The 71069-nt window shown below is 32.9% G+C and overlaps 9 protein-coding genes across 11 annotated transcripts in view; 2 read left to right on the top strand and 7 right to left on the bottom strand.

Moving 5' to 3' along the window:
* The window catches only part of LOC108907581 (transitional endoplasmic reticulum ATPase TER94), an 11339-nt gene extending 6636 nt beyond the window's left edge, over nt 1-4703 (top strand). The window contains exon 7 of the mRNA XM_018711321.2: nt 4304-4703. Coding sequence (XP_018566837.1) covers nt 4304-4555 — 252 coding nt within the window. The 3' untranslated portion in view covers nt 4556-4703. The remainder of the gene's footprint in view (nt 1-4303) is intronic.
* Nucleotides 4704-11742: 7039 nt separating this feature from the next.
* Nucleotides 11743-18506, bottom strand: LOC108907586 (trafficking protein particle complex subunit 12). Its single transcript, XM_018711326.2, has 5 exons — nt 17777-18506; nt 16678-17016; nt 13728-14062; nt 13446-13677; nt 11743-13319 (listed from the first exon to the last, which is right to left on the bottom strand). The coding sequence occupies exons 1-5, from the start codon at nt 18248-18250 to the stop codon at nt 13074-13076; spliced, it is 1626 nt and encodes a 541-aa protein (XP_018566842.1). The 5' UTR covers nt 18251-18506; the 3' UTR covers nt 11743-13073.
* Nucleotides 18507-19962: 1456 nt separating this feature from the next.
* Nucleotides 19963-20885, bottom strand: LOC108907567. Its single transcript, XM_018711307.2, has 2 exons — nt 20662-20885; nt 19963-20594 (listed from the first exon to the last, which is right to left on the bottom strand). The coding sequence occupies exons 1-2, from the start codon at nt 20744-20746 to the stop codon at nt 20347-20349; spliced, it is 333 nt and encodes a 110-aa protein (XP_018566823.1). The 5' UTR covers nt 20747-20885; the 3' UTR covers nt 19963-20346.
* Nucleotides 20886-26647: 5762 nt separating this feature from the next.
* LOC108907589 (protein FAM110C) lies at nt 26648-35460 on the bottom strand. Of its 3 annotated transcripts, none has more exons than XM_018711332.1 (4): nt 35278-35460; nt 34891-35215; nt 32524-32846; nt 26648-29448 (listed from the first exon to the last, which is right to left on the bottom strand). In XM_018711332.1, the coding sequence occupies exons 2-4, from the start codon at nt 35135-35137 to the stop codon at nt 28984-28986; spliced, it is 1035 nt and encodes a 344-aa protein (XP_018566848.1). In that variant the 5' UTR covers nt 35138-35215; nt 35278-35460; the 3' UTR covers nt 26648-28983. The 3 variants fall into 3 exon arrangements, with proteins under 3 accessions (XP_018566848.1, XP_018566849.1, XP_018566850.1); XM_018711333.1 differs by having other exon boundaries at nt 26648-29358; XM_018711334.1 differs by having other exon boundaries at nt 26648-29325.
* Nucleotides 35461-36329: 869 nt separating this feature from the next.
* LOC108907566 lies at nt 36330-38215 on the bottom strand. Its single transcript, XM_018711305.2, has 3 exons — nt 38071-38215; nt 37765-38008; nt 36330-37700 (listed from the first exon to the last, which is right to left on the bottom strand). Exons 2-3 carry the CDS (start codon nt 38006-38008, stop codon nt 37252-37254), a joined length of 693 nt encoding a protein of 230 aa, XP_018566821.1. The 5' UTR covers nt 38071-38215; the 3' UTR covers nt 36330-37251.
* A 304-nt stretch (nt 38216-38519) lies between these two features.
* LOC108907561 (derlin-1) lies at nt 38520-39741 on the bottom strand. Its single transcript, XM_018711300.1, has 4 exons — nt 39579-39741; nt 39261-39528; nt 39098-39189; nt 38520-39024 (listed from the first exon to the last, which is right to left on the bottom strand). The coding sequence occupies exons 2-4, from the start codon at nt 39520-39522 to the stop codon at nt 38614-38616; spliced, it is 765 nt and encodes a 254-aa protein (XP_018566816.1). The 5' UTR covers nt 39523-39528; nt 39579-39741; the 3' UTR covers nt 38520-38613.
* Nucleotides 39742-40825: 1084 nt separating this feature from the next.
* Nucleotides 40826-41579, top strand: LOC108907570 (ADP-ribosylation factor-like protein 6). Its single transcript, XM_018711310.1, has 2 exons — nt 40826-41068; nt 41127-41579. Exons 1-2 carry the CDS (start codon nt 40891-40893, stop codon nt 41516-41518), a joined length of 570 nt encoding a protein of 189 aa, XP_018566826.1. The 5' UTR covers nt 40826-40890; the 3' UTR covers nt 41519-41579.
* Nucleotides 41580-44352: 2773 nt separating this feature from the next.
* On the bottom strand, nt 44353-53435 carry LOC108907590 (protein CASC3). Its single transcript, XM_018711335.1, has 7 exons — nt 53154-53435; nt 52673-52983; nt 49805-50008; nt 49512-49721; nt 48942-49450; nt 45540-45856; nt 44353-45199 (listed from the first exon to the last, which is right to left on the bottom strand). The coding sequence occupies exons 1-7, from the start codon at nt 53217-53219 to the stop codon at nt 44978-44980; spliced, it is 1839 nt and encodes a 612-aa protein (XP_018566851.1). The 5' UTR covers nt 53220-53435; the 3' UTR covers nt 44353-44977.
* Nucleotides 53436-57762: 4327 nt separating this feature from the next.
* Nucleotides 57763-71069, bottom strand: part of LOC108907559 (sodium/potassium/calcium exchanger Nckx30C) — a 140566-nt gene continuing 127259 nt past the window's right edge. Inside the window, exon 7 of the mRNA XM_018711297.1 lies at nt 57763-59362. Coding sequence (XP_018566813.1) covers nt 59122-59362 — 241 coding nt within the window. The 3' untranslated portion in view covers nt 57763-59121. The remainder of the gene's footprint in view (nt 59363-71069) is intronic.

Below are 71069 nucleotides of genomic sequence, written 5' to 3'. Positions count from 1 at the left end.
GCGCTTGAAGCACTCTCCTACGATCGAGAGTATTCTAGTTGCTTATTGGGGGTAATATATAAACCGCTCATAGCGCGTGTCATCTCATTACTTAACAATTGATAAAGTTTGCATCGCATATTCGCGTACGGTCAAGTGTACGACGCGGGAAATATTCCAGCAAATTCTATCAACATGTCTGGTTTAAAAAAATGGAAAGTGGACACAGAATGTCGTCAATGTGTAGTGTAGTTACACCTATATTTAAAAAGAACGACCCATTATGTATTCGAAATTATAGAGGCATTACTGTTCCAACAGTCTTATCCAAAATTGTTGAAAGAATAATATACAATAAAATGATTCTTTATCTTAATAAGTACAATATATTGACCAAATGCCAGAACGGGTTTTGTCCTAAGAAATCTACCGAGACAGCTGCTTATACATTTGTTGAATATATCTATAAAAATATTGATAAAGGGAAATATGTGGGGGCACTCTATTTCGATTTAACAATGGCATTTGACTGCTTAGATCATACTTTCATGAAAGAAAAGTTGTATGCAGTTGGTTTTCGAGGCAATTTTCTTTCGTGGCTTTTGTCATATTTACAGTTTAGAAAAATATGTGTAAAGCTTAATAATACCTATTCCAATACACAAAATGTTGATCTCGGGGTTCCTCAGGGCTCAATCCTTGGTCCACTCATTTTTTTAATATTTATAAATGATCTTCCAACTCATGTTAGTACTGATTGCACTGTATTGTACGCCGATGACGTTACACTTGCAGCTGCCGCGGATAGTCATGAAGGACTCCGAAATTATTTAAATACTTTATCGACCCAATTTACAATTTGGTGTAATAAGAACGCATTAGTATTAAATGCTGAGAAGACTATATGCATGCAATTTGGCTCCCGTCATAAACGTATATCCTCTTTTGATGTTACAGTAAATGACAAAATAATCAAACTATCTGATACTACTAAATTTTTAGGTACTTTTATTGACTGTGATATGAGCTGGAACAGTAATGTTGAATATGTATGCAAAAAGTTAAATAGTGGCTACTATGCTTTACTACAGTTAAAGTCCATATTTGATACCAAAAAGCTGATTGACATTTATTACTCAATAATTTATTGCCACTTGTCATTTAATGTTATTGTTTGGGGTAGTGCCAGTAGCGTCAAAGTTAATAGAATTCTTATTTCACAAAAAAGAATTATCCGATTAATATTTGGAATTCCTTCACTAACTTCTTGTAAGCCCTACTTTATAGAAAATAATATATTAACTTTTCCCTGTATTTATATTTATAAGTGCATATTAGAGGTTCTAAAAAAGGGAAGTTATTTTGCTAGAAACGCTGACAGTCACAGTTACCAGACTAGATATGGCAATATATTAAGAATACCTTCTCATAGAACATCGTTTTATGAAAAATCTCCGTCATACATGGGTATTAAATTCATGAATCAGTTACCTCTAGACATTAAGACTGAATTAAATTATAATCTTTTTAAAACTAAACTTAAGAGTTATCTAATTAGGAAATGTTTTTATAATATACACGAGTTTGTTACTTAAAAAATATATTTTACTCACATTTTTTACTTTTTTCTGTTTTATGTGTCGTAGTTTTGTAAACTGACTTTTATTGACCTGTCTGATGTCATGTTTTATGATTTTATGGATTAAATAAATTATTATTATTATTATTATTAATTCCAAGACAAATGGACTGATGAATACTTTTTTATCTTGCACAGTGGTAAACCTATGTGTTTGTTGTGCAATGAAACAGTTTCTGTTTTAAAAGAATACATTATGAAGCGGCATTACTCCAGCAAGCATTTCGCTCAATATAATTGACTTACGGACCAGTTAAGAAAGGATAAAAAATTTTTGTGGCCTTTTTATTCACTACTACCTACTTATTTCTTGCCTACGCCCGCCACCTGATTAAGTCCCGAAATTACACTCGGCTAAGCAAAGGTTGCCCATATCTGGTTTAAAATTTAAGCAAATGAAATTAACTCTTACTAATTTTCGACATATTTTGAAAATAATCGTTCAAACAATTTTAGAATATTTAAATAAATTTATTTTTGATCTTTGATAAACAGTATACATATAAGTTTATGCACTTACCTTTGATACAATAAAAAAATAAAGTTGATAATTAAATGAAGTTTAAAGATAAACAATTATCGGACTGTTGAAAGACCAATAATTGTTAAGGATAGGCGTTTGAAAATACGCTAATTGTTTGTTTTAAATCGTGAGATATCGATTTAAAGAAAAAATCAAAATCGGACCTTTAGAAGCCGAGATATTAAAATTTTTTAAGCGCGTCACGGTTTTGAATTCGCCGATTCAATTTCGAGCAGGCCGAAGCGGCCGCGCTTTCTGCTTCCCCCACCACCACCACCTGTACGATTTTCTTGAATTTCTTGCTTGCATAAATAACTTTAAACGCGTTTTAAAGTAGGTTGCCAATGAAGAAAAGTATTGCAAACATAGACCTGTTAAGCACTCGAAATACCAAAGGTATTTTTCGAAAAATTATCCCGGATGCCCCAGTACATTTAGTGTAAATGATGGTTAACTTTGATCGGCTATAACTACGTAATTAATTGACCAAACGCTCTGTTTTTTTTTTAAAAGAAGAACTTTTAAAACTTGTTTTAAAAAAATTTTATTTGGTTGAATATTCACAGTTATTCTAATTGTTTATAAGCACAAAAATTCGACCAATGTTTAAACAAGTGCCAGAACTCTCCTAATTGACGGATTCGAATTTTTCAAAAAGCGTTTGGAAGCTTGAGAGCCCTTCTATATGTGTTTAAATTTTCAAGTATTTAAGGGCCTTGATTTTTTCTGTGCAAAATTTTGAAAAATTGCAATTTTTTTGTTCAAAATCTGGATTGCAAAATTATTATGCAAAATTTATCTAACCGATTTTGATGAAATTTGGTGTGATATTTCTACATAACATGAAGTTTTGTTTTGTTGTTGTTTTTGTTGTTTGAATATGAAGGTCCTATACCCAATCTAAAGACCCCAAAAAAATTCCCTAAAATGTTTTTTAACCCCATTTTTGGCGATTTTTTCAATTTTTACAATAATAATCATGATTCATTCGATTTGTAACTAGTCATATTTTGTAAAAAATTTAATTACACACATTTTTTTCCTCTACCATTTTCACCTAAAATCAACTCTTGAAAAGATACATAATTAAATAGGAAGAAAAATATGACATTTTTCGAATTTTTTTAACATATTGTGTCGCCAAAAGTTAAGCCTGTTTTTTTTATGCGCGGAAAAATGTTCATTTCTAGTGACATTTGAAAGGCAAAAAGTCGAAAATCTCCGTGGATATACGATTCACCCAAATAAGGACTTTTTGAAACAGATACCGTCTGACCTAATTATATTTAGACAGTTTTTAACTTTTATTTTGATAATTATTAATTACTAGTTATTTATTAGATANCTAATTGACGGATTTGATTTTTTCAAAAAGCGTTTGGAAGCTTGAGAGCCCTTCTATATGTGTTTAAATTTTCAAGTATCTAAGGGCCTTGGTTTTTTTCTGTGCAAAATTTTGAAAATTTGCAATTTTTTTTTTCAAAATCTGGATTGCAAAATTATTATGCAAAATTTATCTAACCGATTTTGATGAAATTTGGTGTGATAATTCTACATAACATGAAGTTTTGTTGAGCCAAGTATGAAGGTCCTATACCCAATCTACAGACCCCAAAAAAATTCCCTAAAAAGAAATGTTTTTTAACCCCATTTTTGGGATTTTTTCAATTTTTACAATAATAATCATGATTCATTCGATTTGTAACTAGTCATATTTTGTAAAAAATTTAATTACAAACATTTTTTTCCTCTTCCATTTTTGCCTAATATCAACTCTTGAAAAGATACATAATTAAATAGGAAGAAAAATTTGACATTTTTCGAATTTTTTTAACATATTGTGCCGCCAAAAGTTAAGCCTGTTTTTTTTTTTATGCGCATGGAAAAATGTTCATTTCTAGTGATATTTGAAAGGCAAAAAGTCGAAAATCTCCGTGGATACGATTCACTCAAATAAGGACTTTTTGAAACAGATACCGTCTGGCCTAATTATATTTAGACACTTTTTAACTTTTATTTTGATAATTATTAATTACTAGTTATTTATTAGACATTTTCGGTGTAATAAGCCTAGACATGCCTAGACCTCCAGTATCAAAGAACATCGTTCTAAAAAATATAAACCTTCAGAATAAAGTATATCTTTTTTTTTTTAATTTCAGTTGGATGAGGACGATCCGGTCCCAGAAATAACAAGGGCTCACTTCGAAGAGGCGATGCGTTACGCCAGGAGATCCGTCTCAGATAATGACATCCGCAAGTACGAGATGTTCGCGCAAACACTTCAGCAGAGCCGTGGGTTCGGAACGAACTTCCGTTTCCCAACGGCCGCCGGTGGCCCGGCCGCCACGGGAGGTACAGCGGGAGATCAGGCGAACTTCCAGGACGATCCAGAAGATGACTTGTACAGCTAGATCGTCGGGTCCCAGTAAGCACCAATTTTATTTTTTGTATTTATTTACAATTTATTACAAGAATTCAGTTAGATAACAGTTTATTGAAAATTTAAATTCGTATGTTGATGATAGTTTTGGAATATAATAAAAGTTTGTCGAAACGGCAGTGTTTTTTTTTTATTTTCACTTGGTAGACGTTGAAAAAATGTCTTTCTGTTATATAACATTTTACTGTTGTCCGCTTTATACTTTTTTATTTTTCATTTATAATTATAACTCTTCTTTTGAATAAAATCAGTGTGTTGTTAAACCCTCCGGGTTTGATTTTAGTTACGTCCTCAATTTCTAATCCTATTTTCCGAGTTCGTTTAGTAAATGTGGAGACGTTTCGGTTCTTTGAAATTACTAAAACTGAACTTTGAAGTTTAACACATTCGATACGGCACACTATCGGTCAAACGGCATTTTTTTGTCAAAATCAAATATCTCGAAGAATAATTAACGAATCGTTTTACATTTTTTTTTAAATTAAAGCTTATTTGATGCAGATTTAGGGAAAATTATTGCGAATGTCATCATCCCCTATTTTGGGAGTGGATATGAAGGGTGAATAGGTGAAAAAATCGATTTTCTTCGTTCAAAAATCTTATATCTTCGATAAATACAGTGAAATTAAGACACATGGTGTGGAGGGTGTGGAAAAATTAAAATGAAAGAAAATATGCATAAAAGGTTTTTGTTGTTGCTGAACACGAATAAAAGCATCACTAAAACAAAAAACTCCTTTTCAGGAGCTGTTTTTATCATCCCCTGATTTAGGGGAAGTTCAGCAAATTGAAAGACTGGTAATATTTGAAATGAATTTTAATTTTTCCATACCCTCACCCCTCACTTCTACCCCTAAAATAGGGATGAAAATATTTTCATTAAGTTTTAATTAACTTGTTTCAATTGAGCATTGATTCCACCATAATGCGTCTTAATTTCACTGTATTTATCGAAGATACAAGATTTTTTAACGAAGAAAATCGATTTTCACTTTTTTCACCTATTCACCCTTCATTTCCACCTCCAAAATAGGGGATGATGACATTCGCAATAATTTTCCCTAAATCTGCATCAAATAAGCTTTAATTTAAAAACAAATGTAAAACGATTCGTTAATTCTTCGAGATATTTGATTTTGACAAAAAAATGCCGTTTGACCAATAGTGCGGCACCGGGGTGTTATCAGTACACCGTGGTCCTGCAGGTGCTTTTCAAGTGGTGCTATTTAAAAAGCAAAAATTTAATTTGCAGCCAATTTTAAACAATTACAGAACACTAGTTTCAAGATTTCACATAAATGTGATTTCAAGATCTATAGTAGGATCATATTCGATGCAAAGTAATAAATCATTGCCTGTCAAGGGAACCAATGAAGTACGCTTTTAAGGGTTTTACAAATGGAATAATTTTTTTATACATTATGAAGGGACGAGGGGATCAGTTCAGGTCTGGCACCCTTGTTGCTACAAAAATTCCTTTATTCTCATAAACTATTTATTTTAAATGTAATTTATTATAAATCNTAGACAGTTTTTAACTTTTATTTTGATAATTATTAATTACTAGTTATTTATTAGATATTTTCGGTGTAATAAGCCTAGACATGCCTAGACCTCCAGTATCAAAGAACATCGTTCTAAAAAAAATTAATTTTTCTTATCTGAATTAGCTTAATACCTTCAGAATAAAGTATATCTTTTTTTTTAATTTCAGTTGGATGAGGACGATCCGGTCCCAGAAATAACAAGGGCTCACTTCGAAGAGGCGATGCGTTACGCCAGGAGGTCCGTCTCAGATAACGACATCCGCAAGTACGAGATGTTCGCGCAAACACTTCAGCAGAGCCGTGGGTTCGGAACGAACTTCCGTTTCCCAACGGCCGCCGGTGGCCCGGCCGCCACGGGAGGTACAGCGGGAGATCAGGCGAACTTCCAGGACGATCCAGAAGATGACTTGTACAGCTAGATCGTCGGGTCCCAGTAAGCACCAATTTTATTTTTTGTATTTATTTACAATTTATTACAAGAATTCAGTTAGATAACAGTTTATTGAAAATTTAAATTCGTATGTTGATGATAGTTTTGGAATATAATAAAAGTTTGTCGAAACGGCAGTGTTTTTTTTTTATTTTCACTTGGTAGACGTTGAAAAAATGTCTTTCTGTTATATAACATTTTACTGTTGTCCGCTTTATACTTTTTTATTTTTCATTTATAATTATAACTCTTCTTTTGAATAAAATCAGTGTGTTGTTAAACCCTCCGGGTTTGATTTTAGTTACGTCCTCAATTTCTAATCCTATTTTCCGAGTTCGTTTAGTAGATGTGGAGACGTTTCGGTTCTTTGAATTTACTAAAACTGAACTTTGAAGTTTAACACATTCGATATGGCACACTGTCGGTCAAACGGCATTTTTTTATGTCAAAATCAAATATCTCGAAGAAGAATTAACAAATCGTTTTACATTTTTTTTTAAATTAAAGCTTATTTGATGCAGACTTAGGGAAAATTATTGCAAATGTCATCATCACCCTATTTTGGGGGTGGAAATGAAGGGTGAATAGGTGAAAAAAGTGAAAATCGATTTTCTTCTTTCAAAAATCTTATATCTTCGATAAATACAGTGAAATTATGGTGGAATCAATGCTCAATGGAAACAAGGTAAGGAAAAATTAATGAAAATATTTTCATCCCTATTTTAGGGGTGAGGGTGTGGAAAAATGAAAATTAAATATGCATAAAAGGTTTTTATCATCCCCTGATTTAGGGGAAAATAGGCGATGATGAGATTCACAATAATTTTCCCTAAATCTGCATCAAATAAGTTTAATTTAAAAAAAATATAAAACGATTCATTAATTCTTCTTCGATATTTGATTTAGAAAAAAAATGACGTTTGGTCCCCGTCGATAGTGCTGCACTGGGGTGTTATCAGTACCGTGGTCCTGCAGGTGCTTTTCAAGTGGTGCTATTTAAAAAGCAAAAATTAAATTTGCAGCCAATTTTAAACATTACAGAACACTAGTTTCAAGATTTCACATAAATATGATTTCATGATCTAGGCGGTATGATGGTGGAAAGTATCGGCATTGAACGTGTTAAACTGAAATCAAACCATTTGCTGACTGTACATTTTACACATAGTGTAGTGCTTTTTTCACCAAAAATTACTAGTCGGTGAGCATCAGTGAGTGTCCATCAAATGATTAAAACGGTAAATTTTTCCCAGTATTTCAATATTTCATTTAAAATCGTTAACAGTTGTCGATTATTATTTTTCTATGGTCAGTATGCAAAATTCTTCCAAATATTTTTGGAGGATGTTGTTGAGAACGAACAATAAGGAGAGAATTATTGAGAATTTAACAAAACAGATCACAGAGATTTATAATATACAAAACTACAGAAAGAAAAAATTAACTTCTTTCTTATTTTGTCCCATTTTTCAAAATAGCGAACTTGTACGGAAAGAGTGACCGCAAAAAACCTGTGATTTTCGCCTGTTTTTTCACAATTCGCGGAGAATTAAAAAAAAATACATAAAAATGTTTTTGGTCGTAAACTACTTGTCGTAAAAAACTGAAATGAGCATAGCTTTTAATATTTTGAAAATTTTAAAAATCATCCCTACTTAGGGGTTGAAAAAATGCAAAAAATGAAAAATTTAATATTACCAATTGATATAAAAACTATTAGCATGTGAATTATCTTAATATATATTTTTTGGAATTTTTACTATTATTTCTGATATTCTCTATTTTTGGGGATGATTCCATCTAATTCAACATGCTTATTTCAGTCATGAGAATAAATTTCTTTGTATCAAGAATTATTCGATAAAAAAAATCACATGCAAATAGTTTTTATATTTATTGGTAATATTCAATTCTTCATTTTGGGCGTCTTTTCAACCCCTAAGTAGGGGTGATTTTTGAAAATTTTCAAAAAACTTTTAGTTCATCTTAATTTTTTACAAGTAATTTGGGACCAAAAACATATTTTTATCTATTTTCTTTAGTTATCTGAACTGTGAAAAAACGGGTGATTTTTGCGGTAGCTCTTTAATTTTTCAGTAACCTATAACGGTGGTAAAGAAAATAATTTCTTTAATATTACTTGCAAATTACTTGTGGCGGTTCAAAATTTAAATTTTGTCTCGATAAAAAATTGTGACATCATTTAGTATGACCGACATTACAACCCTCTCAACCATTTATCTAATTTACAGAACCTAATCTAAAAAAACGCGCATGTTTGAAGCCTCCTAACTTATAGAACCATTGGCATGTGCTTTGGCACTGGTACCAACCCCAGCCTAACAAAATCATTTCACAGACACGAAAAATAATAATATCCAGTATGACAGCTGTAAGAGTCGCTTTGTTTTATTCATTTGACTCAATAGGCACGGTCAGCAGACAACAGTTGGGCAATAGTTTGCGATTTTTCTGTGTGCACTACAACGGAACGTGTTGTGAAGCGGTCACAATTTTTTGTAATGTATAAAAGAGACGCTCACTAGACGTAACGGTTGTGCAAAAATGGCGGCAAGTAACATTTTTGTAATAAAATATTAATACAAAAATAATTTTTATTATGTTTATGCAATAGATGTCCACTCAGTATTAAAAAATTGTAAGAAAGATATGCGTTGGTGATAGGAATGCATAACAGTCGATTTATCAATTGGGAGGCACAAACGTGTGTCCCTTTTCACATTTTCTTTATTCAGGGTGGTCCCGAGGCAACGGGCCAAAATTCATAGGTAGATTCCCCAAGCAAAAATATTGTGAATTTGCCGAACTTACCTTAGTCCAAAGGTTGATAGTTAAAGAGATACAGGGTGTTAAATGTAAAATATTATTTCAGTTTTTCTTCATTTATTCCTTAACAAATGCAAATATCCTAAAATTTGGGGATTGGAGTTTTTTTGGTAGAGGAATTCAAATCTGTTCACATTTTGGTTAAAGTTCATAGAGGGCGCTAGCTGCAGTAGATTGAATGTGTTAAAAACAACAACTTTTTTATACTTTAAGGTATCTCACCTTTGATATCAAATTATTATTTTCCAAATTTTTTTACACAAAAATGTATAATTTATGAAATTAGCTGTCTCGCACCGTTTTCAAGATATTTGGCTTTGAAACTTCCAATGCTGATGCATTAAATTACAATTAACTACCTACAGGTATTATTAATTTAGCGGTAAAGTTTCTTACAATTTAAATTGTATACTCGTATACCTACATAAATGTGAGATAGAATGCCGAGACTTTCATTTTTGGGATTACATGAAATCAGTTTATGGAAAAACTATAAACACCTGAGAAAAACTTTGGCAACAGGTTTTAAATGCTGCAGTCATTTCACGTTAAGGATTTATACTTTAAAATAAGACAATCTTTTAATAAACGTGTTGATAAATGTACTGAAGTTAGAGGTGGACATTTTGAGCAATTATTGTCAAAAATGCATATTTTTTATTAGTGTTTACTATTTTAGTATATTTTTTGTGTAAAAAAAGTTGTTATGTCATTTTCAACACATTCAATCTACGGTAGCCAGCGCCCCCTATGAACTACAACCAAAATGTGAACAAATTTCAATTCCTCTACCCAAAGAACCCCAAACCCCAAAATTTTGTGTGAATATTTGCATTTATTAAGAAATAAAAAATGGAAATAAACTAAAATAATATTTTACATTTAACACCCTGTATCTCTTTAACTATCAACTTTTGGACTAAGGTAAGTTCGGCTATATCGCAATATTTTTGCTTCGGGAACCTACCCATGTATTTTGGCCCATTACCTCGGAACCACCCTGAATTTGCAGATACACTTTTGTTCAAGCAGTCTTAAATAATGAAAATGCTTGAAATTTTGTTTTTTTTTTGAAAGAAAAATTCTACTTAGAAAAATCATCGTAGAGTTCTGCGAGTGATAATTTTTTTGTTTTGACACACTTTTTGGTGAAATAAAAAAATCTGTAATCATAGTTTAAGAACATGTTAAAAAAATGCAAAAAAAATTAAAAATGACGCAACAATGACTTTTTCAGTAATTGTTGATAATTTGTTTAAATTTAAAAATGTTCAAAAGCTGATTACACCATTCAATTGTACAGAAAAAATACAAAAACAATTGTCTTTTTGTTTGACTCAAAACTTTATTTTTATACAGTATTGATATAAACATCTAAGTCGAATAATGAATAAATAAAATAAATATTTTTTTTTCTATAGGATCGATTAGTGTACTTATTTTTTTAAATTTTGATGAATTCATAGATATACAGTGTGTCCAAGATAAGGATGGGATAGCATTAGGATCTAGGAAACGGTAAGAGATACGGAGTGGCTCAAATTAGAAAAAAGTTGTTTTTTTATACCTAACAATATGCCGTTTAGAAAGTTTTAAAATTCCGGGTAGTTCCGGAGATATCCGGAAAAACCCGAAATTTTGCAAATCTTTTTTAATTTTTTTCTGGCTTTATTTGAAAACGAATTTTAAAATAAATTGCATATTTACATTGCCAAAAATTTTGTCAAAATTAAATTATTTTTGCAGAAATGAGAAATAAAAAACGAAAAATATGAAAAAAACCCGTTTTTCGCATTTTTTTCACAACTTTTCAACCCCCCAAATTAACTCTCCGCCACCCCTGCTCACACATTTATTTTTTTACGTTTATTATAAGTACAATTTTTTTTTTCTCCAAGTATAATTTGGTTGGATTATAAGGACTTTAAAATATATTATTTTTCATCAGCATCGAGTATTTTTGCAGAAAACTAATTTTGACATGAGGTGTTTTTGTGGAATTACCAAACGTTTAAACAAACTGACACTAAAATTATTTCACGTAAGAGTTATAAACAACATTGTTTATAAATACCCCACCTAAACACTATTCGATGTAAATCTGACAAAGGGTCTTTGCAAAGAATGGGTATATTATATTTTTGTATCCGTTTCATTCTACTTATGTTTAAAAGTAAATGATAGACACTACGAGTTTTCACTTTTATATGAATTTCTTTGAAAAACCTATTACCATAAACAAACTCTAAGACAAACTTTAAAAAATATTTGCATCTCTACAGCCTAGTGCCTGAAATCCTTAAAAAGTTAAGAAAACACAAAAATAAAAAAACCTTCAAACTTGCAGTACATTTTATTAAAATTCGGTGATACAGATAACAAAGACATCACAGTTGCATGAACGTGAGACACAACACTCTCACATTACAAATATAATATAAAACATCCAGATAATGCTATTAAAATGAGCGTAACATATAAATATACAAAAAAACCTTGACAAAATTGTGTGTTGGTTGCTACCTTTCAATAACTTTCGGCATCATATAATACTATCCGGTATAAGTAACTAGCACGGCACAAGTTGTCGAATTTTCCAGGTAAAGTAACGTACAAGAATATATGATAGCTTACAGAGGAGGGTAGTGTAATAATTGACCGTTCTGGCAACTCGCGCAAAACTAGCACTTCTTTATTACATTTCATAACGTTGCATCAATTCCGAAACTCTTCCAAAGCTGAGGGAATATCAAATTAGGCAATCGTTAAAAGACACTACGTTTCGACTAGTCCTATTACTCAACTAGAAATTATTTGTCAATGTTTTTGGTGTTGGTTCCACAATTTGTGAAATATTTCAAAAATTGTACAAAAGATTCTAAGTGGGATTTTAAAATGACTATAATGAAAAAACAGTTTGTGGAACAAGGTTTAATTGAACAAAAAACTTAAGACAACTTCTGAAATATCTGGTGCAATCTACCTCTTAGAAATGCATCTGAATCTATATTCCTGTGGACCTAATGTTTAAAACTTTCAATTTTATAAAAATGTAACAAGGGTAGGGTTGTCCTCTACTACAAATATTATTTAAAATGTGGCACCTCAAAGTATAGAAACATACCTTCTTATTTGGAGTCACAAATATCTCCAAGACTGTTTATGGTATACAAGAACTCCGAATAATATATAGTGGATTAGCACTAGTGCCCAAATCCAAGTATTTGACATAAATTTGTATTATTATGAAAGGAATTATCTTTTTAAAACTGCATGGTAAGCGAGGTGTTACTATGAAACGCAATTTTTCAAAATATACTAATTTATAATCCAAAACTGCATTGCACTTTAAGTAGTTCAAATGACTAGTAGGCGTTTATTGTCAATTATTGGAAACATCAACTTTTTTGATACCCATATGTCTAACCTTCAACAACAGCCAATGAATAATAAATAATAGACATTAAATCAAACCTTTTAAATGTCGAGGTACCACCTCTTAAGAATATTGGGGCATCGCAGACTGAACAAATGAGCAAATTTTACCAATAACAAAGTTGAGCTTGACACACCATAACATCTCAAACAATACCGAAAATAATTCCGAATAAATAATAAACGAAACTGATAGTAATTCAGTGCACGACACGAAACAAATTGCAGTGTTACCCATACAGCTTTTCAAGGATCGTGGTGGGTGCGTCTGCCTGATACTTGGAGATCTGCCTCAGCAGGGCAAATTTCTTCATACGTCCCTTTGAGGACTCCATGTCGTATAGTGTACAAAGATTTAATAGTAAAGATTCGTGCAAAGCGTGGATGGGATTAGACGAGATGGCCGACTCCAGTACAGCTATGGCTTCCTTTAGATGGCCGCCATACAGCAGGCAAACTCCCATATTGTTTAAAATCTGAAGGACGGAGAAATAGTAAGTGGGTATTTTACCACAGTACAATTTAAAATATTAGAAACAAAATACACAAAAAAAAATAATAAAAAATTGATACTTTCAGATAATATTTAAGTTAAATCTTACCATTATATTTGACGGCTCCAACGTACTGGCCTGCTGAAACAATCCATAGGCCTCATCGAACTGACTTTGAGCAACCGAGAGGAGTCCCCTGTCCACAAGTTCTCGCACACCCGGAACGCCGCCCTTCGCTTCCGCCGCTTCATTAAAACAAACCTCCGCACCCGCAATATCCCCTAGCTGTAGATGTAGCCTGCCTAGAGCCGAAAGAAGAGCATGTCTCGGCGCGCCATCCCTATAAATCAAGAAATGTTGTGGCGTCAGTAAACAATTTTTCATACCCACCTCTCGCAAAGCTGTCCCAACAGCTCCATGGCCAACTCGTAGTCCTTCAACGCCAGCGCGCAGTTGATGATGGAATGCATGACCCTCGCTTCGCGACCGTTCCACAGTCGCAGGGAATCTGCCCTGTCCGACTCGGTTATCTCCATGGGATTGCCGTCTTCACAGAGTCCCTGTTTTAAATTCTCTAACATCTTCCGAATGGTCGCCAGTATGCTGAACAGTTTCATTAGGGACTCTTTCGGCTTGCTGCAGTGCATTGGTAGTTCAGCAAGTAGGAGGCGAAACGAGAACGAGGCTATGGAGCCGGGACGGCCCCCGTACATCTCGGGATAGAACTAGATGAAATAATATTAGCAAGTCATTTTCCTGATAACTTGATGAATATATTTAAAGTATCTTCAACGTCACGATAAGTATCTAATATTTGATGTAATAGTGACATAACCAAGAAAGATATCTTTGACCTTCAGACATGTATTATGAGTTTATTTGCTCAAATTCTATTGTGAAGACTAAATTTGTTGTCAAATCATAATATCACACAGATATTCAACAATGGAGCCACACAAACATATCGGTCCTTCACCAAATTTTTTAAGGTAATACACAATACTGCACTATACAAATTCTGTTTCAATTCCAGCAAAAACTAATAGTCTCAAAATTCCCTACAGTATTACAAAAACCTCATCGTAAACCAATATACTGACAACTAAAATACATAAACGAGGGTCAGTCAAATATAACCCGGATTTTTGTAAAAATAATTTATTTAGTCAAAATATAATTACACATTTTTCCCAACGCGTGGGGAGCTTGCAGATACCTTCTTCGTAAAGAAATTGAGGTCTTGTCAAGGCCTAGTTGCACACAAACTCCTCTACTTCCTCATCGCTCTGAAAATGGTGTCCACCTAGTGCTTCATTCAGTTGTCCAAACAAATGAAAGTCGCAAGAGGACATATCTGGACTGTACGGAGGATGCCATCACATTTGGTTCAGTTTATCACGAGTCAGTGCGGCAGTGTGAGACCTAGCGTTATCGTGCAACAAAATCACATCTCTGATTGACCGGTTGCGTCTTTTGTTTGTAGAGGCGGTTTTTGCACTGTCCAGAAACTGACAGTAATAGGCAGCATTTACAGTCCGACGATCATGTAAGAAATCGATTAGCAAAACTCTTTTCCAATTGAAGAAGATGGTTGCAAGAACTTTTCCAGCGGACAAACATGTTTTTGCTTGCATAGGCTGAGGTTTTCCTCTTCTTCGCCACGTCATGCTTGATTATTTGCCATTTTCGCTTTGGGAGTATAGTGATGAACCCATGTCTCAGCATATGTTACTATACTATGCAAAAAGTTGTTCCCTCGTTTGTCAAAAACTTGATAATAACAAGTTGCGCAATCGCCAGTATAACCTCTTGCTCAGACATGCCTGTACTGACAAGCCAAAATGGCGAAAAGTGCGCGCAACTGCGTCAATCCCCTCCCCACTTTCCCGGCTACAATAACCCTGCTCAGTTACCAACTCCGCTCAGTTCACTTGCTGCGAAAACAAAAGTCCGGTTTATATTTGACTGACACTCGTAATAAAATAAACCAGCGACATATTTGGCCATTCTCAGTTTGGCGAATTAACATTGGCCGCCTAGTGTCCTGTTGTCATATCTCATCAGTGTGGACTGATAATATGTAGTTGACCTAAATTAGGTTAATATCAGAGGCCACTAATACTGAGATTCATAAACTAAACACAGTGCTTTAAAAAAGGAAACAAATTATGTTATTTTTTGCAACGGAATGCAAATAAAACTATGGTAAAGTATATTTTGTGGTGTTCCTGTAAAACGAAAAATCTAATACCATCTAATGTAAATGTAGTAGATTATTTCAAGAATATAGGTGGTATAACAAAACAGGTGCAAATTCCGATAACTTACGGATATAAAAATTTTTTCCAGCTTAGAACTCGGAAAAACTAAGCCATTGGATCAAAGATTATTGTTAAATTGTTTATAAATTAACGGTAAATGCCGATAAACTTAGACCGCTTATACCTCGAGAACCAATAAACGGAATTTTACATTTTTTTTTAAAAGCGTCTTTCCAAGTACTTTAAAATTATAATTTCTTAAAAAATTAAATTGGTAATTGATAAATGTAATCTAATTGTTTAAAAATAAAAAAAGGGAATTTTTAAAATTTACTGTGCCCGTTCTAATCAACCGATTTCTATTTTTCAAAAACCATTTCAAAGGTTGAGTGGTCTTTTCTATGTGAAAAAATTTTCAAGTATCTAGATGCTTTGAGGCTATGCAACATTTTGAAAATTAAAAATGTTTTAAACATTTTTTTCAAAAAATTTTTTTGCGAAAACTATAACCGATTTTAATAAAATTTAGTGTATTGTTTTATTATACTCAAAAGTTTTTTTTACCTAAATTTGAATCCCCTCGGAGCAACTAAATATTTTTAAAAAATTACCCAAAAAACTCGATTATTTTGCCTTTTTTCATCCATTATTGCTATTTTGCAACATCGGTAATAAATTTAAACATTTTTAACTTACAGTACATTGTGCAAAATTCAATTCTAAAACTTTTTTCCTCTTCAATATTCTTCCAAAATGCATAGGTTGCAAGATATAAGTAAAAAACTCAGATAAAATAGGTATTGTTTAAAATTTTTTAAACATTTTTGCAATTTTAAAAATGTTCCGGACTTCGCCCAGATCTAGGGATCTACACATTTATTATGTGAGTTGTACTGAAGGTATTCCAGTAAAAATTAGCCCCTCTTACATACAAGAAGTGGGATATTTTGACAGATCCGTCCTGGTTTATATGCTTTGACCCTTTAAAGCGAAAATTTGAATTTCATAATAAATTTAGATACCCCAAGTATTAATATATATTTACTACTGAAAATTTATCAATTCAAAATGAACCATACCTGATAAAACAGATCTGGTTTGTCGAGCTGTCCGAAAGGTTCCGCCTCAGCACTGGCGATATTAAAAGCCTTCGTCTTGACCAGCAACGCTATTCTGGTAAACCAGAGCTGTAGCGAATGCGGTGAATGCTTGCTGGGATGGCCGGCTCTTCCCCTTCCTTGACCGTATATGGTCAACAACCTAGCGGTTAAATTGATAGCTGCGTGATAGGCACCTGCCTGTACAAGTTCCCTTAACCCACGCTCATCTTGAGTAACGTCACTAGCGGTTAACACCCGACGTTGCGCGGCTTCAGCCTCTCCAAGGCACATAGACACCGCTTCACCCACTGCGTCACCCTTAAAGCAAAGGTCATTGTTGTTTAATATGAAATTGAATAAAAAATGTGTCGTTTATTGATTAGTTTTTTTGGTAGTTGAGTGTCACAGATATTTAATTCCTCCTTGACTAAAATATGTACGTACTTGTTGCTGTAATTACATTTCTAATAATATGGTATTTGCAGAAGGTATTACAAAACTAGAATTATAACTGACTGCTATTTGAAAGATAATTCTTCAGTAAAAAAACGTGTTTATTTGTGACAATAATAGAAACGACTTGTTGTACACATAGATTAAAATATATTTAGGTATATATTTTAAGTACCTATAAAATAAGTGGTTCTTTAGATAAAAAGAAGAAATAAATGTATTGAAGAATGTAATCTAAAAAATCACAATGGTGTAGAAATTTTGAATTTTCTGGGGCAGATCAAGGGGGCTTTTAATAATTACACAGTATTTAAAAATGCCTTTGTGATGAAACATTTCTAAACATTTTTTTCATTGTGTGAAGATTAGTAAGAATTATTTTCAATTTATTCAAGTGAATGATTTTTAGGCAAAAATAATAACTCAAAAACACTTATTTTATGAATAAAGTGTGTCAAAATTCTGGAGTTTTTAATGACGCTTCTGTCTAGCAGCTTTGCCACTGGTTATCACCAGTTCAACCTTCTTTAATCTTTCATTAAACTGTGTAGGTCTTCTTTATATAGGGACATATTCAAGGACCTCCTTGTAGTTCCTTTTTAAATGTGATAAATAATCTACTTACCAACTCTTCTTCAAGTAGAACACCTGGCATGGTGAGCAAATCTCGATCAGGAAAATAAGTGCCAGGGGTGGCAGTCATGTTAGCTATCAAACACTGTCTTGTCTTTTCATTAGGTATCCAAGCGTCCCTCCTCCTATCTGCCTCTGTCCCCACAGCCACTCTAGCACTGTACCCATCATCGTTACTGGCCGATATCCCCAAATCCGAGATGATCCCGTTAGCTCCAGTTGTGTGATTGTTACCTATCAGGTCGAAAAAGGCCGCAGTGGGGTCCTTAGGCTGTGGAGGCGTTTCGGCGAAAATTCTACATACCTCAGGCTCGTTCTTGTTAGCACTTTTTTGATTGTCTTCGAGTTTCAAGTCGCTTATCTTATTAGAGGCCGCTGTGAGTTCCTGGGTAAAATCTAATTGGTCTTGTTTATCGTCGGACGAACCAAAGTATTGGCTGAGGGAGGGTGTTATATCTTCAGACATATTTTATGTTGTACTACAAATAGCTCGGTTCGATTTCCCTTTCATAAATAATTTATGCATTATAGGACAAGTGGGTTGCACAAAAATTCTAGTTAGTGATTAATGATATTGAATATTGACATTATTGACCTTTCGAAGGTGTCAAAATTGACGTTTAAATAAAGCTGCCCAATGACCATACGTCAGTTAGGCGCAGCCACAAACAGAAAGCAACAAGCAAATTAAAGGGGGGTTTCGTTTTGGCAACTAATATCAGTTCAGAGTAACTCTAAGTTGCTATTAGCTACTAATAGCTATTTTTTGCCAAATAGAAAGGCCCTAAAGACTGCCTCACAAGTCACAACACACAACAACGTACTCCTCAGTGAACGAACCATTGAAGTCTGAACACAAAACAAGATACATTACTTAGTTACAAACAAATACCTCAAGAGGGCCATTGCCAATAAAAACTAAATCAAATTTCTATTCCAAAACTGCTTTCGGTTCCTCTCTAGCTCCACCAGTTTTCGACATTTTCGATTTTTTTTCTCGAAAGAAGCACTTGCACAAAAACTCACCGTCATAGTGTGGTTAGCTACCCCAGATGTATAAGAAACCGCCTTTAGAAAGGCACTTTAATCTTCTGAAAATTTTCGAGCTGAGAGAAATACATCATTGTAATCAGTTTTTCGTTCTGTGAAATGGAACGCTCACTTTAGTCGATCGAATGTCGATTGACCAATCAAGCTGCATTAAATAATTCCAAACTCTCATGGTGCCATCTATCGCTCAGAAATTGCACTAAATTGCGGAATTCATTAGGGAGTAACCAACTGTAAGAGCCCGGTGAATTAATTGAACTTTTAATGTGTAGATGGCGTCGCCTACTTTCCCAATAAATGTCACAATAAAATTAATAGAATTAAAATGTTTCTTCTTTAAAAGGTCACTTGCAGTGAAACTGACGTACCTAGCGTGTTCAGCGCTTCAGCGATCCCAGTTGCATACTGTACCGCCTAGAGATGTGTACTTTAATTTTTTAACAATTTTCATGGACATCATCCATTTTCTCAAAAAGTTTTTGAGCCGAGAAAAATTTGAAAAAATTGTGAACTGTGAACTGTAACGGCTCCACCTCAACCAATATGTTTTTTCATTACCAACAAAAAAAATATGACAATAAACAAAAGACTCTAAGTTATTCTTAGGGACCTCTGTTTCAGGTAAAAAATAAGCTCATTCATATTCAACTATCTCAAAAACTTCCCCATGACAAATTTGATTAAAATGGGTAAATTATTATAAAAACATTTTTTTTTCGAAAGCCTGTATAACTTTTGTGGATGCAAATCGTATTAAGGTAACTTTTAATCTAAATCGATTTATTTTATTTACCGAGCGCTACTTTTGAACTATGTCACATTTCTTCTTGGACACCCTGAATGTAAAAATATACACAATTTGTAAAAATTTGTAGGTCCGTATTTCTGTAACACGATGCGCAATTGTCTTCCCAAATCAAGTTTTAGAAAATGCAAAAGTTTTTTACAACTTACATTCTTACGTGTTTTATGTAGAAAAAAAATGGAGAAAGGGATTCGCGACCACCCTGATGTACATCTCAATAGCACAAAAATGTTTTTGATTTGTTCATTTCTGTTGGTAGTACCTAGTACTTGAATAAAAATGCAAATCTACCTTATTTCAATAAAAACTACAACCGCAATATAAAATATTTATTTGCTATTGGTGTATAAAATATATAATACTAAACATACATTTAATTTAATAGTTTTCAATAAAGTTTACAATACTTTAATGTAAAATGTATCTATATACAATATTATGAATGGTACCTACATATTTAAATTCGTTGAGTATGTATTCACAGACAAAATATAATCAGATCAGAAATACCTAATCCTTTATAAAGTGACATTTTTTCAATGTATATTAATTATTCATGTTCAAAGTTTGAATTACATTAACGTGTTGAGAGAGCCTTATAATATGTACAGCTGCAGGCAGGTCGTTTTACGTAAAGCAGCATCGTTTGAACGGCAAACAAACACCACTTGAGATAAAAAACGACACTGCACAAAGAGAATTTACAATTACGTACTTTTAAATGAATCTACGCTGCAAATGCTGTAAAAGTCTCCATCTCCGCGTGCACTGGTTGCACTGGATTTCACACTATAAAAAGATTCTGCACTTTTGACGCTCGATGATGAACTCGTACGGACGCGTCCCACTTTTGCGGATACGGGGATGAATCCGTTACGATTTGAATTCAGGGAATCGTTGGAAATGGTGCTTATACTACTTATCCTGACATCCATGTCGTACGATTCCTGGGATCCTAAATACAAGGAAAAAGAATCACATTAACTACCTACGTAAAAAAAGAGATAAAGTCAAAGCATTACCGTTTTTGTTTTGTTTTTTCGAATCATCTTGCCCATTCCTAGTGGAATAATCCGCGTTGGACCTCCTGCAGCACTGCCAAAACATTTTTGATGGATCGCGATAACTGAAAATTACATATTCCACCTCTGATCGACCAATAAATTGTGGCGTTAAGTACCTTTAAGCATTCGATGAATAATAGAGAGGTCAAGATAAGGCTAGATAACTGCTCGATTGTTAACCGGCTGCCGCACATATCAGTTGAGCGATAAATATATGGATAAAAGTAACAGGTACCAAACTTCAAAGGTTTGTTTGTCTTTTGCGTTCCATTGTTTTGCAATTAAATAGTCTACCTGGCGCCCTTTAGATACTTATTCACATTTGTTATTTTTATATCATTTTGTAATTAAAGTTAACTGGTTAATATATGTGGTAACTTAGGTAATACCAGTAGTAAACAAAATTATATTAAATTTAATGAAGGGGGATTAAACTTCAAGTGTATTTACCAATTTATGAGGCTACTTATCGGCAGTCAGACCAAAATGAGTTACTGTTTATTAATTGGATGAGATTACAGGCAGGAAATTAATACAAAAATAAAGCCGCTTAAAAATATTTTCCAGATAGGTACTTACCTATATTATTACATAACTAGTGATAAATTAGAAAATTAGCAAATATTTATACTTCATATATATTTATTCATCCGATCACGAGATATGTTAATGAAAATAACAACAGCAAAGCATTTATGCCAAAAATTCCAATTGTTCCAATATTTTTGAAACAATGTGAATAGAAAATATATGTTTAAGGAAAAACTAAATACCTAAACAGGCCTTAGAAATACAAAAGTAATAGGTAGTTTTAAGAAATCTCTAATGCACAACTTATATTTAATTAATTACCTTCAGGCTAACAAATTAAAGTATAACATCTGCATACAAGGTGTATCTGTAAGACATTCCTGAAGTAAGGAAAAAAATAAGCAGTGTAGGTTCTGGAAAAGCACATAGGGCCTTCAAATATATATTTTTTATATTGCTTATCCTAGGATAGGTAAAACAGCACTTGTAAAAGACAAAAAAAAAACAAGTGTTGAAAAATGATCTAGTCTAGCAGAAACAAAATCCGTCATGATTTTTTAGACTTTTTTAGAATTTACTTGAAATAGCTGTAAAATAGAGTAAATACGACAGCTAACAGAATGTTTAAAAAATAGACCTAACATTTAAATTTTGCACTTATTCAGATTTTCATTTAGAAAAACTTTTCTCAATGACATTTTACATACAAGAATGACTCTTTACTGGTGACAAAAAAAGATTTTTCAAAATTTCCAAGGCCTACTGGATTTTACGACAGATTTTATTTCACAAACAAGCAGAGTTCAATCTCAGAAGGCCGTTTTTCAACACCAATATTTTTTGGCTTGTAAGAATTGTTTCACCTATTCAGGGATACCCTATACAGGGTGTCCGTAAATTTCACAGACAACGTTTGACTGCAAATTCACGACGATAAATAAATACCTACGATATACGAAAGAAAGTTAAATAAACAATTTTTGGTTTTCAAGCCTTCAAAGTTGTCAAAAATTAAACTAATTTAATTAATAACTTCATAACCCTTTTACCGATCGCACGTTTATTTGGAGTATTATGGCATATTATTTCTAAAAGCTTTAGTCAAATAAATCTACAGCAACATTGAAAGTGCCGTTTCATTAAAAAAAAAAAATGTCTTGAGAAAATCGCCTATAGAAAGCCATTCTTGAGAAAAATGACATTATTTGCAGGTCTGTATGTTTCGGTTTGCATAGCAGTGTCACAGATTTAAAACTGTGAGTTCAATAGGCGATGAAAACAAGATGTTGATTGCTGTGGCTATCAGGTAATGTCATTATTGTCGTGCAAATTATGAAAATTTACAACTCCGCTTCTTGTAAAACAAGATTCGTCGGTACAAAACAATTTTGAAGCAAATTATTATCTTCTGCGAAGCCATTCACCAACCAGTGACAATATTGTAAACGTGCGTTGGGATCTAAATTTTCAAGTTCTTGAGTTCTTTTTAAAGTTTTGTGAACAATTAGTTTTACATACATTTAGTTGTCTTGATACACTGCGGACACTTCATAATTTGCATGTATGGAGTGATGAGAATCCTAAAGAAACACAAGAAAATATTCTCTTACACGGCCAAAAAAAAACAAAATAAAATGGAAACAGTTAAAAATTGCTTCCGTAAAGCAGGATTTAACCATGAAAATAATGTGAAAATCAGTTAACTGAGGATGTTACATCTGATGCAAAAATAAGAATTTGTTGGAATGGACTGATAATGAAAACCTTAATGATTTTTTGAATATAGATGGAAAGTACGTTGAAGATCCAGATTCAGGACTAGAAATTGAAAATCTGATGTCGATGAGGTTCCAGTACCAACAGAGGCTATACCAAATTATGGTGAAGCTATTATCCTAACCCATCAGCTTAAACATTTAGCCTAAGATCACGGAGATATAGTCTTTGGACCTTATTTCCAAATTAGAAATACAATTTCTGGACGCAATTTTAAAGAAAAAGAGGAGACAAACAACAATATATGGATTTTTGCGTCATTAAAGTAATATTTCATTTCATTTTATGTATTACTATATTCTATCATATTTTGTATGTATTTTATAAGGTAACAAATCCTTATTTTTTGCTTAAATTTTAAGTTTTTTATTTATTTTAAAAACATTTACATACATACACGTTTTAAACGTCCCAATTACATTTTTCATTAAAAAAAAAACGATTTTTTTGTATTTTTTTTAGTCGGACACCCCTCTGGAAGGGACACTTTCAGTCGGTCCCGTTGATGTCCGCCCAAGGGAGATTTCAATGTACATTGAAAAGGGTTATGAAGTTATTAATTAAATTAGTTTTACTTTTGACAACTTTGAAGGCCTGTAATTCAAAAACCAAAAAGTTTTTATGTAACTTTTTTTTCGTAGATCGTATTTATTTATCGTCGTGAATATCCAGTCAAACGTTGTCGGTGAAATTTGCGGACACCCTGTATATGCGAATGTAAGGACTTTCTCAGGGCCTAATCGATACAAAAGTGAAAAATATTCTCTTTTGGGTTCCTCTCTTAAGATGAAAATAAAAATATCAAATTCGTTTTCTAAAACACGAAACTGATTTTGTAAATAAAATTAAACATTAAATTTTTAAATAAGAGAGTGTAGTTTCTTTGAGAAACAGAGTAGTTATATTTGTTAATCTGATGATCAAGGCTTTCAAAATTAATTTTGAATGCTATAATAATGTTGAATATATTTGCATATTTTTTTATATTTATTTATTTTTGCATATCAATTAACATTTTATGGAAAATTAAGTACGACAATAAAATAAGGAGTTTCATTTTGAATCTTTATTGGGTCGTTTAAGTAACATAGCTATGCTCTATATATAGAAACAATATCGGACAGAACTAAATAGACTAGACAGCGTCGATGCAGTGCATCGCATCTAACAAACAGCGGCCATTACATGGGTTTCCACTACAAGCTAAAATGATATTCCTATTTACAGTATAATAGTACTATCACACCTATTTATTGTTTCCAAGAGATAATCATTAAATTAATATAAGCATTCGAGGTCCAAAAGTCACGAAATACTGGCGGTGAATGCTCAAATAAAATATATCGCACGTGTATTTGATGTGAATTAATAGAATACGATTATATTAATAAAAATGTTTTATTCACAGACAAGAGCAGCCTTTCTAATAAAATGTGTACAAAAAACAGCAATTTTAATAGTAATTACCCTCAAAAATTTCCGGTTTAAAATATCAATCTGGCGTAACAGTCATAAATGTAACTTTTAAAATACATTTATATTCTCGAGTAGTAAGCTTTCCCAATTATTGTTCCAATGGTATACGGACTATTAAAATTGTCAATCATACAAACAGCAGAACGTGATGCTTTCAATGTGATTGCATACACGGTGACTAGGAAATGATAAGCAATCTCTCGGATCTGGGTAGGCCTTGCAAAAATAACACAAGTTTATAAAACTGTCTTTTATTCGAACTCACCCTGTAAAGTTATTGACTTGAAGTCGAGCACAGAAAATTGATTCTTCATTGTTAACTTTTTTGTTTCTCATTAAATTTTGATTATTTTATGGTTGGCAATCTTGATAATGACAAGAATTAAAAAAGCAGGTATGTAATTTTTTTTAGTGGTCTAGTCTGCTGAAGGTGCTATGCCTTGAAGCTGCCAAAATAGGTCTCAGTAAATTAAACACACAAGATATAGTTTCTCATAACATAGCTTTCATAGCTTTCACCTAATTATACAGGGTGGGTCATTAATGTGAGAAAGTAAAATAACTCCCTTGTTATTCATAATACAGAAAAAAAGTTTATATAAAAGTTGTACAGAATCAAAAAACCTAAAAGACGAAATTAATTTGAAACAAACAGGGCGATTAGTAAAAACGGGACACCAAAGATTACAATTTTTTAAATGGAACACCCTGTATATTTTTAAACATATGAATTTCGAAGAAAATTCTATATATGGTAATATAAACAGTATATTTAGTGCGGGGTTACCAAGTTATGGAGAAAATTCTTTGAATTTTGGAAAAAACATGACCTCGAAGAAGTTGTATTAACTTTCAACTACTCACACTTGGAGCAAAAATATTTGACAGAATTATAGACAAATGTTAGGCAAAGACTTCTATATTAGCTAAAATTGATATTTTATACCGAGCATTTTTTATAATACGATCATTTTTAGAAAGTTCAAACTTGATTTCCTAAAATTTTTCAAATGGAACACCCTGTATTTTATTGTCCTACTTTATTCACATATCAGTCCACTTCAACTTTTATTAAGTTCTACATCTAAAGTTGTTAGTTTCTAAGATATAGCAACATTTCTGGAAAAACCTAATTTTTATTATTTTTGGATACACAAAATGGCTTTGGAAAAATTGTCACATTGTGTCAACTTGTCAGTTCATAATTTATCCTTCCATTTTGAGTTAATTGTATTATTTAATATTTATTTGTGGTATTCTATAAAATAATAAAAATTAAGTCTTTTCAGAAATGTTAAAAAACTAACAAGTTTAGATATAGAACATGCTTAATAAAAGTTGGAAGTGGACTTATATCTGAATAAAATAGAACAATAAAATACAGGGTGATCCATTTGAAAAATTTTAGAAAATCAAGTTTAAACTTTCAAAAAATGATCATATTATAAAAAATGCCCTGTATAAAATACCGATATTAGATAATATAGGAGCCTTTGTCTAACATTTGCCTATAAATCTGTCTAATTATTTTGTTCCAAGTGTTAGTAGCTGAAAGTTAATACAACTTCTTCAAGGTCATGTTTTTCCAAAATTCGAAGAATTTTTTACATAACGTGGCAACCTCACACTAAAATGATAAACTGTTTATATTGCCATATATTGAATTTTCTCGGAAATCCACGTTAAAAAATATACAGGGTGTTCCATTTAAAAAATGTTATTTTTGGCATGTCCCGTTTTTACTCATCGCCCTGTATGTTTCAAATTAATTTTGTAATTTAGGTTTCTTGATTCTGTACAACTTTTATATAAACTTTTTTCTGTATTATGAGTAACAAGGGAATTATTTTACTTTCTCACACTAATGGCCCACCCTGTATAAATTTAATGAAAACCAAAAGTTAGAACAAAAAATCGATTTTCAACTCTTAATTTCAAGAACTAATAACGAAAAAATTATACACCCTTGCAATGTTATTTTTGCAAGTTCCAAATCCCAGAGATTGCCCAACATTTCCTAGATACCCTGTATAAATGATAATACATATAAACATAAAACTTTTATTAAAATTAATTATATAGAACTTTTTCTCATTAAATGAATGCTATCTAATAATAATATGAAACTGCACAACTTTATTAAAAAAAAAAAAAACAAAAATAACAATACAAAATATTTTAATAGCTATAAAAAATGTTCATATAAAATCAATACTATATATTTATTATAAAAAGGAGGAACATATAACAATCGTTTTGTTTATAAACTTGTACCTAACTTAACCTGAAAACGGCATAACTTAAATTTTTTAAACTTAAATAACTTCTCAACTACGATCTTACTATGAGATCATTAACAAATTATTAGAATTATCACATTGATTCAAAAGGTAATGATGACTGAAAACCTGCAAAATACTCTCCTAAGAGCCTAGGGGCGTAAAAAATATACAAAATTTACAAAAAGTTAGGTAGGAATTTATTGGATCAGTGGGCTCCTTTTGCTACTGTAGTAATTTTTGAGAGAAAGACGTTGAAGTTCTTTTACGTAACACATATTTCAATACTGGACATCTGGATTAAAAAATAACCTGCCTATTTACGACACACAATCAGTCGACCTGATATACTGTATTAAATAATATTGTATATTTAATTGATCCTTAATACTAAATTACACCATTAAAATTTTGTATAAAAGGAAATGTAGAAGTTTGGGCAACACGAAAGGTTTTTGCCTCACTCGTTTTACTTATTCGATAATTAGAATCTTACTTTTTAATGCAAACTGTTGAGATCCGCCATGCACAGTACCCGTTGTACATTACACGACTCTAGTAATTTCTCTCGGAAGGTTCAGAATAATTAGGAAGATACTGGCTTAATAAAGTTGGGATAATTGCCTTTTATATTATTTTAAAAAATTTCAGATCGTAATTCACTTGCAATAAATAGTGGTCTAAATTTTACTCAAAAAGTACAAATTTCAAGGTTCTTTCCAAAGTTTAAATGTTAATAAAAAGTTTATACGAGGGTCGTTCGAAAAGTTGTTGGCAAAGAGATGGTGCAAATTTGACCAAATGTTTATATATTTGTCAAGTGTGAACCTTTCGACGGGTATATTTAGTTGCTTGTTGGTTGCAAATAAACTTTTGACATACCTATTCTGAAAAATGGATAAAACTGAATTTCGAGATGCTAAAAAGCAGTTTGTTGTAAAAGAACATACAAAAAGAGTTAGAATCGACTTTAAAAATTCTTTCTGGGAGATTCTTTGGTGTGGTGACCATAGAACACCTACCACCAGGGAGTCTTCACTACTGGACCAATTGAAGGGTGTTGTTCAGTTTAAACATCTACACCTGGCCAACAATAAAGTTCATTATGGAAATAAGTCTGCACACAGATTTTTGGTTGTTGCTGCAAACTTCTAAGACCATGTGTCCACATGCGTTGTAATTACCAGATTTGAATCCTAGCTAATTCTCTTCCGAAACTCAAAGAAACAGCTTGCTGGATGAAATTAAAAAGAAAATGGTGTTTGCTTTGTCAGACAATGAACTTTTTGAACAACCCTCATAAAAATAATTTGATAAAAAAAATATTCAGAAGTATATTGTTCAAAATTGCAATATAAATGTTTGAATGAAATTTGATATACGAGTTGTCGAAATGAATGCTAAAAATTTAGAAGTTGGCGAGATTTAGAGAAGACGATTTTTTTTCTGTGGATTACGAGCATATTTTCTTATATTTTTGAGATACAGGGTGTCAAAAATTAATTGTTAGAATCAAATTTTATAAAGTTTTAGAGGATGCAAACACGTTTTACAACAATTTGTATTTCTTAATGTGCAGGGTGTCAGGAAACCAATAGGTTATACTTCAGGGGTACCTCTTAGATAAAAAATAAACTAATTTAGATCAAGGTACAATCTCACTTCTTTAAAAAGTTACAGGTCTTTAAAAGAATTTTTTACTTCATTTCTGTGTCTCAAAAACAAAAGACGACAGCCCATGGTCCAAATTTTTCGCACTCATTTCTGCAACATATGCAGGTACCATTTTTTAACTTACGGTTTTCCATTTATTTTCAAATCGGATCAAAATAAAAATGGCAATGTCCCAACGAAGCTACTTCTAAATCTAATGTTAGATCTATTTTCCTCACAACCAATTTTACCATAGGAGACAGAAAAATTTCATCAGTCTAAAAAAATTTCAACAAGCGAAAAATACGTTCTTTTTAGCGATAAAAAAGGTTTTCGAATTTTTATCATTTTTCAACATATACTTCGACTGATATGCATTAAAAAGTATCCCATATACATGCACGACGGGCGATCGACACCTAACACTGTTCGGTATTTAAGTACATAATACAGCAATAATACTCCTCGGAGATACTTTTCTCCTAAAATATCTGATACGTATACATCCTAAGTATTCGCCGGTGAAAAGAAACGTAGGTACCTACCGACACCCGCGTGAGGGGATTCAAGTAAGCTGCAATTTACGGCAGTTGCACAGCCATTTGATGATGCGGGCGTTGCGTTCGACAATCGAGGGGGGCTCACTAGATCTATAAGTCGACGGGTAGTAGTCCGCGTTGTCGATCGGTCTGCTGGAATCTACCGTGGATACGTCCGAAAAGAATATCGGGCTTTTGGAGGAGCCGCTGTTGCTCAACATCTCCTCGTAACTGTCGCTGGTCAAGCCTAGGTGTTCGAAGAACTGCTGGAGGTGACTGGTGGGGGGCTCCGGGGGCCTCCAGTAGCGGTCGCTGATGTCGGATTTGGATCGGAGAATCGGGCGATCCCTTTTATAGCGAAGGCATTTCTGTCGTTTGAATGTGGTGGGCGGCGGGTAGACCTGCCGGGCTCTACAGTCCGGCTCCTGGCAGCAGTAGTACGAGCTGCCGCCGCTGTGCTGCGTGCTTGAGCCCGAGTCCCGGCGGGTCTCCTGAAATTTTGCCGGCGCTTGTTTAGGATGTGATTTATCCTCATAATCTCAGAAAAATTTTTACACTTGATTTGAAATTCTACTTTAAATAGCACTCAAGTGTATTTAAGGTAAATGTACCAGTAATCAAAGGAAAGTACCAAGTTCTCCTTACTAATTCTGCCATCAGATTGTCATATTATTGACCATGGTTTCTTAAGGCCGGCATATTATAAACAAGATATTGCACTTTTAGTAATACAGCAAAAGAACAAGGAAATGACCTTCTTTTTGACAATATCTAAAATGTTGATATAAGGCGGTATAAGGATTCCTTTAATTTTTGCAATGAAAGATCACGGAGAACATGTAAACATCAGAAAACGTACCTTTCCTGTTTTGTCTAATAAATTTGTAAAAATCCTCAATAATTGTTATTAATGCATGTGTCAATAGTTTCCTAAAAGCATTCTGCTGGGTGTGTGACTAACATAGGTAAAAATATACTTTTTTTTCTTTATTTTGAATGTATTGTCAGTTGTCTTACACCCTGAAGAAAACTTGTATAAATGGTACAGTGAAAAGATATTGATTATAACTTGCTTAGATTTTCTTAAATTCTGGACAAAAACTTCATTGAAAATTGTGCATAAAAATGCCTCCCAGTGTATTATAAAAAATTTTGTTTTGTGTGAATAATTGTGACTACTGTACGAATCTTCATCACATTGAATTAAACTATAATAAAATATTAAAATGACAATTTAAAATTCAGTTAATCAATGCAAGACGAACAATAAGATTTGTACTTTCAAAATAAAATGACAATGACTGATACTATCATATTTTCTTCATGATCTTCACGAAAATAATTTTGTTCTCCATTGGATACTGCCACAGCAGATACCTTTTCTGCATATCTTTTTTATTTTTGAGAGTAATTTCAGGCCAATAATACACATTTTTAAGAGGTGACTGAGAAACATCCCATTAAAATAAATAGGAGTTTTTTTAACGATTACAATTACCTTCATGGTTTAATGTCCTTCAAATACTCCGTCAATAGCCAGAACTTTGTAAAATTAGTAACACTGTTATTTCGTGCAAATTGGTGTGACAAAAGTTAGATATTGATTTTTGATACTTTAACAAAACAAGTTTTATATTCTATTGAAGTCTATAACATATAGACTGAACAATTTAGAAATATTCATCAGCTGTGACGGATACTGGGACACAAATATACAGGGTGTAACTTTAAGTGGGAGTCATTTTTTAGTGATAATAAATATGGAAAAATATAAAAAAGTATGAGAATTACAGAAAAAAATTAAAAAAGGTCAGTTTTCAGGACAGAATTTGACCTTTATATTGAGTGAACCAGGAATCCTTCATAATGAAATGAAAAATATAAACAAATAAAATGATAAAAAAAATGAGAACAAATTATTTTATCACAAAATTATTTTCTTCTAAGATTGTTTAATCTTGCATGGAATGCATGTAAAATATATTAAAACTACAAACATTGATACGATTACTGGTACCTATACCTTATTTTTTATTGTGGTATCCCAACAAATTAAAATGCTGTTCTTTTGGTTTTTACAGATCATTATTTAGATTTTAAAGAAAAAATTACAGTTTCCTATATTCTACAACTTTTTTCGATATTTATTTACTCTTTTATAATTAAAAATAACATAAAAAATAACTGAAAGCTTAGATTCATGAAATTTCAGTTAAATACAAGTGTCCAATTTTTAAATCCTATATTTAAATTTTTTGCGAATTTACCCACTATTATCATCATTTACAGTTCAACTTATTTCATCCAGTCAGTGAGGTGCACGCAGCAAATAGAAAAGGTTAAAGGATCAAGACGATTGGGAAAAATATCAAAAATTGATAAAAATCTTGGTATATTTAGGATTGCCATATTTGGCCAAGGTTTTGTTGGAACGGTGTAGGGGGGGAGAGAAATAATGAGCGAAATTTTGTTAGTAATATTATATTATACTTTCAGACGCATAACATGTATAAATAACAATAAAGTTTTAACTTATGGTTGCGGAAGAGAAAAAGTGTTTGTTCGATAAATATTTCTCAGACGATTTCACCATTTTTAACAATTCATTTTGTCCTTTTGCATACCGATTAAATTCTGCACATGTCATATTACGGTTCTGGAAGTAACCGATTCCTTTCGTCTGTCCACTAAGCAGACATTAACAAAAAAACTGTCTCTATTGTGGCATTATGGGGAACTGCAAACAAATATTCACAGAATTTTTATTTTTGGAATTTTTCGGTATTTTTCAAAAAAATAAAGCCATCTCTCTTCAACAGAACCTTTAAACTTCCAATCCTCCAAAGAAAGACTGATCTCTAAAAAGTTCTTTAGACACAAAAAGTGCAGGCCACGGGGTATTATTTAGGACTAGGCAATTGATTGGGACTTTTAATGGTCTTGTTGGGACAAAGTACCAATAACGGTAAAAGTCCCGATATATATANCAGCAGCAGAGCAGGTAAACACCAGTTCACAACGTATTACACGAAGTAGAACAAAGAAGACTTGAAAATGGCAAGTGTGATCTTGCCGAAACGTCGTCCAGAACACGATTCTATCCAGAATCAAGAAAACCATACGCGGAGAGGAACCCGGAAACATCTTGACAACACATATAATATCCGCGGAAATCTGAAGTTCAACATATATATATATATATAGGTATATTACCTACTACCTTTAAATATATATATTTTTTTATAGATTTATTTATCATTTGTCATTTCTCTGCTTTGACCATTTAAAATCTTGTTTGAATATTTTCATGTGAGCTTCATTACTTTCTTCGAGAATGTTTATAAGTTCTTATAATGAAATGAGTTTCATGGGCTACTCCGATACTTTGCCACTGCGCATCCGACCTTCACCGGCCAGACGAAATAAGCTGACCTACACATTTTCACGATAAACTAATTTTTAATTTGATATATTGAAGTTACTTATATAGATATGTTTTAATAAGCAAAAAAAAAAATCTAATTTTAATGCAACACAATCGATCCAATAATGAATTAACTGCCTACCTGTCTAGGTGGTGGCGCCGGTTCGCTGCGTTGAGTGTAGTGTCCGCTAGATCCCCCGCTGTCCCTATTGGAGAGGCTCTTATTGCTACTTTTATTCGAGCTAGGTTCCCCTCTGCAGTGTAGGTCGGGGAGGCTTTTATGGCAACGCTGCGCATATTCGGCGGGCGGACTGAGCGGGGCCATCTGTTCGACACAGAGTTCCTCCGCGCTGTCGCACACCAGTAGCTGACGCAGCTTGTTCTGCAACATGTCGCTGTTGCCGGAATGTACTGAACGGCGGTGTGTGAGAGGGGGCAAGGACCTTGAGGGGGATACAGCCATGTCTGCAACCGACAATGGTTATTCAAATAAATTTTTTTGTTACCATAGTCCATATGAATATGATTATGTAAATGAACAACCCAAATAAGGACTAAGAAAAGGCAGGATAAAGTTATCGTGGTTTAATTAGAAAGATTGTTAGTTTTATCATTTATTTCGTGTTTTACATATAAAATATAATTAATACTATTATAAATTATTTTATTGATTTATTGCATAACATACAAAACGATTTATTACAGGCACCTTCTGTTAAATTGATATTATTATTACGAAAGGGAGAAATATTATTATAACATGGCATTTTGGAGACCTTTTGAAATGGAACAAATCGAAATTTACCATCAATATAATAAAATCGTTTGAGGACATAAATAATTAAAATATGTTGTTGGCCAAATGAACATATAATAGAAATTTTCTACACATTGTATACAAATTATTATAATTTTTTACCTTTAGTAGAAAACTTTTTTAGGGACACCTATGAGTCATTAAATTTTATTGCTAGGCGTTTTTTTACATGTTCAACTGACTTCGGAAAGACTATGAAATGACCACTATTCATTGTTATTTTACTACGCAAAAGTTTTATCTTTTTCACAAATTTATTTGTTATGGCGAAGAACATTTGACATTTGGACTAAATTAATGATTCACAGCAAAATCACACAACCCTCGTGCCGGAATATTAGGATTTAACTTATCGTTCCTTGATTCAAATGTTAAAAACAACCAAGATACAGAGTGTCAAGTACTTATTTAATACTTTTTTTACACTTGAATTGTAAGGTAACACTATAATATGTAACTTTCAGTGGTTTTTAACTAACAATTTGAATATATTGGAAAAAAAAATAATGAGGATTTTTTATTTTGCTGTGAACCCTTGGACACTGTATAGTAAAAAAAAAACTCATGCCTCTTCATAAGGGTAAATTCGAAGATCTCAAAGGTCACTCAAGTAGTTTCCAGCAAATTTAGATGAGGTATACCGATTATAACTTGCCTTAACATTGTTACACTTTTGTAACGGAAAATCTCGAAATATTTCACAAGATTTTGTTTACACTAATACTACATCATTTTGTTGAGCAACAAATGTGTCATTGTGAATTTAATAGTTGTCACATTAAGATACATATATAACAGTAAACCATAAGATAAATATACCACTAATCGTCAGGTTAAAGAAAGTACCAAGTTCATCTACTGATTGTTCCAAATACAAATTTTTATATTTAATCAATCCTAATTTCTTAAATGTATCTACTCTGTATATTTTGCACAATTATATAATTTTCTAATTAAACATGTTAATGTAAAAATATTTTATGAAAATACTATATTTTACACCAGTAGTTATATTAAAATAATAATTTAAAATCCATTTAATCAATGCAAGAAGAACAATAAAATATATTTCTACTTTTTTCAAGTTAAACTTTGCAAATTGATGTGACAAGTAATGGATATTAAATTTTTTGATAGATTAAAACACATTTTATATTTTTATTAAAGTTTACAACAAGGCAGGCTAAAAAATTTACCATTGGAACTTATAAACATGTCCTAATATTTGTCAGCTATAACACACACACACAACTTTATATAAATTAGTATTCATCATAAGATTAATAATAATTGTAAAAAAATATAAACTAATAAAATATTAAAAAATGTGAAGTTATTTATCACATAATCATTTCATTTGACACCCTAATTATTCATGATTACTCCTGCACATAGTTTAGTTCAACAACTTAACCAAAACGCTAAATTTTCTGTGCATTATACATAATAAGACAAACGTGTCTGACAATATTTGAATGAGTTAAACGGCTGTTGTTACACCTTTGCTGTAAACAATAAAATGTAATATCAATTTGTTTTACCACCAGATGCCAGAAAAATGTTTATTATCATAGACAATTATGTTAAAACAGGGTCTCCGACTGCTACTATAAATATGTTAATGAATGTATTGAGCAAAAAAAGGAGTTTCATTCAGTATAAAAACTAATTATTAAATTAATAATAACTTACATTGAGGGAGAGTTGTGGGTCTATAGTTTATTCCTTGCCCGGTCACATTAACGGACTTGCTACGGTTGTAAGTTCCATAGGAGCCAAAGTTCGAGTTAGGTCTTGATGGCAGGGCCTGAGTCGTGTCCCTTACTATCTCCGATTTGACGTAAAAGGGTTTGCTCTCGGCAAGCAACTCCACAGCTGACTTTCTCTTAGAACGCATACTCTGAGATTTAGTCAGCGTTGGATACATCATTGTAGCCATTGTAGTTTAGGGCAGTGAGATGAGTATTATTATTATTCGATAATGTGTTAATCTAATGCTACATTTTACTCATGCTTCCTACAAACAAATAATATTGAGTAACGATCAAAACAGTGGCAAATTTTTTAAAAAATCCTTACGGTTTTGCCATGACAGCGGTTTTGGAATGCACTTATGCTACGTAGTTTTTACTTTTTGAGTTTTTATCACATATTTGGTCGTTCGAACCGTTACTCTTCAAAATGCAATACGGGGGGAGTATTATCAGCCATTTTACATTGCACTGCATTTGATTTGCACAGGAAGATGACACTACACTTGCACCGTTCACAGCTGATTTATCGGGCCTCCTCGTTCAATTCGTATAAAACTAGAAACATCCTTACCCTTACTTAACTGCACAGATCACAGAAACAATCTTCTTAACTGAAATACTCCAAGTTTGTGATCGACTAAAACCATAGACCTAGAATGATCATCATCAACCTTAAACTGAACTAGTTCGAATCAGAATCGATATCGCGCTGCGTAAAGTTATACGTCGAACTAACTGTTGCGGTAGTACTTGTATCTTAATTCCAGTGTAGAAATATTTAAGCCTGCATCTATTATTTTCTACTTATATTATTTCAAATGTTCCGCTGTAGATTAGGGTCAAGGAATAATATATAGGATTGTATAGATAAGCAGACATTTTCGCCACGGTAGTAGGGGTCGTGACGTCATCGCGGACCACTTCCGATAAATCTGCATACGCGCAAACTGCTTATAATGCTTCTTATAAGTACATATAAGATGTTTTATTTACTTCTATATTCAAAATGGTGTGTTTAAAATAATTTTGCTTAAAATATAAACTTTAAAATCTGTAACGCTGTAAATAAAATTATACAAATTTCTATTATTGAAATGTATTTTAAACACCGCAAAAAGTTAATATTGCACGTTTTTAATTTAGATAAATAAGAATGTTTTAAATTTCCTCTAAAATATGAAAATTATTATTTTCTGCTTCATTTGCACTTTCAGAAGTTATATACAGATACTCATTTTATTGTTAAATCTTTTCAAATATATGTTTATAAAGTTACGTAATTATTATTTAAACATATACTAGCAACTTATTCCATTGATATTTCAAAAACAATTAAGCACACTAAATATTTTCTAAACTAATGTAGTAAAAAAATAGTAAGTGGTAAGTTTTTTTATTAAATAAAAAGAAAACTACAAATAATTAAACTAGTGGTGTAGAGTATGCTCTTAATGTTCATTTATGAAAATAAATCCCGAAACAGTAACTAGTTTCATTAGAAAAAGTGGTGATATTTTGATGATCGATGTATGACATCGGCGAACGTCACATTGATGGGTTTGATACATCAAAAGAACATCGATGTTTCGATATATTTTACGCGTAACGCAAAATAATATAAGTAGGTATAGTCGTTACGAAATCAGTTGGAGCCGCATAAAAATATTTAACTTTCACTTTAAAGAATTCATAGGCGTTCAGAAAAATTTTGCTCTGTCTCGTCTAGATATACTATATTCCGAGCTATATTCCTTTTTAGTCGACTAATTTTTAATAAATAATCTTCCCAAAGTGCAACTATACGTTGTGATTCCATAATTATGTGTATTATGTTTAAAACCGCATTGTAATCAAACATGTCGTAAAGTATCTAAAGATTTATAATTATAATCAGAATAATCGCTTTAATTTATCTCGAATCATGTTTAAAGTAGGAACTTTATTTTCTTTATACATATTATAAATTGTGATCCCCCCCAGGAATTTTCAGATTGGCTTCTTCAATTTTTTTGCAACTTTTATTTTCCATAAATTACTTAAATGTAAGTTTATCGAGACTTTATTAATTAGTGATGACATTAGTAGAATTTATAGTATTATGTAATTTTTATAATGGATCACAAATATAAAATTAACATTCAATAAAATGCTGTAATTTCAACAAAAATTATTATTTCTTGAAATAATTCGAAATTCCTCGATAAAATAATTTATGTTGAAAAGTCAATCTGAAAATTCCTAGGAGAGGTTCACATTTTTTTTCACAAATTGCAAAATCCTTCTGCTACAAATGTTATGATCACAGTACATATATCCCATCTATGTGAATTTTTCTCATAATGTTTGTTGCTTTCTTTTTCAGAGATATTCTCCTCGTCTTATCCCTTAATTTATAATACTGTAATTGTCTTTGTTGTAGATTAAGTTTTCGCTTCATAATTTTCACTTTGGATTTTAATGCATTATAATTGTGAAGCAGTTTTTTATATTTTACTTGCATATTTATCTCAGATTCATTACAAGTTTCCATATCATCGAGGCAGAGATTTGATTCAATTGGGGTAGTTGAAGTACTTGGTGCAACTTGATCAACAATTAATTTATTTATTTTCTCCTTTCTTTGTAATTCTTCAATTTCTGTTTTATTATTATATCTTTGTGCCCGCAAACTTGTTACATCCTGTGGTTTGTTTGGAAGAAATAACGATGGCACAGCAGTTGTTTTAAGTAGTTTTCGTGGAGGCAAACCTACAAATTAATACAGCAATTATTTATGACAACCTGAACATTGAACAAATAATATAATTATTACCTAATAATTCATTTCTCATATCACGTTCATAATCATTTTCAACAAAATGAATAGAACAGATTTGGCTGGTACTAGGGTTCCAATTGTCTCCCCGCTTACAACATCTAATCCATTCCTTTCGAATAATGTTAGATCCAAATTGTTTTCCTTTGGGAAAATTATGATAAACTATTTCCGGATTATCCGTTTTCGTTGAAATACGGCTGTTATTACAGCCATACATAGCACAACGGCGCCCCGGCATCTATTATGAAAGATTATAGGTTACCGTTACCACTAGAATTGTATTTGTTTCTCACAACTTACCGTATTATTATTACTACAAATAGTGCACAAAGATTAAAAAAGTTCTACAAATTTACATACAGTCACACACTACTGCTAAAAATTTAAGGAAAAACATAACACAAATTTAGTAAAAGAATGCACACAACAGTCAAAGCACTAAGCACAAAATATCCCCCCTATTTGTTATTTGGATATTTTGTGGCACTAAGTACCATAAAATGACAGGATTCTTACACATCACAACAATGTCCGCAATGACGTCACAGAAGAGTCGAGAAACGGCCAATGAACGTATAGGGATCGAGCAATCCTGTGGGTTAGGGTTTAGTAGCGTAAAATGTAGAATTACAAGCGGGAAATTCAAAATTCCTTTCTTGATATATCTTGTTTCTTCAGGTTTTCTAAGTATTTTAAAAATTATTTAAATTATTATTATTCTATAAAAAGCAATACCTATATAAATAAAATAAATTTACAAACAATACTTTATTAATAATTATGAAGCATTATTACATCGAACAGTTAATATTAAATACCTTTATTCTAGACGTTAGGTGAAAACTAGTTTCCACCTAGTGTGTACCCCCTTCCCCAATTATGTCTCCCAAACAACCCTCCTGCGGCTCTGGGAGCGTTCTGATCAGTTGCCGCCCTTTGGGGAGGCACACCGAAACCATGCACACCTCCGATTTGATCGGGGAAGATGCTTTTCAAAAATCCCGGTGTCTGGAGAAGGGCAGGTCCACCCAACTCTTGTGGATACTTAAACATGAGGAAGAAATATAAATGACCCACCAAAATTCCAAACAATTCCATAATTCCTCCTCCGTTGATGATAAGGTTGAATCCAAGGAGAACCCAAGGTAGGTACATGGCTTTGAAGCGAGTACCGAACCAAAAGGTGACTATTAGATTCTTATTTAACTGGCACCAGATATATAGAACGGAAAGGACCATAGGATCCATCAGAAACTAAAATTATATAATTTAGGTATGTAAGTTTAATGTTTTATTAAATAAAATGTGAAGTAAATAAGTAACTTACATATACTTCCCCCACAAGGCCCAAAATTACACAGCAGAGGCAGTTAAAAATCAACATAAAACAATAATCAGCAGGTTTCCCAGCATATGTACCTAAAAACGAATAGTATTACATATCGGTTATGTACAGATTAAAACGATTGATATATCAAATTATTACTTACTTTCTTCTAATCTACGAGAATAATTGTACAAAAAATATAGATTAATTAGGAAATGGAAACCAGTCTGCGGGCTAAGTGGGTAATACAGTATAGAGGTGACTATCCTCCATATTTGGAATCGTTTCAAAGGTTCATATAGTAATATTAAATTAATAGGTTTTAGAATTCCAAATCTTCCCAGAAGTGTGAATAAAACTGTACCAGCGAACCAGTAACGGGTGAAAAAGGGCACAGATCGGAACCAGTCTCCAATATCAGACATTTTTATCTAAAACAAATTTTATCAATATAAAAAGGAATATTTGGTTATATACCTACTTATTTAAATTTTCTATACTACAAGAATAACACTAGACAAATTTAAATCATTGTCTTTGAAGTATAAAAAATAAATGGATTTTGGAATTTATTTTATACGTGTCTATCAAATATTCGCCGTTTCAAGAACCTAAACACTACAAAACATTAATTTTCAAATGTCAAAATCTGTAAATACACGTCATCATCATCTTCTTCTTCATGTTTTGTGGCCTCCACCTTTGGGTACTTGGCCAGCGCAGGTTATTTTTCCCAACAACACGTCATCATTTTGGTTAAATGTACGCTAGTGCACTTGCACTAGCGTCTAACCCAGATTTGATATTCGCCGTGCGTGCGAGCTAAAATTCATGGCCAAACAAAAAGTGCAAACTTTTCTATTTGGAAAAAACTAGCATCCGCACTAATTCGAATAGATACCGTGCATTTTTGATTTGTGCTTGTAACTTACCATCGAAATTTGAGGTATAAATTTCAGTAAGATTTACGAACAATATGTTTATCTTTCTTTCAGTCGCACTAGTTGAAAATGTTTTTTGAATGTATGGTTAAAGTGAACCGACTGTACAGGAGTAATATTTACTATAAAAATTAAGAAGCTCAATTCATCTTTCCAAATACAGATAGTGGAATCCTTAATAAGGATAATAGGACCTATACGGTAGCAAAAAATTTACAATTTCTCCAAGTATAAAGGCAAAGTTTTGTTGTAAAAAGAGTGAAAGAAAAACATATTTTCATATTTATTTTAGTGATTTTTGATAATATGATCTGAGATCAGATAGATCACCACATCACTACTAACAGCTGTTTTCCGATTTCAATAAGAAGTATTTTTGTATTTAAAATAAAATATAAGTATCTATAGTTCCCGACAACTGTGTTTCAATTTCATAGCACATTAAGACAAGTAATATTTGACATTAAAATATTGTTAACAAATTATTTTTTACACAAACGGGTTTACTTTAGGAACGATCCTAGATCAAATTAACACGATCACAGTTTTTGAAAAGTCCTCTAAAGTAGCTCTTATGTCCAGTAGGTTCGTAGGTTGAGTTTTTAAAATTATTAGAATTTGAAAATAAGTGAAATTTGGTTTTAAAATATATATTTTTGAACATTTTAAGATATGATTAATACTTATGTTATTTGTTAATGATTACTAATTTATGTTAATATATTCCTATAAATACAGCCGTACATTTTTCACGTTCTCAAGTACGTTGCTATGGAAACTATGACAATGAACATTGACTTTAGCTAACAGAAAAAATAAAAATTGTAATGGAAACTTAAAATTCTTGATAAAATGGGATTATTTCAGAAACTAGCTCATTTTCTTGGCGTGAAGAAAAGGGAAGTTAATGTTCTTGTTGTGGGTCTTAACAATAGTGGAAAATCAACAGTAGTGAACAAGTTCAAAAATGAGGAAGAAAGAGTCGCAGAAATTGTGCCTACAGTGGGTTTTTCTATAGAAAGATTCCAAAGTAAGTTCTTGTAATTACTAATAATTAACTTTAATAACCTTTGGGCAATATTATTTAGATCAAAACCTTGCATTCACTGCATTTGACATGTCAGGTCATGGGCGCTACAGAGACTTGTGGGAGCACTATTACAAAGACTGCAATGGAATAATATTCGTCATAGACAGCAGCGACAGATTAAGACTCGTTGTAGTAAAAGAAGAACTCGATCTTTTACTGCAACATCCAGACATATGCAACAGAAAAATACCCATCTTGTTTTTTGCCAATAAAATGGATAGCAAAGAAGCGCTTAGTAGCGTTAAGATAGCCGCTGCACTAGGTTTGGATAGAATAATGGATAAACCTTGGCATATTTCGGCTAGCAATGCACTGACGGGTGAAGGACTGCAGGAGGGTGTGGAGTGGCTGACGCAGCAAATAAGGGAATTAATTCTTACGAGAAATTAAGATTAGGAATACAATATAGTAGGGTTTAAAATAATTTCCAATATAATTTGTACTTTTGTTTAAGAGAAAATGTTTTACCTTGTTAATGACAGTAAAAAATTAATTTAGAATCCTGTGGTATTTATTTATTAAAGATGTATAGATGTAGATGTAGCGGACACTCGTGGGGAATCTTAAAAGTATACAGGGTTAAATAATGGATAAAAGACATGTTTTAGGTGTTTTTAAATGAAGTAGCAAAAATGGTACCAGTGAATGTAGAGCCAAAAATAAGATAGAAGTAAAAATACCTTATATGAAAGTTGCACCCCTGAGTCAATATACCTCTTAAAGAGGGGATTAAAATTCACATTTTAATTTTTTTCTTTAACATGGGGAATGCTAGAGACATGAAACTTGGTATGAGCATCCTACTAAGAGACAACTTTTCAATATTTTTTCGATCATTGGCGTATTTTGCAATGGAGTGAGTCAACCCCATTGCAATATTTTATTAGAAATTTTTTATATGAAGCAAATTATTGATTTAAAAATGTTCATTGGGAAGACTGATTTATTGTGCAACTTTTTTACCTCTTGTAATTTTTCAATAAAGCCGATAGTTTTCTAGTAAAAAAAATTAGATGTGTCATCGTTCACTAAAGGGGTAATTGCGAAAATTTGTAAATATAAAGTACGCGGATGTCATAACAAATAAATTGTCATTTATCATTTTAATAAATTGATATTTTCTGTCAATAAGCTGGTAATTTAATAATAACATTAAGAATAATTTGCTATTAATTAATGAAAAATGTTTGAGAACTTACAACTATGGGACATGTATAGGCAAAGTAATTTATCTGAAATAAAATTTAATACAAACGAAAAACAAGAAATGCAAAATTAAATTTAAAGAATATTCTTGAAATAATCTCCATTTTGCTGCAAGCATACCCTAACACGTCTGTTGAAGTTATAACGCACTTGTACAAACAGTTCTTGGTTATTGCGAAGGCCATCTGCTGCCTGAAATATTCTTAAGCATAGTTCTTCTAAGGAGGCAACAGGAGTGGCATAAATAATACTTTTTATGTGTCCCCACAAAAAGAAATCCATAGGCATTAGGTCAGGTGAACGTGCAGGCCAACAAACAGAGGCATCAGGACAATGACCAATCCAGCGATTTGGGTAATTTAAATTTAACCATTCTCTAACGGCAAGTCTTGTTCCAGATGTTCCAGTATAGCTTCCTCAGTTTCAACAATTCGGACATTACGCCTTCTTCCGGCACCCTAACGATTGGGCTGAATTTTACCAGTTTTGTGAAGACTTCTTTCCACCGAGGCCAATGTTTGTCTATGACAAATCAATCGATTTTAATATCTTTGGTGGTATAATCTTACTGCAGCGTTACTATTTTTGTGGATTCGAAAAACACTTGGAGCATGTCGACATATTCGTCATTGGTATAAATATTATTTGTCATAATTATTCTGATAATAAATTAATCAATTGGTACTAATAATTGGTTGACGGAAAGTGTCAATTTATTAATATGATAAATAACAATTTTGTTATGACATCCGCCTACTTTATTTTTACAAATTTCTGCAATTACCCCTTTAGTGAACAATGACGCATCTAATTTTTTTACTAGAAAACTATCGGTTTTATCGAAAAATTACAAGAGGTAAAAAAGTTGCGCAATAAATCAGTCTTCCCAATAAATATTTTGAAATAATTTGCTTCATATAAAAAATTTCTAAAAAAATATTGCAATGGAGTGGACTGTTTCACTTCTTTGTAAAATACGCCAATGATTGAATAAATATTGAAAAGTTCTCTCTTTATTAGTAGGATGCTCATACCAAGTTTCGAGTCTCTAGCATTCCTCAGGGGTGCAACTTTCATATAAGGTATTTTTACTTCAATCCTCTTATTTTTGGCTCTACATTCACTGGTACCATTTTTGCTACTTCATTTAAAAACACCCTGTATAAAATTTCGGCATAAAAAGTATCTTTTAGAGCGTAATTCTTCAATATTAACTTCAATTTAGCTTTCTAGTCGTTAACAACGCAAGTAGATCCAACGCACATTGTTTTGAAGAAAATTTTATCTCTTCTTTGAGTAAATGTAGATATGGGTCTATTTCTGTCTCATACCCTACAGGGCCAATTAAAAACGGCCGAACCAGCATTTTTTGTAAATTTTGTTTTTAATCCAGGCTTCCATTTTTCTTGAAAAGTTTTTAATTTCTCTCCACTATAGTTGCAACCGATACCTTTAATTTTTTATCGAAAGAAAACGATTACACAATTATGCATCTGCTTTTATTTAAACAATGTAAATCTATAATAGTTCATGATTATCCACAACAGTTAAAAATACCAACTTTAATTTATATAAAATTAAAAAACTATTGCAGCAACAACATTTCACATGTATTTTTTTTAATAATAGATGTAGTTTTTCAATAAATATATCTTTATTTTTATATTCCTATAATGAAATTAAATATAACACGAGTATAGTTGTTACGATTTCAATTGGAACCTGCGAACCTTAAAGCACAGGACCTTCTGCACTTCTCCAAAAATTTCTTCCTATGCTTTAGCCATGATGTGTCTCTTAATTTATATTCGAATAGCAATTCAGTGAATCCAGTATTAGTAAACCAGTCCGCCTGATGTAGAATCGACGGCGGCGTGCTGATCATCAAAGCAAACCTGTATTGGTCCACTAGGCCGTAAATAATTTTTTGTATGGTATGTTGTGGTTCACTTGGCTTTGCCAGTGCAGTGCAGAGCAGTGCTTGGCATGGTATGTTGTTGGTATAATACGGATTATTATTTATCAGTTCAAAATTTGTCTGGGGGCCTATGAATTCTGTAGAATTTACGAAGTAAGTGTTTTTATGCGGTTCCAATTGAAATCGTAACAACTGTACCTTAACACAGATACAAAAAAAGAATAAATAAAATAAAAGAATAAAACAAAATATCCTCTTATAAATTAAAACATATACAGCTACATTAAAGAAGCCGCTGTAACGTTTAATTCGTGTAATCAACGTATACCAACCCTTACAGGATGCACCTTAACTTTTTTTTAACCTAATAAATATAAATTAAATATAAATTAGAAAGTCTACTTCTGCAATATTTTTGATTATATATCTGTTTCATAGGACAGTTTTAACAGAACCTCTCGTCATTACGAAGAAAACCTCATCGTGAAAGAACACTTACACGCTCTTATAAGAAACCTATTATCCCAAACCGTATCAAAATCTTAATTGAATATTGCAAAGTGTACACAATTAGCGCAGTCGACCAGTAGGAGCAGGAAAATACATCTTCCACACGCTATATTCTATAAAAATTATAATTATATAAAAAATCGGACTTTCCTGACAATCTCGGTTTCTCGTTACAATTCCAAGCGATACATTTTGAGGACTGTGAAGAAATGGGATCATTGATGTATGATTTCCCCTTCACTAGTTTCAAGTCGAACCGATTCGGCATCTTGATGAGGTACCTGCATCGCATCGTCTCTTTTCTCGTCCGAAGGAGGCGCTACGATGGGTATAGCCGCTTTGGGACGCTTCTGAGGCACGGGTCTTTGTGCTACTTGTTGATCGGTGGAGTAGTAAGTGATTCCTCCCTGAGGTTGGTACAGTTCCGTCGGCTGCGTCTGTGATTGAGAAAGTTTTCCATACAACAATTTTCATGTTTAAAAGAAAACCACCAAAATCAAATAATATAAAAGAAATCTCATAAAGGTGGAAATTTAAAAGTATTATTTGAGAGTTTTGTACCTCAGGTCCTGCAAATTTTTTGTAACTGAGAAAAACCCACTAGTTTTAGGAAGCAATGAATTTAACGAAAAAAATTTGAGAAATTTGACCGAAAGACGAAAACTGATATAGAACTTACATTTTCGAATATACCGAAGAACATCAGGCAATTTTTTGGTAGAATTCTGATACACACCCCGAAAAAACCACAACGTGCTAAAATGTTAAGATGCTTACCACAGAATTAAACTGCTGCTGGTATCCCGGAAAATTTGGAGTAAACGGAGGCTGTCCTTGGACGTAGTTGATGATCTGAGGCGTCTGCGGAGGGATGAAAGGGGGTGGGGGTACACCCGGCTGCAGAAAAGCCGGTGGAGGTTGAGGAAAAGCTTGGGGAAACGGGGCCTGCAGAAGGGGAGCCGCGGTAACTGGAACTTGGGCGATGGGCGGTAGAGCGGGAGGAGGCAATTGGGCAGTGGGAGGCGGGCGCATTTGGGGGTTCTGGTGGAGCAAAGGTTGCTGTGATGTTGGTGGTGCGTTCTGCTGGTTGTAGTCTGGAAAAATAAATGTAATATTCACATGTTTTGTTATAATTAAATCATATATTTTCTTATTACTCATGAGGCATAAGTCATATCTTTTCGCTTGTTTTTTAGGTCGGTAAATAGCTGTTTGTCTACACGCAAAATTTAAATACACACTCAATAATATTATTTTTAAATTCAGCTCTCGTTGGCAATAGACAACTTACCGCACTTATTACACAATATACTATTCCAGTACAGTAGAATCTCTATAATTCGGCACTCTATTCAGTAATCCAGCGTTATTTTTTCCGCGTTTAAGTCGAGTTTAGTTTAAAGATTATTTTACACAAACATAAAAACATTACAAATACATATACAGGGTCGGAAAGTCCCCATGGTTCATCGGCCGTTAAGTGACAGCGATAAAGTAAGTCATAGAAATCCATGCGATAGAGAAGGATGGCTATAATGAAGACGTCTCATAGTCACCGCCCGTTTCGCCCTTTCATAAATAAGATCCACTTCCACTTGTAATTCAGCGACCGGTGGTCATCTTTGTTTTCATCGTTTGCCTTTTCTGTAATAGATGTCACTACTTATACAATTCCGATTTCATATTCCGATATGTTAATACAATCCGTTAACAGAGGGTAGCGAGTGATGCCAGATCTACAGATTTGTTTGAAATTGGGTAAATAGGGAATTTTGCTTTATTTTTTGGGATTTTTAAATCATTTTAAAAAGTATACTTAAATAACCACTAAATGAACTTTAAATGCAGCTGAGCACTATACTCCATTTAAATAACTTCTCAGTGGGGGAATCAAGGCCACTAGATTTACAAACGGAGGTATCTACTAGCTACTGTAAAAAGTTTTCTTTGTTACGCGTTGTGCTGCCCTCTGTTAATGGATGGTATTAACATATCGGAATACCGAAGTCGAAATTATATAAGTAATGACATCTATTAAAGAAAAGCCAAACAGCAAAAACAAAGATGACCACCGGTCGCTGAATTATAAGTGGAAGTGGATCTTATTTGTGGAAGGGCAAAACGGGCGGTGACTATGAGACGCCTTCATTATTGCCATCCTTCTCTATCGCACGGATTTCTATGACTTTCTTTATCGCTCTTACGTAATGGCCGATGAATCATGGGGACTTTCCGACCCTGTATATGCACACACAAATATAATATGTATGTATCTATGTACCAATCTCTTTGTTAATAAACAATTAAAAGTAACGTTTTTTTTTATTTAATATTGTTTACATTATACATATTTCGTTAATTTGAATTTTCCAGTATTCCGGCACTCTTAGGTTTTTAATGGTGCCAGATTAATGAGATTTTACTGTATAACTGTACTGTATAACTGTAATTCTAGTAACTTAGCTATGAAATAGTACAGTTTAAAATTGAACATCTATACGGGGCGTTACGCCACTGGAAAAATTGAAATTTGACAGCAAATCTAAAGCGCTAATGGATTTTAGACGAAAAGAGTTCTCTTGGTTCATTACTCTAAAGTCAACCGTTTTCAAGAAAAATTACTGTTTAAGAACAAAAACAACCATTTTGCTAACGTTTTGAAAATCTTTTGTAATTCAAAAAATAGGTAGTAATAAATAACAATTTTAGCGAAATTTACCAACAGTAGCTATTGATAGTGGTAATGTGTGTACAAAAGCTTAGTCCTGTAGTTCAAACAGTTCCTAAGATATTGGCAAAAAACTAAAAAGAAATTAAAGTTTTGACACCGTGTATCTCGAAAAGGAAGGCCCGGAGAGAAAAATGGAAGAAAAAAATGGAAGAAAAAATTGTTTCTTTTTTCAAGAGGAATTTATAGTTTTCCTTTGCGACACTTATTTAGGAACATCCTGTATATAGAAAATAACAAACCTCTGTTAGGAGTATCCTATTAAAATATAACAGCACATATCAGAATGCAATAATGTTGGCAAAAAAAAAAACATTTTCTTGAAATATTGAAACCTATTTTCTTACAAACCTTGTAACAATACTACGTGTTCCTCGAAATGCTAACCAAGAATTAATTTTATTTTAAATCAAATAGTCGAGCTGTCGTCGTTTTTAAATTGTAGTATTGTTATATGTGTGCGCTTATCATGTTTCCTGTTATTATGATGTTTCCTGTTATTACTCTTTTCAAACCAACTATATAAAACTAACAGACATAAAAAATAAATAAAAATACTTACTAATCTGATAGATTTCGAGTATTTTTAATAATAACTAAAATAAGTTTTGAATAAAAAGTATGTTACTATTTTTTTAAAGCACTGTGTTTAGATTGTGAATCCTCAATGTCAGTGACCTCTCACATTAATCTAGTTTAGATGAACTACATAATATCAATCTACCAGATATGACAGCGGGGCACTAGGCCGACAGAAAAAACAAACGGTCAATGTTCCACTTCATTTTATTACATTTATTTAAGTTAACAGCTTATTGATTTATGAGAAGGTGTTTGTAGAATTTGTATAATGTAGTGTTGTATTTTATTAAGTTTACTTTTATAGCAAAACTGAAAGTGGTATTTAGTGAAGCACCTTCGTAGAGTAAGTATAAACTCTAGTTATTTATTTCAGTGGTTAGTGGCGATATAGCGTGTTTGTGTGTTCGTATAATAAAATTTTTTATGGGGTTCCCGTACACATTTCTCTAGATATACTCATGTAGATTAATAGCAAATTTTTTGTTTTGTTCCAGCTTGAAATTTGCACTAGTTCTAGCGCGTGCCGCAGAACGCCTCGACGGCAACATGTTTCAGGAGAATGGCTCCAGTGCCGCCATTTTGAAATATCTTTTAATGAAAACATTTTTCTGTACACTTAAATACATGCCTAATAACATACTGAAACAGTTTTTTTCTATTGCCTTTCCTTCTATAAAAAAAAAAGTTAAATACACGCTTTTTTTAGGCTGTTACAGTGGTGTAACCCCTTAAACGTGTAATATTAGAGAATGTTTTTGAGCACGTTCTTATAAATTTTACATTCTCCTTTAACTTCACGCTTAACGAAACTAATCCTGAATTGTACCGACTAGAAGACAAAAATGTATATAAATACAAAAAAAACTTACCGTTTGGGTAAAAACTAGTGTGCTGATAATTTGGCACCGGCGGTGTGTTGGCCTCCGGCAGGGACCTCTGTCTCATGGAGCTATACCGCTTGGAACCCTTCTGCTCGGACTGGAGGCGAGGGGGCACACTACCCTGTCGTTGATTATTATGCTTCCCGCCCTTAAAATTGCCCTCCACGCTCAACTTGCTCATATCCTTTTCAATTTCCTGCACGTTATTCTTATTGGTGAAGTTCTGGGTCTGTACGAAATCCTCTTTACCGGTTTGGTTGCGCGGTGGCAGAACCTTCTGCTGCTCCGTTTTGATTTTCCTTTGCTGGCGAGTTTTGGTGGTGAATCCGCGGTAATCAGAGTCCTTTATCTCTTTTTTGGGCTTCACGATGCGGCCCGAGCCAGGACGCTGCTGGATGTTCTTGTTCTGAACGGGTTCTTGAGCGCTGCTCTTGTTACTTACGTCGTTTGCAATGGGTGGGGCTTGGTTAGCATTATTTTCTCTATTAGGCTCTGTCCTGTGAAAAGAAAACATTTCGTAATATTATAAATGCAAACTTTTACGTGAGAAGTCGGTACCTTTCTGCTAAATTGTGATTTGAAGCCTCCTCTAGATTAGTATTACTTTCTGATTGCTGTCTCTCCCTATCGGGCGATGCCGATTCGTTTGGTACAAGAGGCGGAAATTCTTCAGCCCTAGGCTTGCCCTTCTTTTTGGGTCGAGCAGGAGCAGGTTTGTTGTAAGCATCTTCGTCTTCCCAATTACGGGTGTATTTGTTGGGACCACGTCTAAAAAAATTATGAAATATTGCGGTATTATCGAGTCAGGGGAATGTTAATGATCTCACAGTAATTATTAATGAGTTACTCACCCGTATCTCCTTCGTCTTCTTGCTCTAGGAGGCCCGTCTTCATTACGAATATCATATCCGTAAATTGATACGAGTTCCGATCGAGATTTGGGTGCTTGCTCCGTGTCATTGAATCGGTCGTGTTTCCATTTCTCCTTCTTGTCTTGCCACACTTTCTTCTTAGCTTCTTTGTCTTTCTCTGCTTCGACGGGATCAACGGGTTCTCTGAAACGTAATATTGGCAACAGAAATGGAAATTTTCGTTTTATACACGATATAAACTACTTCTGACTATTAAAGCTTGGCGAATGAATTGCTAAATCTAGACATTAACAAATCGAAATCCCTAGCTATTTTGAAAATTTTTAAAACCTATACCGAGGCATTTTTGAATACTGAAAATTAATAGTTTTAACTGAATAATTGAAAGGGTAATGGCGATTTCTCTTTACAAACATTGCTAACAATGAAAAAACTATAGGATCATTTTCTTCGGCAAAATTCTATACAAAATGTTACACAATAAACAAATTACTTTGAACATAAACTCAATAAACAGCATAATTGCTTTTTTTATTACGTTTAACTGGAATTCCTCAATAGTACATTGTGTAACGAGTGAGGATAACTTTTCCGAACGAGTTGCACATACTATTTTCTATCACAAGTGCGAGTTGTTATGGGACATATAGCGTAGAGGGTTATATGCACGAAAAGTGCCAGATAGTACAACGACGTGATACTATCTAGCACTTTCCGTGCACATAACCCCCTACACTATAGTCCCATAGCGAGCGTGCGTGATGGAAAATAATATTAAAGTAGGGGAATAATGATCATGATGTAGAGTATCGACAAATGTAAAGTTAAATGTTGCTTGCACAGACCACCTAGATTGGCTTATAGAGCGACTTTGGTGAAAACACTTTGGAGTCTGATTTGGAGCCCAGCGCTCAGTCGTGTCCTAGCATTTGACGTGTACGCATCGCTGTTATTTCGATAATTAGACGTTTTATCATGGGCAAGTGTATTGTAAAACACTGTATAAATAGAAGTGATCGAGTTGGTGAAGAGAGGCGAAAAGTTTCCTTCTTTAGGTAAGTAAAAAAAAGGAATATATAAAAGGTAAATATGTACGCCATTTTTCGGTTAACGTCACAAGTTTCCAGGGTTAGCTTTATAATTTTGTTCGCCCACATAGTGTAGTGATTAACGTGATATTGTTATTATAAAATAATGAATGAATTTCTGTAAAATATTTTTAGTAATTATTTACTTTATGCGAGTCTTAAATTTTTATGAAATTTGACCAATTCCCGTCATTTCGAGATAGCTGAAAATTAATTAAATATTTTTTTCCATTAAAAAAATCGCAAACAAAACTAATTTCAGATTCGGTATTCGTACAGTCAATAAATTTTTATTAAAGATCGTGGTTGTTTGCCATATCCATCTCGAGATGTCGTAGTAATATGCTAAGAAACACAAAAATTAATAAAATTTTTAAATAATGATGAAAGCAGAACTCTTGGGCTACAGAAAAATAAAATTGTTTATCATGTATTAAAAAAATTTCTGAATGTGAACATATTTGAAAATTTGCATGAACATCAATTTGATAATTTGCCTAACAATTGTAATCATTTAATAGAACTTGTAAGAGCTGAATGTGAAAAGTCGATGTACGAATAAATCTTGAAGTCAAATTATTTAATTCGGTAAAATCTACGAAAAGACAAATATTAAATAAATTAATATTATTTAGAGGATAATAAATATATTTAAATTATTTTGTAGTTTTATTTAATATGACACTAAAATATACTATTTTCTGAATTACAAACTTAAAATTGAATATTTGTCATAAGTATAATATAATGTTTAATATGTAATAAAAATATTACTTAAACCGGATCTGCTTAAAGATGCGCGCGATCCGATTGCCTTCCACACTCCACTTCCCCGGATTTTGCATTCACTGGTACCCGTGCATTGGAATTAGATACGGCCAGTCTAGGTGGTCTGTGGTTGCATGTCTTTCAAGGAAATCCCATGCAAATATGTATGTGTATCAGAATCAAAGAATCAATTGTGTATTTTTTTTTTTAGTTACAGAAACATAGTCATTATAACTTCAAAAACGTCTTTTTTGGAGTAAAATGACCAAGAAACTAAACATATTAAATATTTACAACAAATTAAAAAAAATATACTTAAAAAATGGGAAATCAAATAACCTGATTTTAAAATTCTACACAAAAATTCATTAGTTTAATGTTAAAATTAATATTAGAGAAATATTTCTAAAATATTGAATTATAGTAATAATCAAAAATTTAAAATAATGAGAAGATTTATGATATAGATGTTTCAATTTTTAATTCTTTACAAGACTGAAGTTTTTTACTACTTAAACATGAAGAGACAGAAATTCAAAAGAATGGATAATCTTCTCATCTCTCTTGCTCCTACTGTTAACCTTGAATTACTTTGGTACAATAATACACTGAATAACTAAGTTTATTAAAATAAAACTGTTTAAAAAAGTAATGATGTTCTCTCCGCTCATATAAAATACGTTAAATGTATAAAATACTGTGGCTTTTAGTATTCACTCAATTAAACTAATTACCAACTGCAATTTTAAAACTTAATACACATCACTGATTTAGTGAAAGGCCAAGATATCATGAGATTAAAGAGAGAATATAATTTCACACCTGTTAAAAAAGCAAATTGTTTTTATTTTATCATATATTTCTTTTGAACAAAGTTATCCGACATCGCTTAAATATAAATTAAAAGCGTATCATTCAGAACAAATGTAAACTTATATAATTTAGGCAATGATATAATAAATTATGAATTTATAAATTTGCATATACTCACAAGTTATCTGCGGTCCGATCGTCATGTTCATAAAAAGTACCCCTTTTTGGAATATACTGTGGATTCTTTTTATCCTCGTCGTCGTCTACTTTCTTCAAAGGCACACTCTCTTGGCCATCGCCTTCCTCCCTTTCTAGAATGAGACTACCGCCTGTGTCAGAGTTGCTACGATCTTCCTGGTCTGATGCTCTAGACCTGATTTTAACATCTTGTTCTTCATCGCTGTAACTGTCTGCACTATCATAGTCCGAGTTATTCGGTGATGCTTCTTTGTCTTCCACAACAGCATCTGCTGAGAGCTCTGTTTTCTCCTGTAAAATCATACTAGATGATCAGTCACATACTGAAGAGATTGAGCGCAAAAGTAAAACGCCTTGCTCTACTTTATGAACTCGACCTGGTTTAGCTAGTTAGAAGTGGTCTTTCACTTTTTATAATCACTGCGATACCGTTATACCTCTACTTCAACGTGTCTACTTACAGTAATGTTCAACTCATTATTGTCGGCTGGATTTGTCGTTTGGGTAATTGTTTTCGTTGCTTCCATTTTCGAGATTTATTCTTCGTACCTCTCGTCTTTAGAACTTCGCACAATAAGAAAAAGTTTGGTGTATGGTTTGATATGAATAAACGACATACCGTAAATTATTGAATTTGTACTGCACTGTATAGTTTCATGTGGTAAAGAGAGATGCATAGTTGAAAGCATGATGTAATCTAAAGTTTTGACAGCTGTCATCATGTGGAAAGAGAGGTTAGGGAGAACTGATCTTAACAGAAGATTGAAAGAACTTATTTCAGTACCTTGGTACTGAAATAATAACAATATATAAAATGGTCTCGTTTCTACCTGTCCAATTATTTATGTATTATGGAATAAATAACATGCCTAGAAACATTTTTAACCATAGACTACTACAAACCAGACCAAATACTAAGTCTACATTTCTATATCCAATATCCAATTCGAGCCGAGAGTACCGCCCTCTGGTAGAACTAGATTGTACTTACAGGACAGCGATAAAATGTAAATAGACCCTTGCCTGGGTCTATTTACATTAAGAGAAATTGTGGTATTGTTTTATTTAATTTACTCTAAGAAAAACTAGTAACGCTGCACGTAATTTCGTTTGTAGTGAATCTAAATAAAAATTTAATAATTTAAAAAGGTGACGAACGCCAGCCGAAGGAAGTCTATTCTATCACTAACAAATATGTAATGTTTATTTTATCATACACAAAATAAATTCAATAGCCATGACAAAGATAGAAATAAGTAAAAACCGCTAATAACTTCAACGTAATTATATAGGGAAGATATAAGTTTGATTGAATTTTGCTGTGATCAGAGGCACAATGAGTGTTCGTTATTATAACGAATATTGTTACCGAAAAGGATTAATCACAGATTTGGAAAATTAATATATTTCCACATCATAAAATGCAACTGGACCCATCATTACGTAACTGCTCCAACATGAGTTGTTTATTTTAAATAAAGATTGTCTAATACAGCCCAAACTGCAAATGCGCCAAAAGGTAACATGTTTTGGTTGTTGGGATTTATGTTCTGTATTCTATCGCAGGAACAAACAAAAATTTTTAAAAAGTAAATGCCAAGAAATAAATGATTTTCTTGGAAGGTCAGTTCTGATGACATTAATCCAATAGAAGTTATTACCTCAAACATATTCATTTTAATAGTAATAAAAAGTCAATATTAACTTAATATTTTTATTAATAATCAATTTTCAACAAGATATAAGTGTATATCCACAATTGTCATAACAATATTATTTGACTATATTAAATCTACTTAAGTAATCCTAGCACTAGATGGATGTGTAGTATAGGTATAATATATTTAGAAGGGTTTAACAATATAAGCAGAAATTTGAAATATGATATGCCTATGACTACTGGACTATTTTTTGCAATATTTACCATTCGCCCAACCTTATATTTTTAATATTATTATTAGTATTCATTAATATTATTATTATTAATATTATTATTACACGTTTTTATTAAACTATACTATCAACCCTTGTAGAAAATATTAGGGGAGAGATAGAAGTGTATTATTTACAAACCCTTTAATTTTACAATAAAAAAAGGAACATTAAAATTAATTGGAAAACATTTAGAATTTTAACCATCGTCGAAAAAGCAGATTATTATTCGAATAATTAATTTTTCTTTTCTAACGTTTTTATACATGTTTGTAAAGATGAATAAGTTTTGTGTCATATATTTTAATAAATTCAAACTTAAACACGTTTATAACAAAAATAAAGGGCTTTTAAATATCACAATATAACAATAGATATCAAATTAACAATAATATTTCATTAATCGATGTTGCTTTGGATATTTATATATTTTTTTTCATAAACGTTTTCTAGAATATCTGCATTAAATGTGCCATTTACTATATCTTATCGCGTTGACGATCACGCTCCGTCTTGTTTTTTTTTTGTTAGCGTAGGTAATATCTTAACTTAAGTAACAACATATTTTAAAGACACATTTAACGTATTTGGTAGGTACAATAAAAATATCTAGTCCAGTTGGTAATAATAATATGCTAGTCTCATCTAATAGCTCATATGAAATATTTTTTCTTTGATTTTCAACACATTTAAATGAAGCATAGTTTTGATATGAGTACATTTGCTTGTAACAAACGTTGTGCAGATATCTATGGGAGATCACAATACATATAATCACAAATTAGAAATGGCTTAGATATGTATATGAAAGTAGAGAAAGAAAGAGGTTAACAGTAAACGTATTAACGTAGTTTCTTTTTACCAGGCCCGGATCCAGAGACTGGTTTTGGGGGTGGCGCAAAGCACTTCTTTATCATTATTATTATTATTATTGTTGTTGTTGTTGTTGTTGTTATTTTTTTGATGACGTAAGGTGTAGGTTAGGAAGGGGGAGTTGCATTAATATCGACTAACTGCCTGTTGTCGTTTGGAGAAATTGAAAATCTTTAAAAAATGTTGTGCTTTGGGGGTGGCGATCGCCACATCGCCACCCCCTCTGGATCCGGGCCTGCTTTTTACAGCCTATAGGTGTCGCATAACTAAACGTTGCCACAAATATGCGGTATATAATTTTATAAATTACAACATTAATGTATGGTGTACCTATATGAGCTTCGTAATTTTATATAATTCTTAGTAACTCTAATTAAACTTTATATAACAAACAGTCATTACGTATTTCTATAAGGTTTCCCAAGGAATCCGTATCTATATTTTTAAAACTTAAATAAAGCGTATTCCTTCATTGGGGGCAAAGCTCGGGGTAGCCAACAGTCATGCGTGTGTTCAGTATCAATTATACGCTTAAAAAGGAATTTGAAAAAATTGATGGCAGACAAAAAAGATAAGGTACTAGGTAATGTATGAATACATAATAAAAGTAAGGTGTTTAAAAATTAACATGTTACGTTGTAATTTACAAAACTTGATGCAGTTTAAATCGGCGTAAAAAATAAATGTACAATCAATTTATTTATACCTTTCAATATCTACCAATAAAAATGTTGCTATGTTTATTCATTATTAATTCATATCTAAGTACATATCTACATAATTTTGAGCGCCTTCGATTATTTGTATAAATAAAGCACCACTTTTCCTTTGTGCATTTTCTTTGAACTTTCATAAATGTTTTGTGCTTAAACACGTTAGCCTTGAGCAACTTAAAAATTGAAATTAAAAATTACAGACAGTTCTCAACGACCCCACGTCATAAATTTACTTATCTCATAAAACTGGAATTGTTACGTTCTAAGCAAGTTACTACACAGGTTGGGCCCAATAGTTTCTATGATATTTACGATTTACCAATATCATAAATTAATTAATATTACTAGCACCAATCTTTTTACATGAATAGAAAAACCTACTATCCTTTAATGACGACCTACAACTATTGTCACAAATAACCGGAGGCACCGTAAGCTTTTTAACAACAAACTATAAAAAACTTGTGCGAAATGTTTGGTTCATTCAAACATGCTGTATGGTTGGTTGCTTATCACATAGGGTAAAACAAATAACAGCAGGCACTTTCAGCAAAGATCCAAGCGGGATCCCAGTGCCCAAACAATTAGTTATATGTATGTACATGCTTTCTACACAATAATTCAATTCTAGAATTTATCTACAGCCTAGATATGTATATTTCACTATAATTATTTAACTCTACAGTGCAACATACTCGGGAAGTTTTTCATTTCGGGGCTGCTTTAAACTGAGTAGGATGACCGACGTTGCTCTAAATCGTTTCATGTAATAACAGACAATCGTCGTATGGCGATATTGGGGGGCTTTCATTTTGGCAAAAATAGTACCTATTAGCAACTAATATCAGTTCAGAGTAACTCTAAGTTGCTTCTAATAGCTACTATTTGTGCCAAATCGAAAGGCCCTATTGTGAAGCTCGTGGGCGTTAGAGCTTGGGCGTCTATTGGCTATTTACAAAACTAACAATTTATTTTTGGCGGAACAGCCAACAGTTGCCATTGTAAAATAAACATAGTGTCCAAAGCATTTATACTAAATGGACAAGGATGAAGCACGTTTACGGCGACAGTTTTTCTTTCTCTCTTGCGCAGGCTTATTCTCGTGATATTTAAATAAAATTAAGAGAGAGAGAGAGAGGGAGCGAGTACCCAATCTATCGCCATTTCTCTCTACAGCGTCTACATTTTTTAACATGTGGTGCTTCCTTCATGAAGTATATGCTCTAAGGTCTAAAATGTATCTTCATTCATACATAACCTTTAAATTAAATTATTAAATTATAAATTAATTTAAAAGTAAGACGTGAGTGCTATAATGTAGCGTTGATCTTTGTTACTATTATACTGTCAAAAAACTTTTTGTGTAAAGACGTACCAAAATGTACATTGCGTTTAGGCTTGTGTACAGTAGCAATAAACTGGATATTAAAATACTTTTTAAAAGTAAACTGTAAATCAGCTATATTTTTAGTAAAAAGCACCTAATCCAAAGTGTTGTGTAATTTTACGCATTAAGTCTAATGAACTTTTTCTACAAATTCTATTATTCCTTCTAATAAATAGCGCGTCATATTTTTATTTAAAGTATTATATATTGCAAGTATTTCCTTTGAGCAAAGAAGCTTCGTCATGGAGTTATGAAATAGGTAGAAATCGACCACTAAATTTAAAACACCCCGTGGTTTATTCATATTGATGTCTTCCGCGTCATCTTATCAAAATTTTCGTTAAAAAATTCTCTATAAAACCTCTATAAAATAAATAGCTGAAATGAAAATCTACGTCAATCATCTCTATTTCGTTTTTTTTGGTAATTTAGTTCTAATATTGTATGAAACGTCCCCTTAGGTAAAAAACAGTAGTTTAAGATCTATTATTAATAAATAGATATTATTGCTATCGTGGTCGGGGATATTTCTATGCTATAACACACTATAATGGAAGTCGATATTGTTTTTGTGCATACCCGTTGAACACCAATAGCGTTATAGCAAATGAGCGCGGGTTCTTACATAGTACAGGTTTCTAATTTGAAATTTACTGAAGGTCTGTGTAACGTAACAAGTGCAATTAGAGAAATTTATACTTTTAAGCTACGTTTACCACTTACTCAACACTACAAACAATGCTCTTCTTAGGTAAGTAACAAAGTTCTTATTCTGCATGTAGAAGAAGATGAAGACCAATGAAAGGACTATGGAAGAAGTAGAATTAAACAAAGGTTTAAAAGCTAATTCGCACTGTAGGTCTTACAGACCTTTTGTAAATATATAAAATAAAATAGACGCCGAATTTTCGATTGTAGTATTGTGTAAGTGAGTTTATTGGAGAAACGTAACAGATTTCCTTCAAAATTTTGATATGTTAATGTAGAACCCGGGCAAAAAAGATGAGAATATTTTATCTAGTACTGTACATTTTAGTTTTACATAAATATTACTTCACACCAAAAATTTGCGACAAATCGTGTTCATTTATGATCTAAATTTTCTAATCATACTGAATAGACAAATACAATTGCACAGAGCAGCGGGCGCACAGGACATGGCTTTCACTTGCGTATATAGTGCCGTTATTATTGAGGTAGTTCAAAAGTCCTGACATTCATTTTGAAAGATTATTTTACAAATAAATAAGGAGAATCGATCAATAACAGACAACAGAGCCGGTTATACATTATTTCTTTAAAATGACAAAGGAATATTATTTTATTAATTATTTTATCCAAAATGAGTGTCCCATTGCCATTGGTATGAAATAAATGAACATGACCCGCAAACGTTTGGTGGATCTCCTATCCCCATTAACGCTATTTCTTTGATCATCATCTATTGTTGCATTAGGTGTCAGTTAGATCAGTACAATTTCCCTATTAAATAACAATGTCCCTAGTGTTGTGTACTTTATTCTAGACAGGACACACTATATAGCCGTATTCGAACATCAGCGACACCGCCACGAATACGAAGTACAGTAAGAACATGGTGAAACCGAGTCCCCTGTTCATCTTCCATCGGAAGCAGGCGATTGACATGATGACAAATATGAGCATCATGAAGAGGATTGTTATGGAACACACCATCCCGCCGGAGTTCACCACCACGGGCTTTCCGTTGATGATGCCGAACAGCAACCAAGGCACTGGTAACCTGAAAAGCACATAAAGTGGCTTAGAAAAGACATTGTTTATTTAGGATCACGGAAATTTAAAAATACTTCATTGATTTAATCATCTTTCCCCAAAGAAAGCACCTATCTTCCGATGAAAACCTCCGTGATTAAAAAATGTTTTAGAACCGCTGTTTTGAACATAAAGTATTAATGGTTGCATACATTTGACCATATTCCCAATAGCTTTGCTAATTACATTGCCCAATACTTATAATTTCATGAATGAATTTTTTATATAATTGTTTTTCTTTCCTAAACATGGAGGTCAAATGACATCGATACGAGGTTCAATTAACCAAGTAACCTCGCTCCGAATTGCCTTCGGTTTTTTTAGTCCCACTCAACGTTAAATTGGTTTCACCTTCATTAATAACCTCTATATATTTTTTTCGCTTCAAGACAAGCTAAAAACGCTATTATTCATAAAAATACATCGTCATAGGAGTTATAAAATGTCCTTAAACCCTTCACCATTCATTTATTATCACACTCATTATTTCAAAGTGATGAGGATATACTCTGCTACCATTCAAAAGGGGATGGAAATTTCATGCTTTTAGTTAGTACCAGCCCTCCAGGTTTTTTAAATCTGACTTCCAAGAAAAAATTGCAATTCTTGTAATTACAAATATGCTATTAATAAATACGCTATATCACGCAAAAGCAAAAAGGCATAATCCCTTTAGACGTTCCTGCTTATTTGGATTGCCCTCATCCAGCTGTTACATCTGACAGACGGATTACAATCAGATTTATTTGTCAGAATCCTAAGCTGGATCTACCAGGAAAGTGATGTATAGGTTCGTTCAAGGAATGTAGGTCACTTTTAACGCAAAGTTAAGATAATCCGATTGTTAATACTCAACAGTGGCGTTTCTTGAAAAAAAATTGGGAGAAATACTTTAACAGGTATTTCGTTGTTTTTCGATTGTTTTCCGCGAGAATTCCGTTATTTTGATAGACACAAGTTCTGTTCATTGGGTTCATCGAATCAGATTACAAAGCATAAACTGTATTTTTATAGTAACTGGATTGAATGGCGCTGCTATAGCTGCTATTTTTTTGCAAATTAACTGCGTAGGTACTTATATGATTGTAATAGATTTACACTCAAACAATAAGCCATTACCATTCGCCGTTTTTGTCAACTTAGCAGCATAATAAGACATGACAGTAAGTAGGATAGCAAAGTTTAATCAGCATTTTTTTATGGTGCCAAATTGAATTATGTGCTGAAGGAAGACAGCATTTTTTAGGGTTTCAACAACAAGGCAAAAAAAAATCAAAAACGCGCTGAAAAAACAAAAAAGAAGATTATGTTGCTTTCTCGGAATCGAAACGTTGAGATAAAAATCCAAGTCTCCAGTGAAATTCTTTGCGAAAAGTTATACAATAACATATTTACATTTTTCAAAAGATTGTAAGAATAAAAAAGTTTTTATAGGTATACATATATAAAGAAGCAAAAAGGGAAAGATATAATTTATCTCATAAATTTTGATATCTGATCTAAAAGTTCTGATCTGAAGTTTAACTCGAAATGAACTTGGGTTTCTTACACAAATTCCATATTGTATATCACCGTCCGTGCATTGCAGTATCGCAATTCTGTGGCATATTAATTATTTCACATTAATTAAACTCTAATCTGACAGCCTTTAAAGCCTTCCTCGGGCTCACAAAACAATCCCCCACATCCCTGAACCATACAAATTAATTTGACGTCACCAACAACGAGGATGACGACGGGGGGGAGTGGCGAGGAGAAATTTATACATATTTCCAATAGAATAACAACAACGCAAACGCAAAAGGAAGAACGAAATAAATTTCAGGTATTTATGTAACTAACAAATAAAAAACTAGAGTTAAAAAAGTGGGAGTGTCTAATCTACCGGCAACGGAACAAAATATTTTCTTATTCTTAATAAAACTTGGTTATCTCAAGAAAGATAAAATAATTTCGAGGGTAGCTAGTCCTTTATTAAAAGATATGTTTAGTGAAGATAAACACAGTTCAAAATTAAATTAGGCTTAGAGTTTATTTCTCGTATTATTGACATTCTCAGTTCTGTATTGTATATTTTAACACACATAAAGTAATACTAATAATAATAACAAATAAATAAACTCCATCAATAATTTCGACGCATTAATGAAGAAAATACAAAATAATATAAATTAAAACAAATTGTGAGGTTATGTTTCACTTGTTTTAATTTCTAACATGTTCTACGGGTCCACGAATAAATTTTTTGTCTCAATCTCCGGTCTCTGAGATATACAGGGTGTCCCATTTTCAATTACGCATCTGCATATCTCGTTAGGGAAGCCACCAATCCGAAAATAACCTACGATGGTGACCTTGGATTTGACCTTGACCTTCAAAGTCATTTGAAGGTTAAATTTAATTTTTTAAGTAGGAACCTCCATTTTGTCCCCCGATTCGAAAATAGTGCAAAATTTTATGCTTAGATAGGCACTTATTTCTCTTCTTTGAGTTACCTTTAAAGCTTAATTCAAGGACAAAATATTTAAATTACGCACCTGAATATCTCGAAAGGGAAGCCACTAATCCAGAAACGAAAGTTGTTGGATTCGGAGGGAGGCAACGGATGGTGACCTTCAATTCGACCTTGACCCCTGACCTTCAAGGCCATTTGAAGATCAAATTTAATTCTTTAAATAGGAACCTCTATTTTTGACCCGGATGAAAAAAAGTGCAACATTTTACTTTTAGATAGGTACTGAAGGCTTTTCTTCGTCAAGATCAAATTAATTGACACCATCCAATATCCCCTTCAAACCTGACAACATTTGTAAGGGTTATTTTTGGATTAGTGGCTCCACTGACGAGATAATCAGGTGCGTTATTTAAAATACTTTGTCCTTGATATAACCTTTAAAGGTCATTTCAAAGAAGAGCCTTAAGTACATATCTAAAAGTAAAATTTTGCGCTCTTTCCGAATCTGGGGCTAAAAATAGAGGTTTCTATTTAAAATATTAGATTTCACCTTCAAATGAACTTGAAGGTCAATGTCAAGGTCACCATCCGATATCCCCTTCCGAACCCAACAACTTTTACGATAACATATTTACATATTTCAAAAGTTTGTAAGAATAAAAAGGTTACATTAGAAACAACATTTCTTTTTTTATATATATAAAGAAGCAAAAAGGGAAAGATATAATTTATCTCATAAATTTTGATATCTGATCTAAAAGTTCTGATCTCAAGTTTAATTCGAAAATAACTTGGGTTTCTTACACAAATTCCATATTGTATAGGATTTGTTCTTGATATAACCTTTAAAGGTCATTCCAAAGAAGAGCCTTTCAAATGACCTTGAAGGATAATGTCAAGGTCACCATCGGATGTCCCCTTCCGAACCCAACAACTTTCGTTAAGAATTAATTTTGGATTGGTGGCTTCCCTGACGATATATTCAGGTGCGTAATTTAAAATGGGACACTCTGTATACTGTATATCTAAAAAGTTTTCACTCTGGTTTTCTTTAAAAACCTTTTTATGTTAATCAACTAGAGTTATCTTTAAAAATTGGAAGCGTCTAATACAACGGCAACGTAACGCGTATAGAGGTAAAAGATTAGAAATCGACTACCCCTTATAACAACCAACTAAATATATTTCCACATTCAGAGATAAAGGTCGAAGAAGCGCGATTAGAATCGAGATTACATCTACAGCCTTAAGAAAATAGCGGCGGCTTCCGCTGAGGAAATGCAATTCGTCGACTGATCCTCCAGCTTTGATATTCTATTCTGGAGGCAGGGAACGGAATTGTTCTAAACGTCGTCCTTTTTACGTTGAAAACCAATAAATTTCGAAGATAATGCCGCTATGAACCCGAACAGAGCAGTTCCGGAGCTGAATGACGCTTTGTTCGGTCCCAGTATGTTTCACAAATACAAAGTTTTAATTAACCCTCGCTACGATTAAACTAATAACCGATTTTTGGTCCCTCTGACCGTTATTTACGGTCGCCGACTGCAGTTTGTCCAATGTTTTTTTGCTAGAGGCATGTATATACAAGTTGGATGCTCTCTCTCATTGAAATATATTTTACTGTTAATTCTGACCGAAATCTAGCATTTACCTAGCTTCATTTTTGTATTATATTTATAATAAGGTTGTAGTACCTAAATCAAATTTTTCATTTTGAAATGTAAAATAAGGGGAGGGTGTTTTAAATGTTTTATTCTTTCCGAAGTCAGTTGAACATGTATAAAAACGCGTAGCAATAAAATTTAATGAGTTTCATAGTCGTCTCTGTAATAATATTAGTAAACAAAATATCCCTCTTTCCCCTTTCGCAATTGTAATATGAATGATTAATAGAAGGTGGCTATAATAAACTTAAATTACCTGAATCACACCAAATTCCACATTGCTGCACTGCACTGCTATGCAATTTGTCAACCACTTGTTAACAACTGAAATTTATTGCCCAGTCGCCCAGTGCGGCCGTGTTATACGCCGCACTATGGGCGATTTCGATTTTTTTTGGTTCAAAATCGTAAATCTCGGAGACAAAGTGAGCTATCAATGCGCATTTTTTTTTTATATTAAAGCTAAACATTTGTAGATTTGAAGAAAAATAATCCCAAAGGTATCCACCCACTCCCGGGGGGTGTCACGAAGGGGAAGGGGTGGGAAAATCGAAACTTTTTATTTTTCACTGTATTTCGTCGTTATTTTCCCAAAAAATAGTACATAAGGGTGGGGTTTGATACCTACCAGTCCCTGGCTGACAAGGCTAAAAAAAATTCCGATTTGTATACAATTAACCCTTATCCAGAGGTTAGGAATTTGGAAAAACGGGGTAAATGTGAAAAAATGAGACTAGAATTTTTAATAGTATATTACGTAATAAGTGTTGTAAAAAGCATTTTATGCACGAATGGAAAAGTTACGCACGACGTCGCACAGCTTGGTAAAAAAATCGTACAGTTTTCCTAGCAACCGCCTAGCAACGGTCAATACAATACTGTTTGTATAATAGGAATCTTACATTGATCGCAGACGGTGTGTTTTTAAGTATTTACAGTAGTGGTCGTAGGTAAATACCTTTTTGAAACATTGAAAAGTATTCTAATAACTAATTATACGAATCCTTTATTAGACAAACAAGTCTCGTGGTACCACCCCCCTAATAGGGGTGAAAATGAAGGGGGAGGGGGTTGAAATATCATGAAAAACCTCGTATTTGATTTTGACGATCGCTAAATCCGATTCTGATCGACGTTTTTGCTTGCACTTACCTTTGATTCGGATTTTTTTATCATAACCCCCCCTAATAGGGTTGAAAATGAAGGGGTAGGGGGTTGAAATATTGAAAAATTATGAAAATCTCTTATTGATGATGAAAACGAAGTGTTTCATGATATTTCAATATTTCAACCACCTCCCCCTTCATTTTCACCCCTAGTAGGGGGGTGGTACCACGAGACTTATTTGTCCAATAAAGGATTCGTATAATTCGTTATTAGAATACTTTTCAATGTTTCAAAGAAGGTATTTAAAAATTCTAGTGTCATTTTTTTACATTTATCCCGTTTTCCCAAATTCCCCCCCCCCCCTCCGCCGGGGTGGAGATACCTTTGGGATATTTTTTCCTCAAATCTACAAACGCTTAGCTTTAATTTAAAAAAAAATGCGCATTGATCGCTCACTTTGTCTCCGAGATTTACGATTTTGAACAAAAACAAATCGAAATCGCCCATAGAGCGCCGTTTTCCCGCGCGCGCATTCTTCAACTGGGCGTATACATTTCTACCACCTCCACGACCAGACCTGTACATCATTTTTAAAAATAGTTTTTTTTTTCAAATCTCTTTTATCTTTCATTGTACTTGTAGTATGGAATAGGTACGCTCCACATATTGTTTTATTCACTTATCAGACTGATAGTACTGAATAAACTAAGCTTATATTTTTTTAGGAAGATTTTAACACTCGCAAAGTATTAAAAAGTGAAAAAATAGTCACTCGCCTAAATTGTAACAATGAATGAGATAGGTGACATGACTTTACCAAAATAAACATAAACATAAACCTAAAATACACCACAGAAATGAAAAAATAATCTAGTACAGTAAGAACTCTGACTTTTTTGTGAATAATGCAAAGATTAAAGTGATTTTTTTTATTTCATAGAGTTTCTTGTTATAAAATCAAGGATTATACGAGTGGTTTTATAATAGTTACGAATTGACAATTAGACGATTGTCTTCAGGGCATGAAAAATTGGGATTGGTCAACTAAATGGCGGTAATTGAACTTTTCATAAATAAACAATTACGATATTTGATTTGATTCCCTACATGTTGTACAATTGTAATATATTTATTGTTACAATCAAATATTTTTATGTTAAACAAATACAATTTCAATTTATTGAGTTTGTTGGAAGCAGCACTGCTTCCAATGTCCACATTAAAAATGATGTATGTAAAGAGGATATTGGCTTTTTCGCCCGTTACAAATAGAACAATTTTGTTTTGAATGTCCTGTTTTAATGAATTTCACAATTTAATATCAATCAGTGTAACACCAGTGCAATTTGAATTATGAACTAATACACGAACGTTTTGACAGTTATTTATTAATCGCTGAGAGCTCGTGGCTAAATAGCGCAACATTTGTAAATTTTCCTGTCGCTACCTAAAAATATACCAAATGGTGCGTACACATTATTAAAAGTTGCTGTGCAGCTTTCATAGCAGTTATCTCCGGGTTGGTTGCCATATTCTTGAAGTTTCGAGAGAGATACCGCTCTTTCTTCAGAAGAATATAGAGATAGCACTGCTCTATGGCGTGCTGGTGCAAGGGTTGTACTTATTGGTCCGTTTGGGTTTCTAATTCTTTGTCTCATTTCAAATTATCTCGATTCTTCTGGACTTCCATTGCTTCCCTGCAGTCTTAGCCAAAATCTTCTTACTATAGAACTCAATATTCAAGTAACACTTGTGTAAGTAATCTTGTACTGACATCCTGTTTTTCCAATACTTTGGAGTTTTGGAGCAGATCATTCCTGCAGCTTGTCTTGGGGAAGGTTGTTCTTATGTTCCTTTAAGGTGTTGTAGATGGTGTTGATCTTGTGTTTACTTAAGACTTCAGTGCACTATAAGGACTAGAACGACACAAGCCAATGCTTGAAACGCAGTAGATAATGCACATAGCAAATAACAAACAAGCCAAAGGACTCGAGACTTTCCAGTTTCAGATTTGCTTCTGAAGAAGTGTTAGATACTCCATACTTTTCTAACAAACAGTAAACAGTCAATTAAGGTTTTCTTACATTTACCTATGTAAAATTTACATAGACTGCCTATTCCTTTTCGTTTTATGGGCAAATTTGTGTTGTATCGAGCGTTAGGCAGCGAACTGTAGTATGCTAATAAACTTCTGATCGGAACGGTCGGTTTTTGCATCGTATCCCATAATTTAGCGGTTTAGCTGGACTGGCGAGCAGTTAAAATTTTATTATACTAAAATAAGGACGACGAGCCGGAGTATCTGCTTCCGGTTTTATGTGCAGTAAAAATATTCGAGTGCCGTTAAAAGTCGAGCACGCTTTATATGAATAATTCCGAACTTTATGGCCGCATAAAATAACAATAAGGGTAACTATACTAAAATGGTGATGTGATGTGTTTGCAGTCGAATAGTGCGGTAAGTAGATGAGCTGCGGCGGTTCTGCCCGCTTTAAATCGATGTTTGTAAACTACAAAACTAAAACAGCTTTTGTTTTGTCTCTTATAGTAAGTACACGTTGCGATTTACAACTAATAGTGTACTTAACTTATATGTATACAATAGTCTACATAACTAAAGGGATGGTTAATGGCTCATTCGATTCGGGATGACGATTGACGATGACGTCTAGAAAAATGTGTATAAAAATCGTATCCGCACATAAACAATTGTAGAAGTTATAAAGAAATGAAGATTAAAAAAGGGGCTCGGTTTTTTTTTGGAAATAACTTGAAAAATGCAAGCGTTAGCGTCAATTGAAAAAAGATCCTAAAAGAAGAAGAAGAAGAAGAAAGAAGAAGATCCTATAAAACTGTCCCAATTCCAGAATCTCTATCGTCATTGTTAATTGTTTAATTTAATATTGAAAATAGGGTATTTAGATTAATTATTAAGATAAATATTTACAAAAATTAAAAATATATCAAATTAATTGATGTTATGTTTTATCTGCCTTGTTTTCTGAAAATGATGAGGAGCCAAGGTGCGATTTTTTTAATCATAGGAAAGAGGGATACAGTCTCCAAATATTTGACTTCTTCTCTAAACATATACAGGGTGACAAGTAAGAAAAGCGAAGGTATGACGCCACCGTATCAAACCGAATACCTTCCTCTCAATTTATTCTTCGGATCGCGAGGTACGGGGTCCAGGAACCCCACGTATTTTAATTTGAATTGCCACCCAAGGCATTTCTGATACAACCGGAATTCCAATCGCGCGTCCCTCATATATTTCTTCGTCGCGCTCTCCCAGCGGGCGGCCGGCCTTCGAATTAGTAAAACAGCTGAATAGCGGGCTCTTCCTGCTCTAACCCGATCAATATCAACATCAACATTCCGTGCTCACAGTTGCAGCCCCCTGCCCTACTCGAAACAGCTATTAAGATCGTGGAGATTGTCTGTTTGTTAGTCGCGATCGATACCAGGAGTGGGTCCTTTCATTCAGCGTGGAAAAATTCGCATGCACACGCCAAACCAACGCCAACTACAATAAGGCCGGGTCTCATGGCTGGAAACCTCTGTGACGTCAGCTGAAGTCATTTTGTTGGCGAACGCACCACAATAGTACGTGAAGTTCATACGATGCTAATCACAGACCACTAGACTGGCTTATAGAGCGACTTTGGTGAAAACACTTTGGAGCCTGATTTGGAGCCCAGCGCTCAGTCGTGTCCTAGCATTTGATGTGTACGCATCGCTGTGATTTCGATAATTAGACGTTTTATCATGGGCAAGTGTATTGTAAAACATTGTATAAATAGAGGTGATCGAGTTGGTTAAGAGAGGCGAAAAGTTTCCTTCTTTAGGTAAGTAAAAAAAAGGAATATATAAAAGGTAAATATGTACGCCATTTTTCGGTTAACGTCACAAGTTTCCAGGGTTAGCTTTATAATTTTGTTCGCCCACATAGTGTAGTGATTAACGTGATATTGTTATTATAAAATAATGAATGAATTACTGTAAAATATTTTTAGTAATTATTTACTTTATTTGAGTCTTAAATTTTTATGAAATTTTACCAATTCCCGTCATTTCGAGATAGCTGAAAATTAATTAAATANAAAATACAAACATAATAAATTAACAAATAAAATACTTAGGACACCTTACACCCTTGTAAGAACGCCCATGGAAACAATGTCAAACTTACTTGTGAAAAGAAGTAGCACATATTTGGCTCTTTTCCTGTAATTGTCGGCATATTATACGCCGCTTTGGCATTTTTATTGAAATTAGATAAAAAAACAGTTTAAAAAGACACAAAACACTGAACTCGGCTAATATCTATTTCACAACAATAGACTGTAATAATGGCGTCCCCTTTAGAACCGTTTACTACCAGGCAATGATGCCACTTACGGCGTTTGTATTGCTAGGAATTTCAATAATGTATTTTTTTTCAGATATTCAAAATCTATAATTATAAAACAAGTTGCAAGAAAATAGTGTCGTAGTCTTATGCATATTACAATGTAACTAATTTGTAAGTCGAGGTCAAGAATGAGGTAGATCCTTGTACGATAATCAATTAAAATGACCGCTGTACCTAGCTATAAAGATAAAAATGTAACATTGGCATCAATGTCAAGGACATCACAAAGTACCAATGTTTGTAAATACACATATGTCAACACTTCACTATCGAATGTAAATAAAGGCGTCCCCTTTATTTATTAGTCTGAGGTAACACTAATACTGAATACATAACCTTATTTAGCTTATCACGTTAGTTTATCGGTTTCTGCTTAGTTTTTTGATTAACCTTTTATTAAACATTTGTACTAAATCATTAAAAAATAATGTACGAATTGGTGATGAAAATAGTTTACAATTAACAGATTTTCAGCTAGAAGTCTAGAAGTCTCTAGAAAAAGTTTTTTTGTAAAAACTCATATTAATTGTAAGAAAAGTTTAATTGGATATATCATAAAAGTTTATGTATTTGAGGTGCTTTTAAAGTAATTCAGTTGTTTACGTAAATCCAGTCGTTGTTCAATCATAATAACTTCCTGCAAATTTAACAGTTCATGCCTATTATGGGCGCCATATTCGATCCGTTATTTTAAGATTCGATAATTTGACTCTGAAAAATCAGACAATGGATTTAAAAAAAGTCCCCAGTGAGCCTTTTCAAGTTAAAATGAGTGATTCTGGGATCGTTAGTATCGATTTCTTAATAATGTCTACGATTTTTTACCCTTACGGGTGCCTTGTTGAATCCACCAATTTGAGATTCGATAAATTGGTTCTAGAATATTATTCGGAATCTACAAAAACCTCTGAAAAGGCTTTCGGGTAGATTTAATTGCTGCGCTATCTTTATTACTGATTTTTTGTGAATTTTAGTGGCTTTTGGGCGTTATAGGAGCCGTATTGAATCAGATCTCCTAAATATATCTTTAGAACAGGCTTGTGTTATTCCGGTTGATAGTGATGATAGCAATGTAGATGAGTTTCAAAATATCTCTCCAAAAGTTTCAAATATAGCAAGAGATTTGCTTTGTTAATTTTTAAAAAGGGCAATCGACATAAAACTCTCTAGTGGGAATACTCCATAGTGAAAGCTTCACTAATAGTTGCAAGACAGATCGAATTTCCCAAGTTAATTGTAATTTGTCTTTGAGTGGAGTAATAAGAATAAATATATTCTAATTTTAGGTGGTAGCAATTTTTTTTAAATGTTTAAACCCAATTAAGGAGGTTTATCGGGTACGGACGTCCGTCTAAAGTCTAACGAAAGTTTCTGTAGATTCGCTAGTGACTAAAGTAGTAAGCCTTTAGATTTGGCAACGTTGCACTTGGCTGGCGCGCTCGGCTCGGCACTTCGCTCGCTCCCGTTCGATCATCCTGTTTGTTTCGACACCTGCGAATTTCAAATAATACGCTACGTCGAGACCGCGGCGTTGCCGCTATCACTCATATGGAGGATAAGTTAGTCAACTACAGCAGATTGAAGGAGAATTATTATAAATTATGTATCTCACAAGTACCTAATCGATTTCTACAAGCTTGCATACGGTTCCTTAGATATCGGCTTCCTATTTATACAAGTTGCTGTGGAAACTGTTCGTCAATTGTTGCGCATTCTAAGTGTTAGATAAACCTCCTTAAATCCTCAGTACGATTTTATTCTATGACTATGCCTATTTCAAGCCCGTGAGTTCTATTTTCGTTAAACTTTCACTGATGACCAAAAGCCGGATACTTTTTATCATCGACGGTCTAATTTTGTTTGCAAGGTGTGTATATCATCAGCTTATCGATTCCAGAATATTTAATATAGGTCAAATATGTTGCCGAACCGTGTGTATTGAGGATAATAGCGATTCTTTCCTTTCCTCGCGAAAAACGAGTTAAGATTCCCTTCCCGCAGTGCCGTTGGAAGCGTAATCGATACGCATCTG

Source organism: Anoplophora glabripennis, unplaced genomic scaffold (genome assembly GCF_000390285.2).
Source record: "Anoplophora glabripennis isolate ALB-LARVAE unplaced genomic scaffold, Agla_2.0 scaffold276, whole genome shotgun sequence".
Lineage (NCBI taxonomy): Eukaryota > Metazoa > Arthropoda > Insecta > Coleoptera > Cerambycidae > Anoplophora > Anoplophora glabripennis.
The sequence above is the reverse complement of the archived record's forward strand: the minus strand, read 5'-3'. Positions and strand labels throughout refer to the sequence as shown.

Excerpts from the sequence above, each read along its gene's own strand:
- LOC108907589 (XM_018711332.1), bottom strand. The coding sequence starts at position 35,137 with ATGGCTACAATGATGTATCCAACGCTGACTAAATCTCAGAGTATGCGT. Across the intron at positions 32,847-34,890 it reads ACCCACAACTCTCCCTCAAT|ACATGGCTGTATCCCCCTCA; the intron begins GTAAGTTATTAT and ends TGTCGGTTGCAG. Across the intron at positions 29,449-32,523 it reads CGGCGCCACCACCTAGACAG|GAGACCCGCCGGGACTCGGG; the intron begins GTAGGCAGTTAA and ends GCAAAATTTCAG.
- LOC108907570 (XM_018711310.1), top strand. The coding sequence starts at position 40,891 with ATGGGATTATTTCAGAAACTAGCTCATTTTCTTGGCGTGAAGAAAAGG. Across the intron at positions 41,069-41,126 it reads TTCTATAGAAAGATTCCAAA|ATCAAAACCTTGCATTCACT; the intron begins GTAAGTTCTTGT and ends AATATTATTTAG.
- LOC108907566 (XM_018711305.2), bottom strand. The coding sequence starts at position 38,008 with ATGCCGGGGCGCCGTTGTGCTATGTATGGCTGTAATAACAGCCGTATT. Across the intron at positions 37,701-37,764 it reads TATGAGAAATGAATTATTAG|GTTTGCCTCCACGAAAACTA; the intron begins GTAATAATTATA and ends ATTAATTTGTAG.
- LOC108907590 (XM_018711335.1), bottom strand. The coding sequence starts at position 53,219 with ATGGAAGCAACGAAAACAATTACCCAAACGACAAATCCAGCCGACAAT. Across the intron at positions 50,009-52,672 it reads GATCGGACCGCAGATAACTT|AGAACCCGTTGATCCCGTCG; the intron begins GTGAGTATATGC and ends ATTACGTTTCAG. Across the intron at positions 49,451-49,511 it reads AATCACAATTTAGCAGAAAG|GACAGAGCCTAATAGAGAAA; the intron begins GTACCGACTTCT and ends TTCTTTTCACAG.
- LOC108907567 (XM_018711307.2), bottom strand. The coding sequence starts at position 20,746 with ATGTTTTGGCAGTGCTGCAGGAGGTCCAACGCGGATTATTCCACTAGG. Across the intron at positions 20,595-20,661 it reads GAAAAAACAAAACAAAAACG|GATCCCAGGAATCGTACGAC; the intron begins GTAATGCTTTGA and ends CCTTGTATTTAG.
- LOC108907561 (XM_018711300.1), bottom strand. The coding sequence starts at position 39,522 with ATGTCTGATATTGGAGACTGGTTCCGATCTGTGCCCTTTTTCACCCGT. Across the intron at positions 39,190-39,260 it reads TTCTCGTAGATTAGAAGAAA|GTACATATGCTGGGAAACCT; the intron begins GTAAGTAATAAT and ends ATTCGTTTTTAG. Across the intron at positions 39,025-39,097 it reads GCCTTGTGGGGGAAGTATAT|TTTCTGATGGATCCTATGGT; the intron begins GTAAGTTACTTA and ends ATATAATTTTAG.
- LOC108907586 (XM_018711326.2), bottom strand. The coding sequence starts at position 18,250 with ATGTCTGAAGATATAACACCCTCCCTCAGCCAATACTTTGGTTCGTCC. Across the intron at positions 17,017-17,776 it reads TTCTACTTGAAGAAGAGTTG|GGTGACGCAGTGGGTGAAGC; the intron begins GTAAGTAGATTA and ends CTTTGCTTTAAG. Across the intron at positions 14,063-16,677 it reads AACCAGATCTGTTTTATCAG|TTCTATCCCGAGATGTACGG; the intron begins GTATGGTTCATT and ends TATTTCATCTAG.